Source organism: Elaeis guineensis, chromosome 7 (assembly GCF_000442705.2).
Source record: "Elaeis guineensis isolate ETL-2024a chromosome 7, EG11, whole genome shotgun sequence".
NCBI lineage: Eukaryota > Viridiplantae > Streptophyta > Magnoliopsida > Arecales > Arecaceae > Elaeis > Elaeis guineensis.
In genome coordinates, this window is record NC_025999.2 from 79,109,285 (window position 1) to 79,181,373 (window position 72,089).

At 37.3% G+C, this 72,089-nt stretch overlaps 3 protein-coding genes and 1 non-coding gene across 8 annotated transcripts; 1 reads left to right on the forward strand and 3 right to left on the reverse strand.

Moving 5' to 3' along the window:
* Positions 1–3,908: 3,908 nt before the first annotated feature.
* On the forward strand, positions 3,909–14,535 carry LOC105033186 (uncharacterized). Its single transcript, XM_010907875.4, is given in 5 exon segments — positions 3,909–5,163; positions 12,132–13,023; positions 13,026–13,316; positions 13,319–13,384; positions 13,510–14,535. Coding segments are annotated over 5 exon segments (1,806 nt in total). The 5' UTR covers positions 3,909–5,085; the 3' UTR covers positions 13,989–14,535.
* Positions 14,536–21,972: 7,437 nt separating this feature from the next.
* Positions 21,973–36,693, reverse strand: LOC105033185 (cyclin-dependent kinase F-3). 5 transcript variants are annotated; one of them, XM_010907873.2, is made up of 19 exons: positions 36,507–36,693; positions 34,470–34,530; positions 34,120–34,378; positions 33,967–34,045; positions 32,261–32,329; positions 32,071–32,160; positions 28,767–28,905; positions 28,580–28,682; positions 28,376–28,428; positions 27,344–27,410; positions 25,482–25,590; positions 25,332–25,397; positions 25,158–25,226; positions 25,020–25,080; positions 24,836–24,940; positions 24,383–24,414; positions 24,185–24,230; positions 22,841–22,925; positions 22,400–22,738 (listed from the first exon to the last, which is right to left on the reverse strand). In XM_010907873.2, exons 3-19 carry the CDS (start codon positions 34,125–34,127, stop codon positions 22,594–22,596), a joined length of 1,326 nt encoding a protein of 441 aa, XP_010906175.1. In that variant the 5' UTR covers positions 34,128–34,378; positions 34,470–34,530; positions 36,507–36,693; the 3' UTR covers positions 22,400–22,593. The 5 variants fall into 5 exon arrangements, with proteins under 5 accessions (XP_073117302.1, XP_010906175.1, XP_073117301.1 ...); XM_073261200.1 differs by adding an exon at positions 35,030–35,461 and having other exon boundaries at positions 34,120–34,530; XM_073261201.1 differs by lacking the exon at positions 22,400–22,738 and adding an exon at positions 21,973–22,241 and having other exon boundaries at positions 34,120–34,530.
* Positions 36,694–53,309: 16,616 nt separating this feature from the next.
* LOC114912882 (small nucleolar RNA R71) lies at positions 53,310–53,416 on the reverse strand. Its single transcript, XR_003798860.1, has one exon. It is a non-coding gene; the product is annotated as a small nucleolar RNA R71 (small nucleolar RNA).
* Positions 53,417–67,323: 13,907 nt separating this feature from the next.
* LOC105033184 (NAC domain-containing protein JA2) lies at positions 67,324–68,947 on the reverse strand. The gene is made up of 3 exons (XM_010907871.4): positions 68,298–68,947; positions 67,866–68,173; positions 67,324–67,755 (listed from the first exon to the last, which is right to left on the reverse strand). The coding sequence occupies exons 1-3, from the start codon at positions 68,443–68,445 to the stop codon at positions 67,585–67,587; spliced, it is 627 nt and encodes a 208-aa protein (XP_010906173.3). The 5' UTR covers positions 68,446–68,947; the 3' UTR covers positions 67,324–67,584.
* Between the last annotated feature and the right edge of the window lie 3,142 nt (positions 68,948–72,089).

Sequence of the window (72,089 nt, forward strand, 5' to 3'; positions counted from 1 at the left end):
AGGATACTAATCTATTCATCTACATAGGTGATCTCTGGAACTTTTCAATAACTTTCAGAATGTAAGCACGGTCCATGATTAACATCCACGACTAACAAATCCTAATTCACAGGTTAGTGGACAAATTTTCTATTCTAACAGTCTATCAAATTGAAGCCTATCAGCTTAGAGAATTAGGATCTAATGGCCTACTAAGTTCCAGTGTAATAGCTCACAACTCCACCTCTATATAAAGAGGTAACAAGGGGACTCTCTGATAAGCCCAACTCCAAAGAACACCCCTGCACTCTTGCTCTCTCTCTCTCTCCTTCTCATTTTCTTTCTTCTATTGTTCTCAAGCTCCAGCTGACTTAAGTATTGGAAGGTCCTCCATCATAGAACCCTCGGTAAGAATGAACTTCTCTTGTATGTTCCCTTTGATATCCCAGCCCTTCAAATCGGCACCAAGCTCTCGGATCAAAAGAAGCCCAACCTTAGCCATATTTGCTTCAAATTGGAGTCTTGCAACAATAGATGGCCCTTTGTGACCTATACAGTGGATGAATAAAAAATTTAAAATATTTTAAGATCTATATATAAAGATGTGATCTAATGATTGACATCATAAAAAAGATCAATCATTCTTTTCCACAAAAGATACAATCTAAACCCCGATGTAATGTGTCTCCATGTATTCATCTAAAAGTTGTCCTCGACAAAGAAATAAAGTCCTCACACTCACGGATGAAACTTTCTCCAACTTGGTACGATGCGTAGGAGACTTTCCTAGGCCTGGAGAAAAGAATCAAGACTGCTTTGATCAACGGAGTGTTCAATTTGACGGAGACGAAACCACTTCAAGAAATCAAGGGGAGCTTCAGTTTTAAACACATGCAATATTTTGTTAGCAAGAAAAAAACACAGTGCTTGTGACCGCTGCCCAGCCGACTCGAATTGAAAAATTCCAAACAACGAGGTCTCACGGAACGCCAACTGTACTCATTACATATCATTAATAGAATCCAGTTCAATGGATGTTTCCGATGGATGTCATATAAAGCACATCTTGATATGGCATCGCCCCAAGTTTCCACGCAATTATTTTCCTACTAACGGATATGTTACGCCTGGATTCGCCATATTTCGTTTTGGATAACGGACACTAGGACACGGCCAAGTCAACCAGGCAAAATATGCGTGACACATATACTTGCATGTCAACTTGGACCATTCCAAAGCACACGCCATAAACATGAACACGTTTTTTTTTTTTTTTTTGAGTCCGGATGGCTGCCACATTCATCTTATCTTAAAGATTGATGGCTCTCATTTTATCTTAAGGGATATTTATATAATTTAATATGGTACAAGACATGTTAAAAAGAGTTGCATCGTGGAGAATCCCCGAACCCCTATAAGAGTACGAGGACCGTGATCTCAACGAAAAAAATTATTGATTAGAATAATTTTATTATGTATATATTAAATTATTTAATAAAATATTAAAATATTATTTATTATTAAAAAATATTTATTGTTATCCAATGTTGATTAAAAATTTTGAATGAAAAAAAATTTACTATTAATCATGATTAGCTAGTTAAAAAAATTTATTTTTTTAATATATTGACCTTATATTGGATGATCGATAGTATAGTGCTAAAATAATTTTAATTAATAATTCATCACCTCAACATCTCCGTCCTTGTATAAAAATGGATGGGACTACGTTGGGTAAGCAAGTAGCATAAATTAAACTCCGACCACACTAAATTGATTCGGGTCTATGATTTGTGATGATAGCTAAAACATTATAAAACTTTGGAATTTGGGCCACGCTTGTGCCCAAGTTCGAGTTGGGACTAACTCTGATGAGTGTATCATAAATACATCAGACTAGCATTACTTTGGTCGAGAGGACACGTACCTGGTCCGAAACTCTAAACCAGGTCCTAATTCTGCCGAGATGAAAATGATATGACATAAATGATAAATTTTTATGTAGAGCGAGGTTGACCATGGACTCACTTTCTAGTGCTGCATGATGATGGGGTACGACGCCTACTTGGTCCAATGGCGTCTCTAACCCTGCCAAATAGATAACAAAAACGGGGAAGTTGGGTTGGGATAATCAATAAATGGATTTGGCTCAAGTTTGCATGGTGATGGTGGCCCATGCTTGATCCACTTACCGGATAAGTCTAGAGTTACGTCCATATTTGATCTTTTTTAGGTCCAACAATTTGGGCTATATTACTCTAGATAATCAAGTCGATTAATGCTTAATGGGTTCAATTCTCAAGCCCATTATTGCTTGTAAGATAATCACACATGAGTTCGAGACCAATGCTTAAATCATTGGTCACATCCTTGGGTAGAGATTGGATTCATATTGACTTAAATCTAACCATAATGGTTAATCGACCTCTACTCAAACCATCTTTCCAACCAAACGAAATAGTTCGTCCAAGGTATTAAGTCTAAAACTATTTTTGGTAAGATTTAAGTCTAAAGCTTCAAAAATTGCTTCATGCCAAGTTAGACATGGATCTTACAAAACTTAGCCAATCCAAAATAGACTCGAACGGTATATACCATCAGTGACGTCAAAATTAAGATTTAGCCATATAACAAATTAGCAACTCACCTTTGCTGTAAAAACTGATAAAAAATTCATTGAACCTCGATCAGTCCAACTCAAAACAACACGGTTGTTATTCACACTCTTGTCACTGGAAAGTGCCTGCCTCTCCTATTTTATGCTTTTCATTTGTTGCTTGCTAGCTGTCATCTTCTCAAATTGATGTGCGCCTACCAGGAGAAAGCATGGCATGTTTGATCTATCAATGAATTTATGGCTAATCTAAGCAGACGAAAGACACACCCAAAAAAAGGGAGAGAGAAAATGGAGACAAAGAGATAAAGCCCTGTTCACCTGCTTGGTACTTCTGATAATGCCTCCAAAAACTCAGAAAACCCAAAAGAATCCTAAAAAATAATATTTTTTTTACTTGATGGTTCATTCCATTTTTATATTCTTTGCTATTATCTATTATAAAGAAGATATTTTATTTTGTTATAAATTCCTGTGATTAATTTATTTTATATCTTTCTTTTTACTAATCGCGGTAGAGTAATGCCTCCAACTTTATCATAACAGGACGTCCCAACATGACAGAGATAATACTTCTTGTTTGTCAAATCTATACTTAAATTGAATATTTCAAAAAAACTTATTTATTATTAAAATTATATCATTAATTAAAATAAATTAATATTATTATTTGATCATATCATTATTATATATATTTTTTTTAATTAGATACTATTTATGAGTTACTTTATATTTTTCTCTTTAACTAAGCGGCGTACCACGAAAACCTATGAATGGCATAACCACTGCCAATAATTTAAAATAATTACTATTGAAATCTACAACACTTTATAATATTTTAATAAATATATTTATAAATAATAATCATATCACAACATTTTCTTATAATCTTGTTCATCATTAATTTCGTTATATTCCAACAAAATTCTTAAATATCTAAACTAATAAAATAAAATTATCCAATATAAAAATAATATTATTATTTAAAAATATTAATAATAATCATGAAAATTTTTTTCTCATAAAAAAATTATTATTTATACAATTATTTCTGATACCCAGGGTCCTATAAGCTATTCTCATTATCGTTTATAAAAATGAAGGGGTGAGGAAAAAAAAAAAAAAAACCTCTCTCCTTCTCTCTTTTCTTAGAAAGAAAAAGGATTTCCCATTTACAACGCTAGGTCTAACCACACCCTTCCCTGGCTTGCCACCTCCATAAAAAAAAAAAAAAAAAAATATCTCGGAACCAATAATATAAAATCATATATTAAAATAAGTCTTTGCCTTCTATAAGTACCCCTTCCCCTACTCTTTCCCACCCTTCTCTTCCCCTGGGGTTTTTGATCACGGCGAGAGAGAGGAGCGATTGCGGGAAAAGAAAGAAAGAGAAGAAAAGGGGCGGCAGCTTCCCTCCCTTCCTGCGTAAAACCGAAGTAGAACGAATCCTCCCTCAAAGCAGAAGATACTTCTATCGAGATTCATCCAAGATAGTTCGATAAATAGAGGAAGGATTAGATTTTTTTTTTTTTTTTTCTCCGCTTTTTTCCTCGCCCCATCCCTTGTTTCCCCTCAAAATTTTCCTCCCAAGCTTTTATTCTTGGTAGAATTCGAAGCTTTGGTTCTTCTCCTCGAAATCTCGATCCCGTCCTTCCCATTCACCCCTTCCCTTTTCCCCCTTTCCGCCTCCTCCCTGGGAACCCAAAAAAGTCCCCCTTTTACCCAATCCTTTTCCGATTAGGGTTCCTCTGCTTCCTTCCGGTCGCCATCGGCGTCGGGCACCTTGGGGTAGGCCTTTTAGATCGGAAAGATTCGACTTTGGGATCGGGGGACCAGTCTATTGGGGCATCTGGAGTGTTCCGGAGATCGGATTATGGGCTGTGGTCCTCTGGATCTTTGTTCTTGGCGGCGTTTCAGTTTCCCTTGCCGAGGTTCTCTTTCCCATTGAAAAAAAGGTTCTCTTTTTTTTTTCCTCTAATTTCGCTCCCGCAGCTTCGAATTGGCCATGTCTTAGGACATGGAAGAAGACTGCAGTTTAACGATCATCTTGGTGTTATTCCAATTTCGGTATACTTGATTCGAGTTACCAGTTTTCTGCGTGTTTTTTTGGTGTTTCCGTTGTCGGCGATACTACTCTAGCAAACTGGATCTTGGTTTTTGCTGGGTTTGGTACCTTGACGACCACTTAGATTTTCTGAGGCTCAGTCTGTGTGTTCAAATGGTGTAGTGTGACACTTGGAGGGGTCGAAATTTTGCTTTACCAGTATAGTAAGTTTGTTTTTGGATCGATTTCCTCTCCATTTGGAGGTTCCTAGGGTTCTCGTTTGTCTGTTCGGGTGGCGGATTGTGACCAGGGCAATGGCAAGGTTTTGAAGCTGGAAATGTGTTTGGGGACATGGTGCATGGACAGGAGCATGGCCAGTGGTCGGTTCCCACACTGGAACAGCGGTACTGGAAACTAGGACTCGTAGCTGATCCGGGGTCTACGTGCAATGTCTCGCTGCTTCCCATTTCCGCCACCAGGATATGAAAAGAAGCCAAGGAGTGAAAACTTAGATTTCCTAGCCAAGGTGCATCTTCTATGCGCTTGCTTTGCTTTCCAGTAAATGCGTCATTTTTATTAGCTTTATTCCGTTGGCTGTTCGCTTGATTGTCTACCCTGTAAATCTTTGCCTGGGTGAATTCCTAGTGTATATTAGGAAGTTAGTATTTGATGTGGGCAAGATCTTATGCTTGATTTGCCGATCTTAATCTTTATGACTATAGATTCTGTATTGGCATTGTGGTTTAAAGAGGCTCATATTTATAGATTTTCTCTACATATAGAAAGATGTGACAAATATGAGCATGGATAGCTTGATATTCCAACCACAGGTACACGAACAATTCTATTTGCAGGAACTGATATACGTCAAACTTGCTTGTTACTGTTGGTCAGTGTATTCATGCAGTTTCTGTTGTGAGGTTGTGTTCGGTGTGCGGACAACATAACATAACATGCCTTTTATGGGTTGCCTGAGGATTGATACATTGCACACTTGATATTTTGCTTAGCCATATGATTATCGGGATGAGAACAATGAGTGTTTTCCTGATGCATCAAAGAAGTTTCTTTTATTGGGGAAATGACGAAGGGAGAAATTCACTAAACCGGTTTACCAATCCTTGTTTTTTATACAAATCTGCCGACTCTCAGTTGAGCTTTCAGTTCTGTAGAAAACAAGGCTGCTCATCTGGACTTTTGATTGTACTAACCAAACAGTCTAGTGCATGATATCATTTCAATGAAAAATCTGAAGTTTTTTTTTTTTCTTTTTTTAAATTGCATGAGACCACTCTCATATATTCTGATCATTTTTTTGTAGTTGGCTGAAAATGTATAAACCACAATCATTGCATTAATCATGGATGCATACTAGACAAACACTGCTTACCAAATCTGACTCCAGCTTTTGGATTTGAGTCTAGTGTCTGTTCTTTGCTGTGGGCTAAATAATGCATTATTGTTATTTTGCAGTTTGATTTTTTTTTTTTTTTTTTGATTTGATGGATGGTGTCCTTGAAGGCTTGAACTATTTGTAGCTTGCAAATCATCATGTTGTTTATATCCCTTTTCAGCCTCCTTTTCATTTTATTTCTTCTGTTTGGATGTCGGTGTAATGTACCTCTTCTTGATTTTGAAGTCACCAAGACAACTCCTTCAGAAAAGCTTTGGCTTATGATTGTACTCTGCTTGCGTTCTTTAGGTCCCTTTTTTTTTTGGTCACAAACAAAAGTTCTACAACTGTGATTTGAGAGATGAGCATAGGGATTCTTTCTTTCCATGAAAATGTGTTTCATTTGCTTCTTTATTTTATTTGTTCCTGAGGGATGAATGCAGCTTCTTATATTTAAACTTATGGTCTCCCCCCTTAATCTAGACTCTTTCCCAGAATATGATAATTTTGGAGAGCTTTAATTTTGATCTTATTATGGGTCCTTTACATGCAAACTAATTTTGTAGGTTTCATGGGTCCCTCTCTTGCCTAAATTTCCTTGCCCAGGAATTTTGACCATTGTCTAAAGCATTAGGCTGCATTTGGTACTGTTCTAAATACACACACACACACACACACACACACACACACATATACATACATATATATACACACACACACACTTAGATAGATATATATTGGAAACAGTACCAAATGGGCCATAGCATTTGGTAGACAACTCTTAGTAGACTCCACTCAGTTCTTCATGGAGCCCGTGAATTTAGATTCCAGCTTCGTGATTGAAGCTTTTTAGGTGTCGGTGGCTATGATTTCCTGTGAATATGGTCTCTGAAAATGTTTAGGGTAATTACTTGTCCCAGCATTCATCAAATTAAGGGGAAAAAGGGAACTATGAAGTGGATCTTGGACCACTACTACTTTAAAATTAAGCAACATAGTGGACTTGTTAAAGAAGGGAGTTTTTATAAATGAGAGTGGGCAAATCACCTGTAGCATTGGATATTAAACTATATATTGATTATTATGTGTTTAAGTAAAAAGTTTATCCTCAAAGGTCCATGAAACTGGAATATAATGTTCTGTTAGATTCTTTCAACCATTTTTGATACTTGGTCTACTTTTGTTCCTTACTCCTATATTCTGAATTCTTTCAAAGCTACATTATGCTTATCAATAAGAGCTATTGGACTTCCATCAGCTTCTTCCATTTTCAATCTTAATTTTTATGGTGTTATGTCTGGTATTGTTTCTATTCTACAATAACAATATAAGGAAACACAATAACTATAAATGGGACAGCCAAACTTTTATCATTTTTCTAAAACCATCCATGTCTATTCTTTTTAGCTCTTTGCTGCAAACTTAAGCACATACCCTTATTTCAAGTTTGATTTTGTTATGAAATCTTAGTCTCCTGTTTTGGTCTTGTCTGCCTTTTCTATGATTAAGCTGTAGTGAATCATAATGCATTGTTACTCCACATTTGCTTCAGTTGTTATATGGTCTCATATCAAATGGGACACAATTCTGTCATTTCAGCATTCTTTTGGGCAGTTGTTGCCCTTAAAAGTCACTACACCTAAGATTTAATATGAGATGAACTCCTATTTCTGTTCTATGTATTCAGCTTTTACTTTACGATCCTTTCCTTATTATAAAGCAATCTATATACGTTGACAATTAAGATGGATTTTTGTTGCCATTGTAATTAATTCTATCCTTTTATAGCTTATTTTGAGTCCACCTCTTCAAATATTTAATCTGGGATAAATCCGATCCATTTTTGAAGATTCTCCAGTTAAATAAAAAAAAAAAAAAAACTTGAATCAGTAAATAGGCAAATGACCTAACTGTATTTCTTATAATCTGAATCATCATATCTAATTATCTAAATCTTTCAAGAATTATCTATATTCCTACTTGATATTCACATGAGCTTTTGTTTGGTAAATTCACTCTAGATCATTTATAAGTAACATATACAAATGAGAAATTTCAATTTCAATAATTGCACAATCATTTCCCATTCCCAATAGAACAAGTTTATATTTTTTTAATAGCATAAAGCCAAAATTTCATGTAGTCTGCTTTATTGGGAAACTTGCTTAATTCAATATAATCAGTATAACTCCCTTAATGCTCCTTTATGAGTGATTTTGTTGTTGTAATATTTGTTTTATATACAGCACAAAGTCACCATCCATTAATGGTTCTTTGGCTATATTTTTTCTGAAAGTTGATATGCATCATGCTTATACTCTCCCATCCCCACTTTCTCTATTTCTCTTCTCTTTCCAATAAAACATTCCTCGTGATTAGCTATCTTGTTATATAACCAAGCTAGTGATGCAGTTATATGTGTCAGTTTGTCTCTCATAAATTAGTATCAAAACTCATTTCCTTGAGTCATTCAAGAAAATTGTTGTTTGCAGCTAGTCAAGTAAATTATCTATCATCCTGAGATTTCCAGACTTGTGCTTTGTTAAGTCTAAAGCCCTGGATGTACATTATCTCCTTTTTGCTGGGGATGTGTATATTCGTTATTTTTGGGTGAAATAGATGGCTTTTATCTGCTCGGAAATAACATAACCTAATGAAGCAGGGTACTGACCTCCCTCTTCTCCTACATTACGATTTGAAGATTTCTCAGGTAGCTCGAAGGTGGTATCAATTAATCCAAAGACTCTGAACCCTCTAATTTGGATTCTCTAAAACCTGGACCCTGGAAGGAATCCTTGTTTAAGAACCTCCAGAAATATCTTTAATGTGATGAATGTCTATTTGACTCTCTTGGAATACCTTCGTCATCTTTATTTAAACATCTTTCATAACTGTTAAAAACAAGAAACTCACATCTTTTACTAATGCCATGTATCCACTGTCATTATATTCATTTGTATTGGTTTTATCACTGCATTGCCCTCCCACCTGTATTGCATGGTTATGCCGGGATCCTTTATAGATTCGATATATTATCCAGATTATTCAATGTTTGCTTGTTCTTTCCTTTTTTCTTTTTCTTTCCCCTTCAAGATATGTCTTTGTTGATTGGATTTCTGCTCCTATGTTTGCAGCATTAAATATTAGTGCATGTATATCTTTTACTTAGAATGTCAGAGAATGTCACTTTACTATTTTTTATCTTTTTGAGGGGTAATGAGCTATTTTATTATTATCTGTTGTCACATCATATTTTGATGCAAAACTTTATAGTTTCTACAGGCCATCTATGATTAAAAACTGAAAGAATTGAATTCCATCTTACCTGATGCTCCCCCATCTCTTCTTGCTTTGTCATTTCCATATATAACCACTAGTGTTTGATGCTCACTCACATTTGTATGATGTATAACTTTGTACTTTTGTTACCTTGTAGACAACTGGAATCCCGTCATGACAAGCTTCGTTTACTATCTAAACTTATCAGATGTCGATCTTTATCTTTGAAAGATCCATTTGATAATTTCTAGATCATATGCTTGAGCAAAACTTAAATATGCAGTCCTCTGTCAATTTCTTGTTTTAAAACCATTATAACAAGTGCTTAAAATAAAAAAAGATCAACAGATTTCTGATACGCATAGAATTTTTATCTTCTTGGTGTCTTATTTCTAGAAATGGTCAGCGTTGAAATTTATTTTAGCTTATTGTATTAATGTTGCTCTGTGTTTTCTTTCACCTAGTTTTGTAACGCTCTTCGCCTCCTTTACTTTGTGTATGCTCCCACTTGTGTTCATGAATATACTGGCACTATGTCTTTAATCTAGTAATAAATTTCTAATTACTTTCATCCAAGTCAAATTTGGTCATATCTTTTCTCAACCTTCAACTTGTATTTGAAACCCATACTGGCTAGGGCTATCTCTATCTTATGCTGCATGTTCTTATGAAATCAGATGGTTTTTCCCTAATTTATCTTCTAATGCCGTGACTCTGACTCAAGACTGCTTTAATTGTAATGCTACCTGTCATAATTCTACCCTATGGCCACCTTGGGGTCCTTCTATACTGATCTTATCTGTGGGTCTTTTCACTCCACATTTCTTTTTGATCGAATAAAGCTTGTTTTCTAACTGTATGTTGTAGTTTTCATTATGTCTCTATGGTATTCAACGGTCAATCATCTTGCTGTAACTTTGTTAAGGACAGTTCTATCTACGTGTAGGTGGCTAATGCAATATTGCAAGAAAAATATTTTTCCAACAAATTATGATTTTTTTTCTCTAGTTCTTTCTTTATCCCATAAAATTATAGTTGAAGCTTTGGTCATCAAGCTTTGAATGGTCCATCAAGCTTTGAAACATCAAAATTTTGCTACTTTTGCAAACTGGATTATTGATTACCCCATCCCTATGTTCACCAGCAAACAAGATCCTCTGCAAAACAAGCTGCAGTAAGGGGTCCTTTAATTATTTGATTGCAAGTGACCTCTGGCGAAGGACTATTAAAACCTGAACTTGCATACTCCCTTTATGAGTTGTTCAAAAACTTGCTTTATTTTTGCATCTGTCTTCAGTAAATTTGATGTCTATTTCTTTCCCATTCTTCTGGGCAGAGATCACTTAAAAGATAAGCATGCATACACATAGAAGAGAGATTTCCTCCATGATTAACTTTCATAGAATGAAACTAAATTGATTTCTTGAGTTCCTCGCAGCCTATTCAATGTCTATACCAGTATATAACTCATAAATCCCAGGTTACTTAATCTGATTTGCTTTGTTGGTTGATTCTCCCTTGGTTTATAACTCATAAGTTTGATCAAAGAATATGATTCTTTGTTGTTCTTCCAAACCTTGTAGTAACCATTAATCCAAGAAATAGCCATGTCTTAGTCTCCCTCAATGCAAATCTGATTGACTTTGAGGGTGTGAATTGTATAGTGTATGCGCTTGCATGCTTCATGGGGACTTTCTAAGTCAAGAATAATGGGAATATATTTTTTGGTCCACGGAAAAGAAACTTTCTTGTTGCTTGCAGAGAGAATCTTATGGTATCATCATATTGCTGATACTTTTGTCATGTCATTGCTAATAATATTTTGCAGTCAACAAGCTTATGCAATATTTTGATTGCCTTTCAACTTCTGTGCTTTGTTCTCTTTTTTCTACTCTATAATTTTTACACTTTTTCTAAAACTTTTCCTTGGCCAATTAAAAATGTACAAAAAATTGAGTCTGTCCTGCCATGATGACCATGTCCTGGGCCTCATGATAATACATTTGAGTATGTGCTGGTTAACATGTGCTTATTTGTAGCCATGGACCAATATAGACTGGCATAGACCAATAGAGATGATGTACAACTATGTACTCCGGAAACATGTGTGCACTTGCTAACACAAAATATAGCTTTATGGCAGAGACTAACATCAGGTGATACTTCAGTCTTGCTTCATTGTGAAAAGTAGTTATTGCTTGAATGAAACTCTTCTTCTGAACATAGTTTTCCTGCTTTGCTGATGAGATCTCAGTAGCTTGATCAGTGAAACTTCAATCATCCTGGTGGTGCTACTCCATCAAATAAAGGAGAAGGTGAGATTTGAGTTCTTGTTCGGAAAGAGACATGAGAGTCCTCTAGGTTGCCTGTTAACCATTCAGATTCCTCTTTGCACTCATTCATTCTTCTTTTGGAGACATTATTCAGAGAGAGTGTTTTTGTTCTGTTTCTGTGCATTGGCAGATTTTTTGCATACTGTCTGTTTCATATTCTTCTTTGATCAAGTCATGCATAGTATCTTCTCTGGCCCCTTTTTAGGCATACTTTCCTGACACTGGTCCATGCAGTGCTTGAAATATCAGACAGCTTGCAATCCTTATACTGAAATATTAGAGGGGCATTGCCATTGGTATTCTATGTTGTGGCTTTTGTGGTTTTAATCTTTTGAAACATTTCTTCCTTCAACATGTTGGCATGAGATGTTCTATTTTTATTTTCTATTATTATCAGAGTTGTTCTGAATTTTTAGAGGGGTTTTTTTTTTTTTTTTCCCGGCTGCGGTTAAATTTGTAGCTTACCCTAGATTGAACAACAATTTTCAGGAGAAGCACAAAGAGAAGAAGCATAAAAAGGAGAAGGGGGACAAAGAGAAGAGAGAAGGTAAAGAGAAAAAGGACAAAGACAGAAGTAAAGATAAACACAAGGAGAAGAAAGATCGAAAAGAAAAGCATAAAAACAAGAATAAAGATAAACATAAGGATAAAAGCAGGCCATCAGAGGATAGAAGAATTGAAGAACAGACTGAGGGTCACCATGAAGACAGATTTGGGGAATACAGCCAGAAGGCTGAGGAAGTGAAAGATTTTAAATTTGCAGAGGATTTGGGCAGGAGGATCAAGGATGAAGAAAAGAGAGCAGCAAACAGAATGGTCGAGAACTTTTCTAGTTCATTTCAAAGAAACACTGAAAAATCGAGTACTGCCGCTCTGGTGGAGAATAAAAGAGTTACAGGTAATGAAATGCTTCCAAATCACACTGGAACAATGCAAAGGAGAAATGATGGAATGGGACATCCAGCAGATAACTTTCCTAGTCCAGTTCAAAGAAGAACTGAGGGCGTTGGCTCTGGAACTGCGATGCAGAAGCAAAGAAGTGCAAGTAGTGGAGTGGTTCCTAACAGCATTAGTTCAAGGCAAAGAGGAAACACTGCGATGGGCCTATCAGCAGAAAATTCCATGCATTCTATTCAAAGAAGGTCCGAGGGACCATGCATTACAACTGCATCAGAGAAGGAAAGAGGCACAGGTGACAAAATCATCTCAAAAGCCAGTGTTACAGTGCAAAGGGCACATGATGGGATGGGCCGACCGGGAGAAAGTCCATCTAGTTTCTCTGGTTCAGTTCAAAGAAAAATTGATGGTGTGGGCCTTGCAACTGCGACGGACAAGGAAAGAGGAAATGGTAATCAAGTTGTTCCTATCCACATTTTCACAGAGCAAAAAGAAATGATGGGCTTGGAAAATCAGCAGCGAAGGATGCAGATAGGAAGATTGAAGAGAAGGAGAAAACCAAAGAGAGAGAAGTGGATGATGGAAAGGGAGAAAAGCGCAAGGACGGGGATGAGAAGAACAGAGGAAAGGACAAAGACAGAAAAAAAGAGAAGAAGGAGAAAATGGGAGAGAAAGATGAACACAAACATAAAAAGCAACATAAACCAAGAGACAGTGGAAAAAAGGATCAGATTGATAATCTAAAAATAAAGCAATTAGCCCCTGAAAAAGTCAGTGGAACAATGCTGGTTCTGATGAAACAGCCAAGAAGAGGAAGGACTTTGAGATGAATGGTTTTCTGCATGGTGAGTTTACTTTACTAGCTTCTCTTTAGCTATCCTGGGAGACACATTTAGAGGTTTTGTGGTGTTATAAACTTCATTTTGTTTTGTTCTAATTTTGCATCACTGCATTTGTCATGTGCCTACAGACAAAGATGTACGTCCTAATAAGTTTTCAAGACCAGCACCTACCTCTGACCTCCCTGTAGAGAATGGAAGAACAGTATTGCATGTTGCTACCCCTGATTCTTCCATCAAGCCTGGAGTCATAAGTAACAAGGCAGAAAGAGTCCTAGGAATTAAGGACCAGAAGATAAATGGCACCGCAGAAGCAAAGCCATCTTCAGCTGACTTGGGCCATCCAATTTCTGTAGACACTAGGGAGAAGGCCGAAGCTCCTCCAGAACCTCCTCACCCGGATGCCAGGTATCTTAACCAGATATACTCTGTTCCCAAAATGGAAGAATGGCTTGAGTCTGATGATCAAGAATGGCTTTTCAGTAGGGATAACCTTCGGCCAAAGCCTAAGACAAAGATTGAGGCTGTTGAAACACCTCATGTGTGGGCTGAGGCATTACGGATCGATTCAGAGGATGTTATTGCTTTGCCATATGTTATTCCTTACTGATACCAGATGCTCTATTTACACTCAGCATGCTGGTCCCTGAATTCCCACTGAAGGTATGGCAGCATGGCAAAATAGATGCCTGTTTTCTTGCTGCCCTTCTACTCTAATCCTGTTTTACCAGGTACGAGTTTGGACTTCCTGCGACTGGTGGTACATGCTAGTGGCCTTGTCCTGGGCTGTTCGAGTGAAATGGGTCACCGGTCATCGTGTTCTCCCAATCAAATGGACTTGGATATATCAGCATTTCTTTGTTTATACCCAATATAAGTCATTCAGGTAGAAGTGCATTCAATTAATGCAATGTCCACTGTCCAATGTCCATACCAATGAATGGAGAAGCAGGGAGTTGTCTTGCTGCAGAACTGCACAATTTTGATTGATTTGTATCATGTAAATCTTTTCATAATTAGAAATGTACAATAGAGGGGCAAAAGAGAGAACAAAATGAAAGAGGCTATTGTCATTCATTCATACCCTGTTATTTGGTCATCTGCTGACTTTATTTCCCTTATAGAATGAGGTGATTATTTTGTAGCTTAAAGGAGGCGCTCATTTGTGTTAGTGAATCATTCGTTCATGCTGCGGTAGTTGCGGGGCTGGGCGCTGTGGAAAGATTTATGGTTCATATATAAAAAGACGTTTCCATTGATGGATGCACAGAAATTCAAGGAAACAGTCTGAGTGACATATTTTTAAAGCCACTGCCGAAAAAAATTGTTAGTGACATACAATCTGGCCATTAATGGACACAGTTCTACCATTGTATAAAAATGCTGTTATAAATTTGTTTCCTACTTTGTTTAGTTTTGTTCAATATGCACCGTACTTGAGTGTTTGCAGATTAGAGCTCCTCTTCTTATCTGGGACATCAACATTTATCTTCATACTAATTGCCTGGTGGAACATAAAAGCTTTCCCTAGCTCACTGACTGGTGACTTTATCTGGCACAGTTCTTTGGGGCTGCAAGTGGGCCAGCTGGCCTTTGGCCCAACGTGACTGAAATTTGGTCAGATTTTCATTTAGATTATACTGAAATTTGGTGCATATATTCGGTCAAACTGAGATGTGTTGGATGGAAGATTTGTCTACTTTTAAATTCGGTTCAAATGTCACAGGTTGGATTGCTATTTTAAAATAATTCAAATCAAGTCTTGTTACTTCGCATCTGCTCTCATGGAGAGGGGAGAATCAGGGCAAGGATTGGCTGTAGATTTTAAGCTGATCAAAGTATATCGGATCTATTTATTGTATTATACAACCTCAGTTATGTTCATTAGGCATTTTGTTAATAACATAATTTATTATTAAAACCCTTTTTTTAGGAAAAATACTGCTAGTTGGCCTCTCCATGATCCCAGTATAATTTATGGAATGATTAGGACTTAATTTTGATCTTTGTTATGGGTCCCTATGTTAAATTAAACAACAAAGAACCTCTCCGTAATCAGAGTGATCTCCAACCAAGCTAATTTATCAGTTTCTTTTTCCTCTTCCACCCACGTAATCATATATATATATATATATATATATAATAATATTTTATGGAGTATTATAGTAGTGTCAACTCAAGAAACCAAAATCCTCCTAACACACCACGTGTCGAGCTCCAGCTTCCCCATAAATATTTTTTTTTTCTTACGAAATTTTCCGATCCCTTCCGATTTTTTTCCATCTCCTCCCCGCTCTCCTCGCTGCCACCTCCCGCCGTTCTCCACCATCACCTTCCTTCTCATCATCACCGGTGTCGGTCCGTCCTTCCGATCTCCCTGAGGTACCGTCACCTTCTTCCTTCCTAATTTTTCTTTCTTCGAAGCTTTTCGAGCCCTTCGAACACCCATCTCTTTTTCCTTTCAATCGAATTCTACCGGATTTCTCTACCCATGTCCATCAAATTTGGCGGGCAGAATGTATCCTTCGACCTTCTCGCCAGCAACAGCTCCGGCGACAACGGCAGCCTCTCCCTTCGGCCAGCTGATGCGTATCGTAGCACATCAAAATTAAACCTACTTACTACTATATAAATAGGATGAGTCGGGATCGTATCCACAGGAATCTTCATTGATTGTTTTGAAAATGCAAAAAAAAATAAATAATAGATTGCAAGAAACTAAAAAAGAAACATGGAAATTGTAATAAAATTACTTTTCATTAATCAAATAAAAAAGCGTACATAAAGAAAAAGAAATAAAATTACGATACAAGATAATTAAACCAAGTTGATTTTCTAACTACGTCCGATGGTGATGTGCTTCCTTAAATTCTTTCATCTTCCTCCGTACAGATAGCGGCAGGATGGCTGGAAGGTTTGGTATAGGAACTTCAAAGAAGAAAGGTAGATGGAAGAGGGTATGTAAAAAAGAAAGATAGTGACACTAGGATTAGGACCTCTCCCAGATTTGATGGAAGGCGTACTAGGATTAGTACCTCCCCTAGACTTATGGAAAAAAAAAAAAGAAGAGAAGGGGGCAGCAGCTTGGAGAGAAACTTAGACGTTGGCTTGATGGGAAGAGAGAAAGGGAGGAGCTTTGATGGAGGAGAGAAGGAAGAAGGGAGAGGGAAGAAGATGAAGAACCCCACAAGGGGGCTGATGTATTGAGAAAAGAGGACTGGGGTATATTTATAGAGAGAAGGCTAGGATTGATGAAAAGAAAGGTGGGAGCGTGAATAAAGACCCTTAGATCTTCATATTGCTTCTCCTTCGTTGATCAATAAGCCGCATTCACACTTAGATCTTCATGAAGAGTGATTTTTTAATCTAAATCTTTGAGATTTAAGTCGTGTTCATATTTGGTTCCATTTATCTTCTAATCTGGACCCTTGATTGGAAAGGTTGCTTCTTGACCTTTGATCTTTAAGTCGCGTTCACACTGGAATAGGAGCTGGTTACCTGGTTCACTCAAATCTAATCTGATTTGAGTCCAATTTGAATCGTATGAACCCAAACTCCCAATTACCTACAAAATAGATTAGAGAGCATCAAAATCCAATAAAATAACATCAATTACCATAGTATTTAATGTCTCTAGTAACTTAAATTAAGTATTCATCACCAACCTCCAATCTTTTCCTCTCGAATGGCGACAAGAACGACCGCTCGATCCGTCAGAAGCGGAAATCCAAGGCATCGAAGAAAAGAAAGTTGGCCGAGAGAGCGACGGTGGTCGGAGATCCAAGCCTTTTGGGGAACAAGAGGGGACCGCGACGAGGCGGGGCCGTAGAGAGGAGGGGAGGGGGTTGGTGGCGTCGGAGCCGGGAGAGGGGAGAGGAGGGGGTTTAGTGGTCGCACGAAGCCTGGTGCGGAGCGGACGACAGGTGCGATGCGGACGACGGTGGGGCAGGGCTAGGTTGGTGGCACTGGAGCCAGAGGAGGGGAGGGCCAGTCACTGGTGCTCGCACGGAGCCAGGGGAGGGGAGGGGCGGTCACCAGTGCTCGCACGGGAGGGAATAGGAGGGGATGGTGACAGGACGGAGTTGCAGAGGGGAGAGGAGGGGGGTTGGTGGCACCGAAGCCAGGGGACGCGATAGGGGCGAGGGGTGGGGGGAGACGGCGGGAGCAAGGGAAGGAGAAAAAAGGCAAAAAGAAAAAAAATATTTGGAGAGAGGGAGGAAAAAATATATTATTATTTTATTACTAATAATAATTTAAAATATTTATTTTTTAAAATATTAATTTTTAAAAAAATATTTGGGGAGGGAGAGGGCAGGAGGAAGGGAAGGAAGAAAAAAGAAAAGAAAGAAAAAAGAAAATATTTGACGAAGAGGAAAAAAGAAAAAATATTATCATTTTGTTATTAATAAAAATTTAAAATATTATTTTTCTAGGATATTAATTTTTTAAAAAAAATATTTGGAGAGAGGAAGAAAAAAGAAAAAAGTAAAAAAATATTATTATTTTATTATTAATAATAATTTGAAGCAAAAAAATATTAATTTTAAAATAATAATATTATTATTATTTTTAAAAAATATTATTTTAAAAATACTATTAATAATAATAACATATTATTTTTTAAAAAAATATTTCAAAAAATTAATAATAAAATATTATTTTAAAATATATTATTTTAAAATAATAATAAATATATTTTTTAATATTAATTTATTATTAATAATAATTCAAATAATTACAAGAATACAGCAACATTAGAAAAATTATTTCATGTATCCGGTGCGAACGACAATGGGGCGGGGCTGCAGCGCAGGCGGCGTGGATGGCCATGACCTGAGTCTCACGCTATGGGGGCGAGGGCGGCAGGAGGAAGAAAAAAAAATATTTGGAGAGAGAGAGAGAGGAAAAAAATATTATTATTTTGTTATTAATAATAATTCGAAGTAAAAAAAAGTATTAATTTTAAAATAATAATAATAATAAATTTTTTCAAAATATTATTTAAAAAATAATATTTTTATTATTAATTCAAAAAAATTATTTGTATAGTAATATATTATTTTTAAAAAATTAATAATAAAATTTTATTTTAAAAATTTTATTTTTAAAATAATAAAAAATATTATTTTTAGAATATTAATTTATTATTAATAATAATTCGAACAATAATAAAAATACAGTAACATCTAGAAAATAGGATAATAATATTTGAAAAATTATTTTCGTGTATCCGGCCCCACGCAATGCTCGAGTCTTCGACTAGTTTTCTTATATGCTAATTTATGATGCTAGTCTTTTTTTTCTTTCCCTCTTTGAATCATTTATGGCAAAATAAAAAAACTCAATATCGAATTTATTATTGTGAAGTTATTTTGAATTTTAATTGCATTCAACAATGTTTGTTCGTCAAGCACTTTAAAATGTTATGATTTTGTTCGTAATTTTAATCACATTATCATTTGTAATTATGGATGTTACCTTTTTTTTTTTTTTTTTTACCCTCTTATCATGGCTGTTATCATACTTTTCTTTATCATTGATATTAACCATTTAAATTGAGAATTGGCAGACACGTCCTCTTTTTGTGGTTTCTTAGACTCTAGTTGACCTCTCATTAGCAATTTCAGAATTAACTCATCCGATTTTTGATCTTTTGATTGATATCAAATGCATACAGATTTCACTGTTGATGTACTTTTATGAAATATATGTTAGCCTGCCACTCTCTTATCCCTTTTTTTTTTTTTTTCACTTTTCCTAAAATGGTGCCAAACCTTGCCCAATTTTGCTAAACAAAATGCCAATGGATCAAAGATCTGAGAAGAAGAGTCACAGGCTAATCACTGTGATACTGCTATCCATTTCCACTCTTTTTTCAAGGAAATCAGCGAGCGTGCTTTGGGTTCAGACCGGTGGGTAGCCTCCATCTGAGGAGAGTTCAAGCTAATTGTTAGCAGCCTCCATTATATCCAAGAATCACAAACATTTATTTTAGGATAAGGGTGAGGATCCAGTGCAGAGGTATCAACACCTAGTGATTTATCCACTTATAAGGTGCTATAAGTTGATGATCCAGTCTTGATCCACAAATGTTACTCAGGTATAATACAAAAAGTTGCAGGGTCTCCAATAATATAATTTGAAGCAAATGTCATTATGATGGCTTGGAAAACTTCTTTGATATGTTGAATTTGTGGGAAACAGTCAATCACAGCTATTATTTAATTGTTATTTAGTTGTTATGCTGTGGTAGCCATCGTACAACAGAAGGCGTTGTTTGAGAAGGTGGTTTTTTTCTATCTTGGTTAAAGCTCATACGCTATTAGATAAAACTTTTATAGGAGAGGATGACGTCTATTAGGTCATGCACATGGACAATTTGTCTACTGTGGCAAGAAAGGATTGGTACTGCTTCCACAATTTGTTATCAAATATGGGAATTTGTTGATCATGTACTTGCCAAAGCAGCAGTTCTGGGCTGATGAATTCTTTGCGTGGGTGCCCCAAAGCATTTTCCGCGGTATGGTATCCTCGAAAACGAGAACTCCATTCTCTCAACTTGTGCAATAAGACACGTAGAAAGAATGCTTCCACCTAACACATTTGGTACAAAATAAAACCATTTGCTAGAAAGATGTATCAAATAACTTAGGATTAATTATGCAAAAAAAAATCTTAAACTATTTCAGAGTTTTCAATTTCATCCCACATTTCAATTTAGTATAATCTGATCACCGAGCCTTTAAAGTCATTTTATTGAGATCCCAACCACAAATTTTGTGTGATTACCATCATAAAATTGTTATGTGATATCATCTTATATGCTATCACTTTTTGCAACATAATCAAGTCACGTGATATTATGTGATAACTTCATTTTATAATTAAGATCTAAACTAAACAAATTTGAAAGTTAGATTATATTAAAATTTAGAAAAAAAATTAAAAACCTTCAATTAATTTTTTTTTTTTGTTGCATTGTTAATCTATTTACTATGCATGACCTTTATCACTAAGTTTTATGTGGTTATAGATTATTTACTTCAAGTTAAACCATTTAGTATTCACATTTGAACTATCATTGAAAATCCACAAAACCAACTTGTTGCTCAAAAAGCAGACACATGCTCACTTCCATGCATGAAAATTATATTGGATGTCGACTGCCGCCTAATACTCTAAACCAACTGTTAGTTCATGCGATCATCAACAGCTATCCTTTTTTTTTTTTTTTATTAGCTGTCGTAGGCTACCCAAAAAAGAAATAAAATACTATTATAAAATAAACAAGTAGTTGATTGAGGACATCAAATCATAATGATCTTCAGTATATAAATGATAAAAATGACATGTTAAACACTCGAGAAAATGAAGTCAAATGACTTCTTAAAAAGATGGTGAGAGTACATGCCAACATACGGTATATTATACTGTAGTCATGGCAATGAATATCTAGCTTCACCAAGTCAGCTAAAACATGCAATTCAAAAAAAAATTTAAAATATATATTAAAAAAATCTAATAAAATATTATATAATTATAAAAGTTTGCTAACAATTGTCCTTGGCTTTAAATTAGATATATCTTTTTAGTTTCTAGTTGAGTTTCTAGTCATCAAAGCCTGTGTATTTTGATTTTCCTATTACCTTTTATCTTCATAACTTTCTTTTCCAAGTTTATCAATTTTCAGAAGGCGGAAATTTATAAATGCACTCATCTTTTCTTCTTTTAATCTATTCCATTTGTAGAGATAGTATAAGTAGACATGTAGCGAATTGAATCACAATGTGTGGATGTTACTTGATCAATAGGACCAAATAAAAGAATTTTCACCTTGCATTGTCTCATAATTTTCTCAAAGGTTCGTCTAAACCCTCTTTTCATTGGCTGTCTCCAAGTTACATTGAAACTAGTTACAGACGACGGTTAAAATTACTGTGGATACCAATAACAACTTTTCTTACGCCTTCTATGACTTAATATTTATTTGACAATTTTGCATACAAACATTACGTGTTCATATAATTGCATTTAGGAGTTAAATTATTGCAGTAAAAAAAAAAATTATATGTTAGTATAATTGCACATAGGAGTTAGATCATCCAACAAAATGAAATAAGAAAGTTATATATTCATATAATTGCTCATAGGATAACAGATTATCTAAGTAAAATGAAAAAGATGGTTAAGTTACGCAAAGATAGACCCGAAACTCTCTTTATAGCATCCACAATAATATCAACCATGGCGTATAGTTAAATTGTATCTATACAACTCGGTAAAAAAACCAATTGAAAGGGAGTTTATTTGCATAATTAGAAATTTTTGTGAATATAAGTAAGAACGAGTTTGCATGACTATATAATAATATGAAGTGTTTTTTTTTTAAGAAAAAAAAAAGGACCATGCTTGTTATCGCTTAGAAAAGCCCTTTGTTAGCTTAAGAAAAATTCCTGGAAGAAGTAAATGTTTGGAGACATTATAAAATGTTTTTCTATCCGAAAATTTTAAAAAACCATGTAAATGAAGTCAGAAAATTGCTTTAGAATTTTAGGAGAAAAATAAAAGCAGACGCAATACCAAACACACCAGAGTCATCATAAAGTGTCATATAAAATAAGTTTTAAAAAGACATGACGGCATGATAACTTAAAAATGGTTTCTCCATCCAAAGTCGCAAACAGCTTTAAAACTTCTGCTACTTCCAAACAAATGGGGGGAAAGAATATTCTGCTACGGGGCTACTCCCATCCTTCAATAGAGCACCAGACGACACCGTTTCCGTCCTCAAATAGAGCATCATGGTCTGGTACCAAAAGAGCCAACTGCCAATTTACTTTCACCATAAAAGTCGCTGCAGTTCCTGTGAAAGATTTAACGAGTATATTTTTACAGGGTGACTCTGGATTTGGCTTCCACACAACTGAAAGCTTGCATGCAGCTGAAAAGGGTGCAGTTCGAATTAAAGGTGTATTTTGTTTATCATTGATCATATTGTATGTCACAACCTGATAATGTTGATTGACATAATATGTACACAAAGTCTCTTATTTGATCATCTGTCAGTGTTCTCTACAAAAATGAAAACCATAATTTACAATTTTCCACAATAAATCAGCCGCTTATTTGACCATCTCAAATGCCAATCATGCATGCATTTGTATATAGAAAGAGGAAAAGATGGGGGAAAAAAAACTAATGACCTAAAAATGTATTTACTCAAAGAAATGACCCTGCTGAATGGGTGAAGAAATGGTCATCATGGGTCCAAACGAACAGTTGTCTAATAAATTTGGCTGCAGTGAAGAGAAGGTGAATGCAGAGGATTCTGGAATCCCAACATTTGGTATGGAGGATTGGCTACAAACAAAGTAAACCGCGTGCCAATTAAATTGAAACCAGGACCAATAATAATGTTTATGACATAAGGATGATCGAGATCAACAGGTGAAAGTTTGTTACCTGTTTACCAAGTACGATGATGACAAGGAAGGCATAGTTGGTCCATCATTCATGCTTCCATTTGAAGATATCAGAGGCCAAAAGACTGCAATAAAAAGGAGAGAATTTCAGAGATGTCTCATAATTAAAGTTTACATAGAAAGCTAAAAACAACTCTCGTTAAGGCTGTAACTGTATGGAGCTCTCTATAAATCAACATTATAAGTACCATGAGATTTATCCAAATTACTGTCTATTTTTTTAAACAAAGAAAAGCGCTTCTACTCTGTTGTAACCTCTTTAAAGTGGTATTTGAAAGTATATATTTGCAAAAAAACATATCATAAACATAATGCATTGGTATACTATATTTACATCTGCACTTATGCAGCAAATTAATATCATAAATATAATGCAAGTGATATAACATGCAAAATACCTCTTCATAAAGCATACTACAGTAGTATTATGATGTTGTAGGATACTCAAATAATAGCTAACTATGGGCCCTTGAACTGCAATCTCTCTAGTCTGGATTTAATAACACAAATGTAAGTAAGAGAGAAAAAGGAGAAAATTTAAACAACTCTTCTTGGTTGTAATTAGTGTGAAACGAGCACTTCCAAGCATACTTGGTGCAGATTTTTTTTTTTTTCTTTTTTCGGAAACTCACTTGACATTTTTCAAATGAACATAACGTTGATAATATATAGGGGTTTAGGTGGGATGATGGAGTTGCTTTGTTGAACCAAGTGATAAAAGATTCAATGCAGCAAACACAAAGGTCAGTTTGTGAGCAATGGCTTGAGAACATTAGCGAAATACATCAACATGGCTCTGCAACTGGAGGAAAGATAATGCAGCATCAAGTTAACTGCATCAGTACGAGGGTGCACAAGCAACAGTCAACCAGCCTTAGCTCAGCTGATTGATGTCCTTCTCCACTTGTTTAGGTTTTGAATCCTGGTGGTAACATCCCCACCTTATTTCTCCAGCTGACATAAACGTGCACAAGAAGGATATGCGTGAAATAAGACAACTATTGCTTTTGAGCTTAGCATTTGCAGGAGCCACAAATACATTGTAACCCAAGTGGTAAAATGTTATGCATCATGGCTTCCTACAATAAGTTGTATGGCTGTGGCTACATTGCGCAGCATCTGATTCTAACATCATCCCATACATTCCAGGGGAAAAGGGGCTTCCAAAGATAAAGTACTGAAAATGTTACAAAACACAACTAACAGATCCTTAAATATGAACATTAGGAACTACAGTTATGAATTTTTCATTCAAATGCAACTATTAATCATTATTCCAATGAAAGTAAATACTGGGTGAAGAAACAATGCAGAAGTGAGTAACCTGAATGCCTAGGATTTTCCTGATACCCTGAGCAAAAAAGGAATTCCTGCATATCAAAAAATTGCAGCCTTCAGGAATGCATCAAATGATAGCATATTAACATTTTCTTGCAACTGTGCATGTGTGGAAGCAAAATGCTACATGTGTTTTTTGTGTCCATGCTTGAACTTGTATACACATGGGTCAACCCCAACTCACCTCTCTTGAATGTTGTGAGGCATCGTTAACATCTGTGGATTCCAAAAAAAAAGAAAAGAAAAAGTTAGCAAGCTTGTATTTCAAAACCAATCATAAACGAGCTCGCAATCAAGTAACAAAGGGCCCTATCCTGTGTTGAGGCAGACATGTATAAAATGTTTATATCCTCCACAACCATTCTAAGAATCTAGAGTTCAAGGGATAAATAGTTTCAGACAGAACAAGGTTTCCTTGAGCATTAATGGAAAATAAAGAACGAGCATTGCTGAAATCTATCTATTAAAGTTTAGCAGCATCCAACTTACATATTGAAGTGACATGATCGTAAAGTTACCCCTATTCTGAATCTGATAATTTTTTACAGAATTAGCCATGAACTTTGTTAACATACCCAGAGCTATCAGAAGCACTCCATGTTCCTTATAAAGAAAATCCAAAGATGCATTACATTACCTATATTGGTAATACTAGGTTTGACAGCCAGTGTCAGACCAAGAAAGCAATCATCCGATTCAGTGCCAAAATCCCATAGATTCAACTCAAGCTTTGGCTTTGGTCCTGCAAAGATCCAACCATTTTATAAAAATATTGAAACCATCAGCTAATGGATATTCCTCACTGAGGATTAGAACATCACCAGTTTCATTTATCTTCGCATAAAAGGGATCCCGGAGAGGATATGGAACCCATGTTCCCACCTGAATCAGGTGTACAAGTCAGTATGGTTATTTTCACTAAAGAAACCAAAGGCAGACACAGTGCGTTTTGTTTTTACATGGAAAAAGGGATGTTGTAGGGACTGCTCCGCAGTTGGCCTCCTTTGTGGGTCCCAGGAGCAAAGTTGCTAGTCGAATATAACCATCACCAAGGGAAGCACAAAAGCTCATACTCAATTGCAAATTCATAGGGAGGGTAATCAAAATGTGGAAAAACAGTAAATTCATAATACCAGGATCAAATCAACTGCTTCCAAGCTAGCATTAGGAATGACATCCGAGAGATTGGCTGGTGGAATCTTTTGATGAGGTAGAAAACAGAGTTAAGCTAATTGAACATGATTAAAAAAAATAATAGAAATCCAACTAAAGCATCATTCCACCTGAAAGAATCGAAAATTTACTGATCGAGAAAGGTCCATCACTTCTGGCCAGATACTTCTATCTGGAGTCCCAAGAACAGTGCATATTTTGTATATCTGATCTGTTTCACTGGATCAAAATATGAAAACTAGTTGGAAGACTGATTACAACATCCTAAACATTGAATTGTAAGTGTCAATATAAAGGTATACACATTGCAGCTGCAGGGTAGATGAAGTGAATTGCATGTATAAGAAATCTCACATTCTATATAGCATAATGAAGTAAAAATGCACCTTTAGGGCCAGTTTTGGAACTTCCTGTGGGATCTGGTGGATAGCCCAGGAAAGGAGCGTGGGATGCAGGGAGGGAGGTGGGGAGAGGGAGAGGGAGAGGGGGAGAGGAAGAATGTAGAGCTGTGGAACCCAATCCCAAGGGGATTAAAATATTTTAATGTAAGACCTCTTGAGGCCTTTTTCTTCATCTTGCAGGAAAGAGGCTGCTTGAGGCCCCATGCTCTCCCTAACCCCCTCTCCCACTACCTTCTCCCTGCTCTCCAAACCTGGCCTATCCTGCCGAATTTAGCAAAACAGGCCGATTATCAACATGCACAATTAAAGCACCAAAAAAAAATCTATTATGAATCAGGACAAGCTTCACGTAGTCAATGTGTTGGGGGTGGAGCACAAACGAACATAATATAAGGTAATGAGACAGTGTAGAAGCTGATGTATTTTTATAGCAATGAAAAGAGCATAAATGAGTATACAAGAGGAAGCCTAGGAATAAAACCTATAGAGCATGATGCAAGGAAAAATGACCAGACTGCTTTTGGAAGAGATGCCCTTGATGGAGAGGGGTTCTTAAAGAAGGTCAATAAAAGGGTAGAAGAAGACCAAATATGTCTTAAATGAAAGTAGTAAGATGAAAATGCCTATAATCAAAGAAGGAAAACAGATAACTAGTTATAATGCACATCATGGCTACTAAAGATTTTGGATATGGGGAAACTTAACTAAATTACAATTTCTTAAAAGTTTAAGATTGATTAACTACTAATTTTTGGAGAAAATAGATATTGTGGGTGAAGGATTGTGGGTTGCCAAAGCAATAGTGCTTCCAAACTTTTAGGCTGAGTTTGGGTGGCGTGGGGAGGGGGATTACGAAAGCTGGGCTGGAAAATTGCCAAGGAAGCCGCCCCAACAATAACAGGCCTATAATTTGTGCGGCATGATTAAAGTGGAGACACTGTTTAATAGAGAAATCTAATGAAGGGTATCATGGGAACTCAAAAGCTGGGACATATGCCCACTTTTATAGTTTTGGAATGTGAGGAAGACTAACTAGAAGTGGTGTAAAATACAAAAAACAATAAGAAAAGAAAATACGATGTCAAGAAAATACAACATCAAAAAATTAATACCATTGATGGAGCTAGAAAAATAGATCATGCAAGTTTAGATTTAGAATACACATGCAACCAGAATGAATTATTCTTCCAGAGGTGGGGCTAGTCTTGTGCACATTAACACTATTTTTCCCATTACCAAGTAATCCTCTTTACAAGATCAAATAAATGAGTGGAACATATAACATAATAATCTTCACTAAGAGGGCAGGATAGCGCATGCACAACTGCAAGTGTTAAAGAGCCAAATTAATTCCACAGATAGATATCTCATGGAAAAAAAGTCCACGATATTAGAAAACTCAGAGAGGGCATAAATTATATATAGCAAGAGATGGCAGTAGTAACTCCACAGAACTTATTTGCTCATCCAATATGTCCATTTTCATTGCATGTTTTGCAGTTTATGACCAGTTCTCAAGATAGAAGAAATTGTCAATGCATGAACTCTGGAGTAGAGATTCAGATTTTCACCTTTCACCAGGGAAAAGCGGAGACAGTGTGAAAAGCTCAGCCATAATTGCACCAACAGCCCATACATCTGTAAAATCTTCTAGTTGTTAGGGCTCAGCTTTACTAAATGATTACAAAACTGTTCCAGGTTAAATAAACCAGTAACTAACAAGAATAATTCTGTGTAATTAAAGAAGACACAAGCCTTTTCATACCACCGTACTACATGTGTGCATTCAACAAGTTGTAATGCGACATAAGATGGTGCCGATATTAGAAAAAAATTACAGCATTCAATGTTATAAACCGGAGTGCTTTTGTGGAATACAATTCAAACTCAACTAGTATCCAGGACTAATCTGATTTAGTATTTTGAAGAACCATAGATGCAGCTCTGCATCAGACAAACCTGGACAACCGGAAGTTTTCCTAAGAATTTATCTATGGTTCTGTTTAAAAAACTCCACAGCTGTGCTGTTCTCTTCCAAATAATTTTATTCGTGTATATGTCTATAAATAGTTGGTGAAATCCAAGAGGCTGCTTTGAGAAAAAAATGATAATTGTTTGTGTATGCCACAAAAGGAGCAAAAATGCTAAAGAAAAGGTGGACAGAAGTTGATGGATTTGTCCTTGGATGAGGTTGTGTCCACTGAAAAACGTGAATGTTGGATGTTACAGCTACCCTAAATAGATGGGTACTGTTTGTTCATTATGGTTATGCCAACTGGCCTAGACAAAGTTGTTAGAGTTGCAGCAGATAATCTTAAGTCTAGACTTTCAGTTGATCTGCATTTTCAAACAAACATCACCACTCTGATAGAGAAAACCACCAAGGAATATCTTAAGTTTCACAAGGGCAACCATAGATGTTTTTCACTAAAACATTAAATCAAAATAATAATATTTAAGTTTTACTGCATATTTTCAAACTTCAGGTTGCATATATGTAATCAATAATCTCATATCAACAGAAAATCTTATATTCAACATACAATAAAAGGCAGATTGAAGATTAAGGACCAATACATAACAAGGAACAAAAATGTAGTTACCAATTGCAGGGGTATATGATGAAGAATGCAGCAACACCTCTGGTGCTCGATACCTTGTAAGAAAACATGAAACCATGAATTAGATAATACATAGATGATACAGCAATTCATCTTCTATCATCAACTAGCAACAACAATTGATCCTCTATCATCAACTAGTAAATGCAGGATTCAGAATTAATATAGAAACTAGAAGAAGCTCACCATCTTGTAGAAACATAATCAGTATAAGGAGGCTTTGACATTACTTCTCTTGCCAGTCCGAAGTCAGCGATTTTAATAATGTCATTTGTGACCAACAGATTCTCTACACAATCAAAACAGTACTTTCATAATCTTCTCTAGCGGAAATAGTATATAATGGAAATAAAACTAATGTTAGTTTAACTACCAGGTTTCAGATCCCGATGAAAATATCCATTTTTATGCATATATGCAAGTCCTTGCAATATTTGAGACATAAAGCTTCGTATCTCCCCCTCAGTAAAAGAATTTTGACGGTCTCTCATGATTTGATAAAGATTACATTCCTGGACATGTGAATTACAGAGAATATAAGAATTCAGATGTTCAGTGGGGCATATGGATTATAATGTAAATAGTGATCTTTTTTCACACATCATGCATATTGGACAAACACATAATGCTCGAGAATGCAACGTGACTGCCAAAAAATTTATCCTGAAGACAATAGGAGATCAAATGTCTTGTCAGGATTAAAGCCTTGCAGTGATTTGCAAACAATCAGCAAGTAATGCCCAAGCATAAACAGTATTGGGAATTGAACAAGTAATGCTTTAACTATAGGACCAGATGATAACTGATGGAAAGAGTATAGTCATATTAGAACAATAGAGTGGATGCCAATAAAAACATAAAATTCTCAATTTCCTTAGGACCAGAAGAAAAGCCACCAGAAATAACATCAAGAATTACAGTCAGAAGTCCAAAAACAGAAAGAGAACAACAGCAAGAAAAGAACCACCATATTAGACATAATATTCAAAAGTAACAATTCGAGCAACAGAGACAGAAGTGAATTGTCTACCCTCCATTGTTCTACATCAAAATTTTCTACAGTTTATGCTGCGGGGGGGAAAGGATTGACTTTATCTGATCCTGTCGCAAAACTCAGACTTCATGATCCAGACCTAATTCAGTTTTTCCACAGTCAAGGTTTAGCAATTTTAAACCCATTTGAAACAAACTTAAAAGTATTAATATTTATGTAAAGTCTTGCCCATAAAAATTTCAAAATGGTAGATGCAAGCCCCAACATGGATGGAAAATCTCCTCGAACCATTTCTTGCCAATTCCAGCCAAAACCTTCTTTGGTTGTCTGCCACCCTTGGTCACCCAACAGGTAACAGCCATTTTCATGAAGGCTGTTTTTAGCATATTCTTAACATACAAAACCATCCTAGCTGGTCTCCTTTCTCTTCATTTTCTATTGATGCAACCCTGACCTTAGTCTAATGTGCACAGGTATAACTTATCCTTCTTAGGTTTTAACATACTCCGACGCTGTCATTTTTGTTCTTTAAAATCAATATTCCAATTGACACAATCAAGCTGATCTTTGTTGTGCTCCTCCTATAGTCATATCGCCCACGTAAGATAGCTTGTCGCTGTAGCAATACATGTTGGTATCCAGCTAACCATCACATCCCTCAATTGCTTACACAAGCAATCCTATTTACAACTCATATTATGAATCATGAATTGTAGATTGTCCAACTTCCATCTGACCCTCCAGCAAAAAGCATGCTTAGTGCATTTGTTTATGCAGAAACCTGCATCACTTCACTGACCTCAAAGTACTACAAATATAAGCTTCACTGATAGGGGAAACAACGATGACAATCAAAGCAAGGAGGAAGAATTTTGTAAAGAGGAATCATCATATGCACAGATACGAGGGTTGTAAGGTAAGCAATGCTTTTGTTAGATGCTAAGAAGCAAGGTTTCAAAAATCAGTACCCGACCATGTACCTCTTTTTGCTGGAACAGTACAGTACCGGGTACCAGCACACAGCTTACAGGTGCCAGAAACATGCCAAAATGGTAATGGTACCTTTTGTGCCATCCTGTTTAGGCAGTGTTTGAAATGCTCTCAAGAGTGTCTGAAACTTTTTATCCAAAAACAAATCTAAGGATACATCCATAAGCAACAAAGAAAGAAACAGACACATGCATATTCATATAGAAAAATGTTGAATATTAAGTTGACTACTAAACTGTGCTTCATATTGCTATACTTGTTTTTAGAGTAATGATACTATGGAAAAGAGAAAATTTATGACACTTCATTATAAGCAGGGTAGCCGTGGTATTGGCCTAAACAAGGTGGTATTAATTATTAAGATATACACACTTGACCCACTCTGACCCAAAAACTAGTGAGCCATAGTAAGCTGACCCTAGAGTTCAAAATACCATGCTACCGGGGCCTACAATTCGCATCTCAGTATGCCACCTTTTGCAGTATTCATGGTCTATCAATATGTCTTGTTACATGGTGCAAGATGGTCTCACTACACCCTTGATACACCTTGGTGTAGGGATTATTATACCGTGGTAGTGTCGGCTTTTCAACCCTTCGTTGACCACACCTGCTATTGGTCCATCCAAGTTACTCATGATCAACTTCATAACGTGCTTGCTGACTTCCTTATACTGTGAACTACGGATGATACACCTGACCCACTAATTTCTCCCTCTTCCACCCTACAATTATATGAATGAAAAATTAATCATCAACGATGGGTGGCACTGTAGTTCTTAACAAAATTCTATTGGACTTCAAGGTTTTGCAGGATAAATAACATGCAAGTATACCTCAGTATTAACTTTAACATAATATCTCCTATAAATAATGACCTACCAAATCAAGTGGATGTTCACCAGATTGATATTGCAAAACAAATATATCTTCTTGAACCAAGTTACAATTGTAATTGACTTCCAAGCAATCCTACTTTGGCACTTAGAGTTGTTGAGATTTTGAGAGTCAGCATTTTCGTTAGCATCCTTGAAATGGACATTCCACAATCTTATGCTGGATGGCACTCCATACCAGTGGATTTAAGACCCTCCATTTTCATCAAACCAAAGAGTTGATATATTGTCCCTGCTTACAGCAACCTATTATAAATGGGTCATGCTGCACTCCTATTTAGATCAAGTGTCCAACTTTCGAAGTGTCCTAAAGGTTTTAGCACTCTTTAAAAACAAAAATGTCTCATGCTGTAATTAATGTGTAAAATATAGAGAATCTGGAGATCAGAGCTTGTTATAAGTCAAGTAAATTGTTTGCAATTGACTGGTGAGCAGTTTTTTTAAGCCAGGTGGAATTTGGTGGGGATTGTGTTACAACATGCTCCTCTTAGCCAAGAGTTAGTATCACAGAGATGGAAAAAAAATAAAATCCAACAACATTGTCCTGCATGAGATACTGCGATATTTTTAACAGCTTTTTATGAACCACAACCACAACCAAGATTCCGTAATTCCCTCTAAGATAAAGAGAAAGTAGTTACAAAGGAACTGAGACTTCCAATTCTTACAATCTAATATGGTCTAAAAAATATGGTTAACTGATTGTGTTTCTCAAAGTTACACATACACATGATGTCATTGCAACTAAATTATGTAATTATTTCTACTTCTAAATAAATCTGACATTAACGACATACCATGTATTCAAATATAAAGAAAAGCTCATGGTTCTCCCTGACTATCTCCTTCAGCTTGACAATGTTGGGGTGATTCATTTTACGAAGAGACTGCAAAAGTGTAGCTTTTTATGTGATGAGGCAAATTAAGTTCACTATTAGATATAAATGGTTGTTATCATAATGTTAACATATCAACAAAGTGACAAACCTTAACTTCACGCAGATTTATGCATTCTTCCCAAAAGTAAAATTTTCTCTTCATTTTCTTGATAGCAACCTGAAATTAAGACAGAGATAGAATCACCAATCTTTTTAATGCAAAAAAAGAATGTCTCTCTAGAAGTTAATAAATATTGAAAAGACAAGTATGATTAGAACGTTGTAAGTGAAACCCAAATGAATTGATGGCACAAAGATTTGTAAATATATCTCTAACTACTAACTGCAATTTTTTATATTGTGAATGGTAAAAGACACCAATTTCAGTATAAAAGGCTGGTAAGATGCCCAAGGTAATGCATAGGAGCTAGAAAATAGTTAGGCCTAAATACGTGTTTGTCGATCAGTTTAGGATCACTTTATCTTATCAGCTGCTGTTCAAATGCATCAACTGATGGAATGAAGTACACTGGTGAACTAATGCTAGAATCCAACAAAGAAGCCCAAGATGGAGTGGCAAGTCTTTTGCAGGGATGTACGTTGTTGTTGTCATAGCCACGCTAACATTTCCTCACAACCATAGATAAGATTTAAGCCAATGACAACTTTGACATTGAAACATACTTGTTATAGCCTTTAGCTAATAAGAAATAATTTCTCTGATAGTGAAAGGTATCCCACATTAAGTTTAGAAAGAAAACTGCATAATATATACATAGAAATATCATTTATCAACTTTATTTAGATTCACAAAATAATGTGGTATTATGGCCTTTATTTGATTTAAAATGTGTATTTTATCCAGAGCTTCTAATGCTAAAGAAGCTATGAAAAATGTGCTTTTTTATAAGGTTGAATATTCAAAGAATCATATGTGCATCTCAGTGGAAATTTGTGATCATTCCAAATCTTTTTATATCACTACAAGTTACAATATATGCAATACTATTAAGGCCTGTTTGGATGCCAGGATAAGTTGTCCATTCGGATATTTCATCCATAATAGACAGTGTGAAGAGGTTAGCAGTGGAAGAGAATAAATCCCTCCAATCATGGAAACTTTGGATCATACAATTGAAAAAAAAGACTCAGATATTGGAAATCACTTTTTAGAAGGAATCTGTCATCCCTCTTTTTTTGGGATTTATGATCTCAGGGCTCCCCAATTATGTTGTAATCCTTCTTTCCCAATACTACCTCCTCTTTTAACATTCAGCTGTTTGTGAAATCTATCCTGCATTAGTTGATCCAGGCACCCATCTGGATGTCCACATAAATTTTAAAAACAGCCAAAATTTTTGATAAGGGGCAGGAAGGGGAAGAAGAATGTGTTGCAAATAAAGAAAACCCCAAATTGTACAATCGATGAAAATAGGGATGCCAGTTTCCTTGTAAATGATCATCTCTGATATCTCAATTCTTTTTTTTTTTTAATTTTTTCTAATCTTTTGTAGACAATATGATCAGAGGTTTCCTCAACTGGAAGAACTCCTTTCCTCCCACAAGTTAACCCCTTCTCACTGGGGACCATATGGGCAAACTCCATGAAAAAAGTTGCATGGGCATTCAAACAGGCCCTTAATGAATATATAATATTGACAAAATTAGTAAACTTTATTCATTCTTAATTATCTATATATCAATCTAACCAGTTGATGCAAAAACAGTAAGGAACGATTGGTAATCTAATCCATATGCCAAGTACTACAGTCCATTGAAAGCCTATTTACAAAACAAAAGGAGTTCAGGATGTACTATCTCATTTGTTTCTAGATTGAGTGCCTTATAAACACATCCACAAGTTCCATCCCCAACTTCCTTTACAACTCTATACCTGCAAATCAATCAGGCAGAAATATCAGCCTTGCATGATGAAACTATGAGATATGAGAGAAAACACTAACTTACCTTTCCATAGCTGAAATTTCACCAGAACACAATCACTACTGTCTGACTGAACTCCACAAGAATTCACAAACACGATCCTGTATATCAGCTTTGCAGTACCCTTTACCAACTTGTGGGCAATGGATGTTGATAGCAGATAGCAGAGAACTTATGAAATACAAGAAATCCCTACTCTCATGACATAAGCGATATAACATCACCCAAAACATGGTTGACATGCTTGATGCAGCCTCGATAAGCTGCAATCAACTACGATCATCTGCATGCAACAAGATGTATGAACAGCAACTCTGACACTAGAACAGCCAGATAAATATTCAACTTATTTTGAAGAAGGCCCAGGAAACTACAGCAATTTAGCTCCATTTATCAAAAGGCTTTTCCCAGTTGTTACAAACTGGGTTAGATGAGCTGCCAATAAGAAAAAATATATGTGTACATCAAATTTAGAAACAAAAGTCTAACAATTTACAATCAAGCAGCTCAGTGTTAAAGAAAAACAAGAATATAACAGCTAACCGAACCTAGCATGTATGTGTCTGAAAAGGATAAATGTGGAACAAAGGCAGGCAAAAGATCATCTTGCCACATAAGAATACTTCTACAATACTCCTTTTTATTAAATCTAAATAATGATGCATATGCATGAGGGATTTTTTTAAGGTGAGCTTTAGTGTAATGGTAAGGTTGCTCTATTGTGACCCATGTGACGTGGGTTCGAAACATGCAAAACAGCCTCTCTACACATGGGGCTAAGACTTCATACAACTGGCCCACTCCACACCCTACAATGGCAGGAGAGACGCCCTCTATATGCATGAGGAACTTCTTGTGAGTTGCTTATTATATCTGAAGAATAGACAAATGTGTGCTCATGAAGCAAGCTAAGCCAAGACTTATACCCACATACCTAATAGTCAGGCATGCCATGGTTTGCTGTTTTCTTTTTTCTCCTTGTTTGCTCAACAACCTTGGGTTCAGTTCACCTATATTGATTGTTTCTCGGTCTCAGAGCTCAGCTATTAAACATCCAACTTATACAAGGCAAAGTAAGTCTCGTTCTCAAAGCCCATTGCCCAATGTCATCATAACAATTCAAGAGATATTAAATTTGGGTATTTACTACACAAATCTAAATGTTTACAGCAGCCAACTTAACCAATTTGCTGCATAAATTCCAAGAGCCTTTATAAGAAAAACATGCTGCAAGTAGAAGTTCCTTCGAGATGCATGACTTTCCTACTCTAAGTGGCCAACTGGAGGCTTCTGTATGGCATTCAATTCTCCACCATGTTCAAAATTGGCCTACCTCGTGTCCTAAACCAATCTTGTCCATATAGACCTAGTTTCCCATATTAAAAAAAATAAATCAGAATATAGATATGGAATCAGAAAGCTGAATATCTCTTTCACAAGGCACACCACATATTGATACAGATCAGTAAATAGGGGCAAATATTATACTTCATCCAGACTAAATTTGTTGTCAACATAATAAACAAGAGCCAATTATCAAGCAGCTCGATGACAATATTCAGGCAAAAGCCAAAGAAGAACACAACAAGCCTAGCTCCCAAATTTTTTCTGACTCCCACAGATTGTCAGAGTAATGATACAAGATGTAAAAGACCATCTCGTGAAAAAATTGAACGAGTAACTGAAAAGGGCAAGGAAAATGAACAACCGCTATTCTAGTTCAATCATGTGAATTACACGACTTCTTGGGTGGCCCTGCATCTATAATCAAAAACCATTTCAAATTAACGATCAGAAAATCCTCCAATGTGGTAAGACAAAATATGATCCCCTCTGATCAAACAAAAACCACACATTATCAATTATCTAAAAGGAAATTTTTGTTCCACATAAAAAGGGGAAAAATAAAACGGTGAAGAACCAACAAAAGCTACTCGATTAACCAAAATCGCCAACAGCATTCACTTGTATCATATCAATCCCATCAGTATTTTTTAAGAGAACCAACCAAATAATCCAACTTATATATTATCATATAACCAATTCACAACATAAAAAAGATCATGAAAAGATTCCTTCTGTATACAATCCCATATTACTGGGTCAGAGAAGAAAATAAAACCTTCAAGATTAAAACCCATATCTATTAGCAAATTTTACAATCAAACATAATAGATTGGCACAAATAGATTAGACTGGCATTAAAATCAAAATTTAAAAAAAAAAAAATCAAAACCAATCTTTGAACTTATCAGAAAGGAATCAAGAAAAGGGCATAACAGCATCCAGATCGATTCCAAAAGAACTTTTTGATCATCAAGAAATCGATCAAGAAAACACCAAAGAATCGAACACATTCCATACAAGCCGAGAAAGAGACGGCGAGATGAAGAAAGGGAGAGAGAGCTCACCATCGAATCGAAGGCACATCAAAGAATCGTATAGGGCCGCGATCGTCGCAATCGGAGGTGATCTTCGACGAAAGATGAAGGTGAATTGCTTCGATCTACAGAGAAAGGAGACGATTTTAAAGAGAGAGAGAGAGAGAGGAGAGGCAGAGGCAGGTGGAGGAGGAGAAGCGTAGGGAGAAAACGGAGGGTCCCCACCTGAAAACAAATAGATGTAGGATAATATAATATTTGATAAGTAAATTTACCTATATACCCTTTAACAATATTAACATTAGGGAAAAAAAGACCACGGTTAATTGTGACTAACCATTGTACCAGAGATCATGGCAGTTATCTATTTCCGGTTAAGGTTTTAAGGTGAATTCTTTTTATGACATAACTGTTTAATCAGGTAGCAGACAATAATAGAAATAAATTTTCTTTTTACTCAAATGATGGGAGATATAAATTTTTTTTAAAAAAAATATTTTTTTCGGATAAAAAAGTAAAATAAGATAATGCATCTTGCATATTAGACCATCATGATAATTATAATAGAATGGCAGATAGGTAACATCTTTAAAATATAAAATTAAAAATTTTAATTATGATCTTGATAAATGATCCAATTGTCACCTGTCATAGATTTCATTTTCTTACAAATATAATTTTTTTCTATTCATTTACAGCAAAATTGGGTGCTCGGCTAAGATAAATGATAGCTAAAATATTTAATTATATAATTTCTTTTTTAGGAATGAAATAAGATGAAATTATAGCCATCCATGATTCCTCTTTCCTAGCTCGAATGAATCCAAAATTTGGGTAATATATTATCTAGGTAAGCTACACTTATTTTAAAGCAACATAAGATAAATTCATGAATAGATTTTGATGCTTATGTGTCAACTTACAAAAATTAATGGATAAAATATTAAGTAAATAGGGATCTTTTGTTGAAAAAGATAGGATTCAAATCATAGAATGGCTATCCATGGTTTCTCCCTAATGCATCAAATGTGTCAAGAATTGATGTGATATGATGGATATTTTGGTGCTTACATATCAACTTATAGAAAATAATGGATAAAATATTAAATGAGTTGAGGAGATCTCTTGCTTAGAAATTAAATAGAATTGAAACCAAAGCATAGCTGTATCCATGATTTCTTTTCCAATACATCGAATAGGTCACCTTCATTGTAATGATCGCCATTTTAGACGGCAGCAGTTTTTTTAATTAGAAAAGAGTTTGATAAAAATAAATAAAGGCATGAGAACTCTATAGAGTAAATAATAGAGGCCATGGCAGCAGGTTGACGTGGGAGATAAGAACAATGGGGAGGATGTGGGGTTAATTTGGTCATTAAAATTGGACTGTGGAAGGCGTCGTTTTCCGAGAGCGTGTGCAGCAGTTGGGTCGGAAGCCGGGCGGGCTTGGCGTCGCAACGGCTCGGGCAGCTCCGCGTGACGGGTAGAGGGGACCGTCTAATTATATATTTTTTTCAAACAAAAATTATTTACTTGAACATTGCTTTGAAGCGCAGTCCTCAAGAGGGGATTTTATTTCTTTAATATTGCTTTGAAATTATTTCTCTAAGCTTCTGATATGGATACACACTGTAGTGACCAAAATAGCCTCGGTACGTTGTAGGTGGGGAAATTATTTAAAAAAATTAATAATTTACGTTTTTCTCGATAATTAAATTTTTTTGTAAGATTCTCAAGAATTAAATTTTTTTGCAAGATCCCCTAAATTGAAAAGAAGACATATTGCATATTATTTTATGACAAATTGGCAATATATTTTTTGATAGAAAAACTAGCGCAAGGGATGCACCTCATTTGATATTTGGCTTTTATGGTAAGTGTCATGATACAATCCATCACATTAAATGCTCCTCAAGAGAAAATTAGTTCTTAGTAGTGAGCAAAATACATCACATTTGGTGGGTCATATGAAGGACATAAGAGTTAATATAGAAAAATAGATTTTACAAACCAAGAGATAGCTACGGTTTGATAGGCCTTTAACATTTGCAAGAAGAACTGTTATTGTACCTAAAAACATACTTAAATTATCATTTGCAAGATTTATGTAATTCATGTAGGCTTCAAATATTTTGACAGCACAGCATACTTGTTCTGGCTATAGGATTTCAATGGAGACCCAAAAAACTATTTTAAACCCACCTTGGTTTAATTAAAGGATATACACAGCATTTTTCTATTCTGATTATAATGTTAGAACATGTGATAGTTATGCAAAAGCATGCATTAGGAGTATTGGTCGGCATTTTTCTTATTAATCACAGCTTCGCCTAGCTTCATCTCTACCATCTAAATGCATGATCGAACTCCTTTTGTTGTAGCGGCTACACTTTTCAATGGTTGGAATTATTTTGTTGTGAAGAACCAATTCGACTAGAAGATATGTCAAAATAACAGGGACTGAGAATTTAGAACGTATTTAAATGAGAGATCCTACTCCTTATGCATTTGGCCTCAAGAAATTAGGACATGTCTCTGGTGATCAATAAGGACGTAGAAATCTAGCAAACAGCATCTCTCTGTCACTACGCCATGTTCATCCTGTGCCGAAAAAAACTAGTAGATAGAAAACACTCATTCTGTCATGAGCTATGACTTAGTATGGGGCAGACAAAATTTCTCCTTGTTCTGTCATAAGCCATTCGTTATTTTGCTTTATTTGATGAAGAAAAGATCATTGGATTGCATCCTGCGCAGATTTTAAAGTGCTCTAATCTTTATTTATCCATCTGCACAATCCTCGACATAGCTATTGCAAGATCCAACAGCGGATCCATGTGCAGGAAGTTGAACCATTCTTTCATGCGAAAAATACAACATCTGTCCGGTCATTATAACCCAAATCCATCCTAAACCATGGCCAAATTTGCTCGAATTTGAACAGGTAAGCACCAATCCAAGTTTGACTGAGCTAAGTTTCCAACCAAATTTAGGCACCTAAATTAATATGATACTACCATTAGGCTAACCTAGCTTGAACATAAGGCTAATGTTTGATATTCACCATGACCTAGTCTATATCCGATAAAGATCAGCACAAATCAGTTTTTCATTTTCGAAAAATGATACACATCAATAATCTATTGCATGTTTTTGCATTTATACTTCACATAATTGGTATTGCATGTAACAATTACATGTGTTATGGAGTTGGTTCATCTTAAATGAAGTAATATACACTAAATATCCTTAACACCCATGTTCCATTTGTCCCAACCTGACTCAAGCAAATGTCTCAAAACTAGACATATTTTTGGTTGACCAAGCTGGGCTTAGCTTTGATCACGGTCATTTATCTGTGATTTGCACTGAATTAGGAAACGAACGGTTATTTCTCCAGCTGAAACAAACTCATCCAAGTTTCACCTTATGGTTTGTGTAAAAATTAATATTATGGATGAAGCATGAGTAAATAGCTCTAGTCCCGTTATTGGCCTTTTGCTAATGTCATCTTTGTTGCTCACTAAGAGTGATCTTGCAACAATGATTGATATGGAAGAAAGTGGATGACCGGATTATAAATGTCTCCATTTGTCCATTGTAATATAATAGTATGAACACTGTCCTTAGTTTTTGTCAAGAATTTGATTGTCTTCTACTTTCTAAAATTGGTAGATAAAAATAATATAACAAAGAAAGGGTAAAATTAAAGAAAGGGGCAGGGTTAATTACTTAAGCTTGTGAGATTTGTTAATAAAAGAATGTAACATATATTTGTGACGTATAGGACATCATTTCTATAAACTTTTCATGGTCTCACAAGAGTGCTTATGCAGCTGTGCAATGAAGAGATAGATGATGTTTATACAACTTACGGCGAGTTAGAGTTTAGTAAAATGTCTTACATGTATGCATGCATGCCTTGTATAACCTTAGGAACACAATATTTTGTTATATTTCACTCAACTAATATTTACATGGGCAACTCAATTTGAATCATCTACCAAGGGAGCTACATGACTTGACACTTCTCGAAATACTTAATATTATCATACTTATTTCAAAGAAACATAACACCCACTGTATCTTGAATATATATCTTTCAACAACAATAATATATTAAAGAAAAACAAGGCATCTTCTTTCTTTTTCCTACACTATGAAGAAAACTAAATGATACCTTTGTATGTCTGCTTTTTATCTTTTTCTCAATAGCACTAAGGATTGTTTTTGTGCTCATACTCTTAGGATTTCTTGCCATAATTCTCATGCAGTGCTAATGCGTGCTTCAATTATGACAAAGCTATTTCTTCATAAATACAAGAAAATTTGTCAGCATAGTTGGTAGCAATAGAAAATTTAGGCAAATTCAAATGTTATGCTGGACCAGACCTAAATGCATTGGGTAATATGTTATATTAGGAACCAAATCTTGAACCTACCAAGAATGCTGACACCACTTTCTTTGATGAGAGGTCTCACGTTTGATAAGGATGGTGGCACTCTCCACCATATCTCAAAAGGAGGAGGAGGAGGTGAAAGAAAAGAAAAGAAAAAAAAGAAAAAATAATAGAAAATAGAATGGGTACAACTCCTAGTGCACCAAATTGCTCAACCCAACTTTAAAAGCTTAAAAATCTAGTTCTTATTAAAAGTTGGATGAGGTTTATGCCCACTAAACAAATTCTAAAAAATAGATTATCCTACGAATAATTGTACCAATTAAACTTGCTTATGATGGATACAACTATTCTATAAGAAAGCTATCATTAGCTGCTAGTCCACCACAATGTATAATTGTGTAACTTTTATTTTTATACAATAAAATATTCATCTAAAAATTATTTCAAATATTGATGCTAAATAAGAAAGTAGAATGATTATGGTATAATTATTCTTATATCTGATATTTCCCTTTCTCTTATCAAATACTATAAAAAAATTCTTGTGTTACTGCTTACTTTAAACACACCTTCTTTCATATATATATATATATATATAATGATAAACAACTGTAATAGGGATGACATTGTTTTTTTTTTATAATAATTACTACTCGATATTTTACCAACCATGTAAATAAAATACTTTTTATTAAATTGAAATATCTATTTACATTTAAGAATGATCTTATTTTTCTGTTATTAACTTATTATACATTATTTTTTCACTAAACTATGTAATAACAACCAAGGCTTATGGCTAATATTGCGCTCTAAATAAATCAGCAAGGTTGAAATGGACAAATGAAGATCGTTATTTTTGTTATAATGGAAAAAAAACTTAGACATTGAAAGGTTAGTCATTTGCAGTTATTTCTCTCATTAAAATATCTCTGATTATTATATATCCATCTAATATCCAAAAGGATATGCCTTTCTTTTTTTTTTTAATAAAAAAAAAAGAGAGGATATGCACTTTATCGGTTATGGTGGACATGCACTCTGTGCTCCTTTTTATCTTTTTCTTTTGCTGAGGACCCACTCGATCACTGGTGGTCAACCTTTTCCCCCATTCTTTTAATTTCTTCTCCAATGCTGAACTGGACCTTCTCAAACATCAAACAGCACTGGAGCTCCTGTGCCATGCACACATTCTCAGATAGGCTCTCAAATTTGGCAATACACCGATGCAAGGTTGACACATCAGCTTAAAATGGTGTTTGCTGTTTGAGAAGACACAGATGTGTCCCCCACAGATCTGGATGAGGTAGCGTTCCAGCCCCTTCAAGGATCTGAACTTATCCATTGGTAGAGAGAGAGAGAGGTTTCTTGGAGGCCAAATGATGCTTTGGAAGTGGCCCCTAATCATAAACATTGATTCTGCCGCTGCTTGACATAGTGGAAATAACTTACGTGCTAAGAAAGCTACAATATCTGCAAAGCAAACAAATTATTGCAGAATTAACCTACATATTGTTTCTTCTAATGATGAGAATAAGAATGCCAACTATTATGAGGCCAGCTCATGTGGGATGCTCACGAGGAGAAGTTTTTCATTTTTATATATCTAGATCACTGATTTTTCTTTGCCAATGTAATATAGGTTCTTGCTTCCATTATTTTGGCTAAATTCAGATAGGGTACTTGTATATATGATCACAAATAAGCTTTTCTTTCCTTTTTTCTTTTTCTTTTTTGGTCGCAATCACCATGATGTAGCTCACAAGCTATATCATGTTATTATAGGATTATGTAGACATGTGGCAGCAATATAATTTCATAGTTGCCGGGTGATAAATTAATATTCTACAATAGAAAACTTGGATGATGATTGATGAGGGATCCTTGTGAACCGACGGCATGAGTATTCATAATAGGTACAATTAACTTAAGAGTGTTTGTAACAGGCACAATTAACTTAAAGAATATGGTCATTGATTATTACATGTACATGATGTAAATGAGTTCAAAGATCATTCATAAGTGTTTCCAAAAGTTCATATTTTAACAGGATTGATTGAGGAATCCAGGTGTTGGTTTTCTACAATTGGGACTTCGTGGGTAAACCAGGTTCAGGTTGTATCTTTCATGCGAAAGAATGACTCCCCTTCTTTCGCGACGTCAACCATTGGAACGCACAACAGCTGCTTCGAGATTTGTGTAGGCAATGAAAGAAAGATTAAAGTGCTTTGAAATTGTGCAAGATGCAATCCAATGATGTGTCGCGAAAAAGATCAACCATTCATTTGCATGAAAGATACAATCTGAACCCATGGAAACCTGCTGCATTGATCTAAAACCGTGGCACTTCATGAAGATTGTGCTATAAAGGCCAAACTTTATGAAATTGAGGTGTTATTTCTTGTTAATACAAATTTTGCATCATATTTTACATTCTGTAGTTAAATATGTTATCATTCTCTTTAAGTAAAGGCCAACTACAAAAATGTTTTTTCTGGGTCTGGGCGCCTTCTGTTTTGGTTTGGGCTCCTGTGAGTTGGTGCATCAGAGAGAATGCAGATCTGGAATATTCCATTAAAAATGCTAGCCTATCAAGTGTCACATATCAGTGGGCAACTAGTGCGTGTCTCTAACATGAAACAACAACCAGCAGCTATAATTCATCATAATGGACCACATAGAAGCTATTTATTACAGACATCAATTACATGATTTGTGCTGGGATTTGCGGTATGGAATTCATTCAGGCAAAAGATTTTCCTAGGCATTGGCCCCATTAAACACATTGTGTCCTCACCTCAATGTTGGCCATGCACTTTTGCTTTCTTGTCCTGAGCATAATAAGTTATTGCATTCAAGCAATTTCTGTTTTCAGAGACATAACTGCTTTACGGGAACAAGCTTAAAAGAAAGTTTAGAAGAAACAACAAGCCCAAAGTAATCAAAAAGTCTTTTGAATAATCTGTGATGCTGAAATAGCTAGACATTTGAAAATTCTATTCTTACTTTCCTGCCAACCAGCTACCAAATAGAGAAGGAACATGTCTCATGCATTTATAAATTCCTTTTTAACTGCACTCCTAAAATCATTCTGAAGAGAAACCAATGATAATGGCCAAGAAGAAATGTCAAAATTGTCAGCAAAATCCGTAATATCAACTTGACAAAAGAACATTCGATGAATGCATGAAAAGCAGTTTCAGGAGCTGAGAAAAATAGAACACAAGGTAGGACCCAATCATTTGTTTCTTTAACAAATTTTACCTCAGAGGAACTACTGAGCTCTGAGGATATTTAAAAGTCCTGGTACTCCAAAAGTTCAGCAAGTTGTAAATGGACTTAACAAAAGACATACTGTTATAGCCCAAATCCGTTTCAGCCCAGCAGATCAAAGCCCAAAACGAAAAAAAAAAAAAAACAAAACAGAGGAATTCAGAAACCGGGAAGAAGACTCCCGATAGGAGTCTCCTTCTCCGGCTAAATCCGAGCAAGAATCGGACTCCTAGGACCCCTCGGAGTCCTAGGGATCCCTATAAGAATACCCCCTCCCTCTTGAGATCGACGATCGGTTCTTCTTCCCCTCTTTCTCTCCGATTATTCCGAAGAAGAGCCGCGGGCACAGTCGGTTTCCTCACCGTGTTTTCTCTCCGACGAGGTCCCAGGAGGTCGAGGTAAGTCCTTCTCTTTTTCCTCCCTTCCTTCCTCTTTCCCCCGTGCGTTTGTGTGCGGTGGCCGGCGACGAATGTCGCCGATCTACCGACGGAAAAGAGACTCTGTTTTTGAGTCTCTTTTCCTTAAAATCTCCGACGCCGGCGATCGGAATTGACCGCCGGCCCTGTTTCCTCCGTGACCGGGGGAGATGGCCCGTCGGCCGCCGGCCTCCGCCGTGGCAGCCGCGGCCCGAACGGCCGATTAAAGCCTGATGACAAGAGTCCTCTGTTCCGGCGCGGGAAGAAGAAGAAGAAAAAGAAGAAAAAAAAAGAGAAAAGAAGAAAAAGAAGAAAAAGAAGAAAAGAAAAAAAAAAGGGGCTGAGAGAGAGAAACTCTCTTTGCTCTCTCTCTCTCTCTCTTTCTCTCTCTAGATCATAGGATTTATGAAATTAATTTATTATTAAAAATAAAAAAAAATAAAAAATAAAAATAAAAATTAGGGTGTCCATGGGTTAATTCGAAAATCGGGATGCTGTCGACGAATTGATCCTAGTGGAGATATTAGATTTTAATAATTTAGTTATTTTTAATTCGATAAAATTTTGATTTAAAATATAATATTTGACGTATCAGGTTCTGAGAAGGATTTTCGAGATCCCTAGAATTTCTAGTTTGGACTTTCTTTTGAGGTAAGAAGTGTTTACTTTTACTGAATTTATCTGGTATATTACGAATTAAATAAATTTATGCATGCTTGCGATTGAAATTATTTATTGAAATAATTGCTGAAAATTATTTATGATGAAAGTTAATTGTAGAAAAATTATTTATGATTGAAGTTATTTGTTGAGCAATTATTATGATGATATATGATCTCAAAGAATGTTATAATTGATTTGACTCGAATATCAATTAATTTTATTATTCTTGAAAATAATACATAAATTGGAAGACAATATGAAATTGACAACCTGACTGTATTGAAGACCCCGCCAATGGGGGCATATACGTTGGCAATTGACTGTCCTGAGGATTTATGTCGCCAGTAAGACCAGCGACATGTCGCCAGATAGACCAGCGACAAAACCGCCAGTTAGACCAGCGGTTCCAAAGGATTTTGGCTGCCAGATGATTCGCAGCCCACCGCAAGCAGATACGCGGTATTATGACCCTGCCACAGGGATAATGTGGTCATAGTCATGGTTGGTAAGAAGAATTTAAGAAATTGATGAATTTAAGAAGAAAAGCATAATTGAAAATTATGATGAATTGACTTTTATATATGATTGACAGTATGATTATGATTTCATGAAATTACATATTGATTTGTGATGCATAGTATTATTTGCCTGATTATTCAGTTAAAGGTATACACTGCTTACTGGGCTATTTAGCTCATGATAAGTTTTATGTTTTTTTTACAGATCCGAAAAATTAGCATGATGCGGGTTTTCGGTTGGGAGAGCGATTAGAGATGGAGTTAACTCATTGATTTAGGATTTTTCTCAAAATTGATTCAAAACCTTTAGTTTTGTTTTTAGTATTGACTTTGTCAGACAGTTACTTTCTTTTGAACACTTAGTTTTGATTTGAACCAAGGTTTGATTATTGAATAAAAAAAATTTTATTTAACTGTTTGTGAAGATATCATGATGATATACCTTGCATGCTTATGGGAAAAGTATTCTATAAGTATGCGGCGGTTGCCATGACCCTCGATTCACAATCTCGGGTCGGGGGCGTGACAATTAATATGGTATCAGAGCATAAGTAGATAGATAGAGACATGTAGAATAAAGTGAGCGAGTGACGGGTAGACATTAGGAAATTGAAATGTTAGTCATAATGATTATGATTTGACTTGTCACAAGTTATAACCTTATTAAGGATAAGTTATTATCTCAAATCTAACATAGATCAATATGCCTCCACGACGAGCGAGGAATACTCAAGGAATGGTAGGAGGGACATCAAATTCACTTGACGATAATACTCCCCAATTAAACAGCGGTACAACTCAGCAGGAGGAAATCCATGATCCTACCGGAAATACCCGACGGCATGATATAGGTTGTGAACCCATGAAAACCAAATTATATGTTGAGACACCAGTAGGTGGTATTTTGAGTACCGAAAGTGTGTGCAAGTCCTGTAGTATTAAGATAGGAGAAAAGAATTACCAGCAGATTTGGTGGTCCTGGATATGCATGATTTCGATGTCATTCTAGGAATGGATTGGCTAGCTACCTATCATGCCTCTGTGGATTGTCATGGAAAGAGAGTGAACTTTCACATACCAGGAGAATTAACTTTTAATTTTGATGGAAGTACAGGAACCACCCCTCCACGTATTATTTCACTTGAACAAGCTAGACAGATGATAAGAAAGGGATGTAGAGGTTACCTAGTATCAATAAAGAATAAAGAACATGATGAATTGAAGTACAGGATATTCCTATCGTAAATGAATTTTCGGATGTATTCATTGATGATCTAGTCGGACTACCACCAGATAGAGAAATTGAATTTACTATTGAGTTGGCACCCAATACCAATCCGATTTCTAAAGCTCCTTACAGAATGGCCCCTATGGAATTAAAGGAGTTAAAAGATCAATTACAGGATTTATTGGATAAAGGTTTTATAAGGCCTAGTGTATCTCCTTGGGGAGCTCCAGTCTTATTTGTGAAAAAGAAAGATGGTAGTATGAGACTTTGTATCGACTATAGAGAGTTGAATAGAAATACTATCAGAAATAAGTATCCTCTACCTCGAATTGATGATTTGTTTGATCAGCTGCAAGGTGCACAAGTCTTTTCTAAAATTGATCTTCGTTCAGGGTATCATCAGTTAAAAATTAAAACAGAGGACATACTAAAGACGGCATTTAGAACTCGTTATGGACATTATGAATTTTTAGTGATGCCTTTTGGGTTAACCAATGCTCCAGCAGCCTTTATGGATTTAATGAACAGAATATTCAGATCTTATCTTGATAAATTTGTTGTCGTATTTATTGACGATATCTTGATATATTCAAGAAGTAAATTGGAGCATGAAGAACATTTACGGTGTGTACTACAAATATTGAGGAAAGAAAAACTTTATGCCAAATTTAAGAAATGTGAATTTTGGTTGGACAAAATAGCCTTTTTAGGACACATCGTATCTAAAGATGAAATTTCTGTGGATCCAGCAAAAGTGAAAGCTGTGATGCAGTGGAACAGACCTACAAATATTTCTGAGATTCGAAGTTTTCTGGGAATGGCAGGATATTACAGACGATTTGTAGAAGGATTTTCTCGCATAGCTGCACCTTTGACTCGTCTTACTCAAAAATGGGTTAAATTCGAGTGGTCTGAAGATTGTGAACAGAGTTTCCAATAATTAAAACAACGATTAGTGTCAGCCCCTATCCTTACTATACCAACAGGAGATGAAGGTTTTACAATATATAGTGATGCATCTAAAAAGGGACTCGGATGTGTATTGATGCAACATGGTAAGGTAGTAGCCTATGCCTCAAGACAATTGAAACCATATGAACAAAATTATCCGACACATGATTTGAAATTAGCTGCAGTGATTTTTGCCCTAAAAATTTGGAGACATCACTTATACGGTGCGCAGTGTGAAGTGTTTACAGATCATAAGAGATTGAAGTACATTTTTACACAGAAAGAATTAAACATGAGATAGAGAAGGTGGTTAGAACTATTAAAGGATTATGATTTAACAATCCATTATCATCCGGGAAAAGCTAATGTTGTTGCTGATGCCCTTAGTAGAAAATCTGTGGGAAATTTGACAGTTTTAATTACACATCAAAGTCAATTGTTAAAGGATATAAGAAAATTGGAATTAGACATCCGAAAATATGACTCAACAGTACGGTTAGCCAACATGAGGGTTCAGCCAACACTCATTGAAAGAATTTCAGTTGCCCAGAATGATGATCCACAACTAATAAAAATAAGAAATTCAGTGGAAGCTGGTGTTCAATCTGAATTCAAGATACATGAAGACGGTTCGTTAAGGTTCGACAACAGGATTTGCGTACCCAATGATTCAGCACTCAAGCATGAAATACTTCAGGAAGCACACCAGACCGGTTATACAGTTCATCCGAGAGGTACCAAGATGTATAGAGACTTAAAAGAAATGTACTGGTGGAATAATATGAAGAGAGAGATCGCTCAATTCGTGGCTCAATGTTTGGTGTGTCAACAAGTTAAAGCTGAACATCAGAGACCTGCGGGACTACTTCAACCTCTTGATATTCCAGTTTGGAAGTGGGAACATATCACTATGAATTTTGTAACTGGACTACCAAAAACTCCCAGTAAAAATGATGCAACCTGGGTGATTGTGGACCGATTAACAAAGTCTGCACACTTTCTTCCAATTAGAGTTGGATTTACCTTGGAAAGACTAGCAAAGTTATATATGAAAGAAATTGTAAGGCTACATGGAATTCCAGTGACCATCGTATCGGATCGAGACACCAGATTTGTATCACAGTTCTGGAAGAGCTTACACAAGGCATTAGGAACAAAATTGAACTTCAGTACAGCCTTTCATCCACAGACTGATGGTCAGTCAGAGAGAACTATTCAGATCTTAGAAGATATGTTGAGAACCTGTATTTTAGATATGAAAAGTTCATGGGATGAGCATCTACCTTTGATTGAGTTTGCTTACAATAACAGTTATCAGGCTAGCATTGGTATGGCACCTTACGAAGCTTTATATGGTAGAAGATGTCGATCACCGATTCACTGGGATGATGTCGGTGAGCGAAGAATATTGGGTCCTGAACTTGTTCAACAAGCAGTCGAGAAGATTCAATTAATTAAAGAACGACTTCGGGCAGTACAAAGCAGACAGAAAAGTTATGCAGACAACAGGAGACGAAAATTAAAATTTCAAGTCGGTGACCATATATTTCTCAAAGTATCTCCTTCAAAAGGAATCTCAAGATTTGGCATTCGTGAAAAATTGAATCCCAGATATGTGGGTCCGTTTGAGATTTTGGAAAGAATTGGTGAGGTGGCTTATCGACTTGCCTTACCCCCTTCACTTGCAGGAGTACATAATTTTTTTATGTTTCTATGTTAAAGAAATATTTACCAGATCCAAGTCACATCGTGGAACTTGAACCAGTACAAGCCAGGAAGGATCTAACATATGAAGAATACCCGATACGGATCGTAGACCGTAAAGAACAGGTGCTGAGACGTCGCAACATTCCTTATGTCAAGGTACAATGGAGTCGACATTCAGAAAGAGAAGCTACTTGGGAGCTAGAGGAAGAAATGAAGCAAAAATATCCCCAGCTCTTCGAGACTACAGGTATGAAAAATTTTGAGGACGAAATTTTTTTTTAGGGGTGAAGAATGTTATAGCCCAAATCCGTTTCAGCCCAGCAGATCAAAGCCCAAAACGAAAAAAAAAAAAAAAAACAAAACAAAGGAATTCAGAAACCGAGAAGAAGACTCCCGATAGGAGTCTCCTTCTCCGACTAAATCCGAGCAAGAATCGGACTCCTAGGACCCCTCGGAGTCCTAGGGATCCCTATAAGAATACCCCCTCCCTCTTGAGATCGACGATCGATTCTTCTTCCCCTTTTTCTCTCCGATTTTTCGAAGAAGAGCCGCGGGCACAGTCGGTTTCCTCACCGTGTTTTCTCTCCGACGAGGTCCCAGGAGGTCGAGGTAAGTCCTTCTCTTTTTCCTCCCTTCCTTCCTCTTTCCCTCGTGCGTTTGTGCGCGGTGGCCGGCGACGAATGTCGCCGATCTACCGACGGGAAAGAGACTCTGTTTTTGAGTCTCTTTTCCTTGAAATCTCCGGCGCCGGCGATCGGAATTGACCGCCGGCCCTGTTTCCTCCGTGACCGGGGGAGATGGCCCGTCGGCGCCGGCCTCCGCCGTGGCAGCCGCGGCCCGAACGGCCGATTAAGGCCTGATGACAAGAGTCCTCTGTTCCGGCGCGGGAAGAAGAAGAAGAAAAAGAAGAAAAAAAAAGAGAAAAGAAGAAAAAGAAGAAAAGGAAAAAAAAAAGGGCTGAGAGAGAGAAACTCTCTTTGCTCTCTCTCTCTCTCTCTTTCTCTCTCTAGATCATAGGATTTATGAAATTAATTTATTATTAAAAATAAAAAAAATAAAAAATAAAAATAAAAATTAGGGTGTCCATGGGTTAATTCGAAAATCGAGATGCTGTCGACGAATTGATCCTAGTGGAGATATTAGATTTTAATAATTTAGTTATTTTTAATTCGATAAAATTTTGATTTAAAATATAATATTTGACGTATCAGGTTCTGAGAAGGATTTTCGAGATCCCTAGAATTTCTAGTTTGGACTTTCTTTTGAGGTAAGAAGTGTTTACTTTTACTAAATTTATCTGGTATATTACGAATTAAATAAATTTATGCATGCTTGCGATTGAAATTATTTATTGAAATAATTGCTGAAAATTATTTATGATGAAAGTTAATTGTAGAAAAATTATTTATGATTGAAGTTATTTGTTGAGCAATTATTATGATGATATATGATCTCAAAGAATGTTATAATTGATTTGACTCGAATATCAATTAATTTTATTATTCTTGAAAATAATATATAAATTGGAAGACAATATGAAATTGACAACCTGATGTATTGAAGACCCCGCCAATGGGGGCATATACGTTGGCAATTGACTGTCCTGAGGATTTATGTCCCAGTAAGCCAGTAAGACCAGCGACAAAACCGCCAGTTAGACCAGCGGTTCCAAAGGATTTTGGCTGCCAGATGATTCGCAGCCCACCGCAAGCAGATACGCGGTATTATGACCCTGCCACAGGGATAATGTGGTCATAGTCATGGTTGGTAAGAAGAATTTAAGAAATTGATGAATTTAAGAAGAAAAGCATAATTGAAAATTATGATGAATTGACTTTTATATATGATTGACAGTATGATTATGATTTCATGAAATTACATATTGATTTGTGATGCATAGTATTATTTGCCTGATTATTCAGTTAAAGGTATACACTGCTTACTGGGCTATTTAGCTCATGATAAGTTTTATGTTTTTTTTACAGATCCGAAAAATTAGCATGATGCGGGTTTTCGGTTGGGAGAGCGATTAGAGATGGAGTTAACTCATTGATTTAGGATTTTTCTCAAAATTGATTCAAAACCTTTAGTTTTGTTTTTAGTATTGACTTTGTAGACAGTTACTTTCTTTTGAACACTTAGTTTTGATTTGAACCAAGGTTTGATTATTGAATAAAAAAAATTTTATTTAACTGTTTGTGAAGATATCATGATGATATGCCTTGCATGCTTATGGAAAAAGTATTCTATAAGTATGCGACGGTTGCCATGACCCTCGATTCACAATCTCGGGTCGGGGGCGTGACACATACCTTCCTTGCTACATCTCCATAAAATGGGATTGTCAGAGGTAGAGGGCTTAATAACTTGCAACAGCGGAAATAACTAGATATAATTTGAAAATTGGCAGCAATATTCCTTCTCAAACTTGTATATCCCAATTAAAAGAACCTTCAGTCAGCAGAATCAAGGAATATAGCAGTATCAAATAAAAGTCATCCTATAGTACTCTGAAAAAGTTTGAGCATATGGTGATAGATGTGAATTATCACTAGATAGTAACCAAAAAAATTGCAGTTTATGCCATTTTGCTCCCTCAAACAATGGCCCTTGAACACATTTTAATTTTGAAATAAGCCAATGTTCCTACAAGAATAGTAGCTTGATTCTTTGATGCCCTCATACTCGAAATTTTGAAGAGATAGTTATATTACCTAATTCAGCTAATCAAACTATGAAAGGGAAAAAGCTGAAAAGGTGAAAAAAAATCATGCTGCTAGCTCTTGTTGCAAAGAGAGATCTCCTTTTGTTGCTAATATTCTTGAGAAAAAAAGGAGTTTTGATTCTCTCTCCCCCTCAGTGTATAAATGAGAGGTTCAAGACCTATAAACTTTCCTATGCCATTCAAGGAATCACTGATCATTAAATGTACTGAAATATGAAAATAGTTCTTGACTCAAGTTTGATCACAAATTCACAATAGCTAAAAAGCACACAACTAATATATAGAGACCGTCTTCTAAAAATTGTCTCAATTGTTGTATCCCATTAACCGAGTTTATGTTGATACATTGCTATCGTCCAACACTTCATTGCTTGTGCAGCCAAAAGTTCTTATTTCTTAATTCACCTTACAATCACAACCTACATGTATGCATTTATCCCCAATTTAATTCTTCTTCCAACTTGACTTCAGTTTGTTACATTGTTTCAACAAGATTATTTTGGCAAGGATGATTCTCAAACAAGCATAAGGAAATTGCAAGGGCAAATTTCTTTACTCAAAGTTTATAAAATTTATTTTTCTGAAAAATTAAACAAAAAACTAGAGCAATTCTGACATGCTTTAAAGTTTTCTAGTTTAGGGATGATCAGTGCTCAAAGACTAGAATGCAAATCATGAAATTAAGTCTAGCATTATCCAAATATTACCATCTTTCTACGGACTTAATCATAAAGATCCTTACAAACATCTAAATGAATTTCTTGAGATATGCTCCATTATTAGAATCCACAATCTCTCTGATGACACTCTTAGGTTGAAATTGTTCCCGTTCTCACTTAAGGACAGAGCCAAATATTGGCTGAATACATTAGAATCGGTAACCATTTCAACCTGGGACCAACTCCAAAGTTAATTCCTCAAGAAATTCTTTTCGATTGGAAAAATCTATGAAATTAGAAAAGCCATCACCCATTTTTCCCAAATGGATGGAGCGATGTTTAATGAAACATGGAAAAGATTTAAAGACCTCATCCGCAAATGTCCACACCACGCTGTACCAAATGGCAACTAATTTAGTGCTTCTATGATGGCCTATCAGAGGAGCACCGATGGATGATTGACGCCTCATGTGGTGGGACATTCATATTCCAAAATGAGAATGAGATATGACAGTTGTTTGACATGAGATAGGCAAAATCATGAAATCTGATTGAAGACTTTAAACTTAGCACTTATTAGGAGACAACCCAATTTCTTAGGAGTAGTCTTAATAAAAGTCTGACTAAAGACTTTAAACTTAGCACTCCTGAAAGGCAACCCAGATCCTTGCATTTCACTTTTATTTGTCTTTTCAATTTATTTCGGACCTACTTCAGGATTATCGAAGCCAATTTGAGAGGAGAACTACATCTACTATCCTCAAGGCCCAGATTGTGCCAATAACAAATTAAGCCCAAATGAACTCCTTTCTTTTTTCTTCTTTTTATCCTCCATTGAGGACAATATCGTTTAAGTTGAGAGAGAAGAATAAATAAATTAATTAACTCCTCGAGTATGTAACAATTAGTCTTATGTACCTGATTTCGTCTTGATTGAAGTTACTCAAGCATTTTAATTATGATTGACTAATGGTCTAGAGAGTTTTTGAAATACCAAAGACCCAATTATTAAGGAAACCTAATAAATGGTGAAGTCTAAAACAGAACAAATTTTTGAGTGATTCTAAAATCTTCTTCCAACCTATATCAATAAAGAATCTACTTTGTATGGGTATGGATGCAAAATGTCAATATATGCAAAAAGCTTAAATAAAGACAGTTTTTAATATTATCTCACCGAGTAACCGAACCTTTCCGCTTAAGCAAGCAGTGAGTCTCACATCAAAAAGTGAGGATGTGAAAAAATTCTGTCATACAGTCAGTCTTGACTCATAGCCTGTTTGACTTAAGTCAGTAAGTCCAAGAGATGTTCTACACCTAATGTCCTAAAATCAACTGGTTTGGAAACCATTAGCCCAAGACTCGCTATAAGGAATAGACAGAAAGCTTAATGAGTTAAAACACTACACTGGCTTCAAAAAAAAAAAAAAAACTCCAGCCAATGTTAAAGCTAGAGGATTTAAAGAATAAAGTAGGAAATTAATCAAGAAAAAGCTTTAAAATTTTATGTTCTCCACTTAACCTCTACTTGGGATGGAATTAATAATCCGATGACATATCTCGTTAACTCTCTGACCAGATATCAGCTAATTTTAAAATTGTCTGAAGTAACTTTTGCATCTAGACGAGTCAGTACATACTTCTAATCTTCTTTTTTACTTGAGGATGAATAAAATTCAAATTAGGAGGTACGATAAACACTTAAATTAAATCCTTAGAAGTACTCAATTTTATTTAATTACTTCTTATTTATTAAGAATTTGATGATCTCTAATTTATTTTGTAAGTAATTGACAGATTGGACTCAATTAATTTGATTGTGTGATGCGGACATGGGTGTAACACGGATGCGAAACGGCACTAAGAAGGGAGATCCAAAATAAAGAAGAAAATAAGGGACATATATGGCATTAGACCAAAAGAACAAATTTTTTTGAGAAGAACACATGACTGAGAGGAGAATTAAAAGCTGAGGGGCCCACATGCATTTAAAGCAATAAAAGAGAAAAGGAAGTGAGCTAGTGGGGCTTTAGCTAGCGGGGACGTGAGGGAGAACTTGGTGCATGATGATGCACGGGACTACGTGGGAGTAGGCACTGTGTGTGTATGATGCGGGCACAATGTGAAAATGGCATGCAAGAAAGGAAAGGGTGGACTTGGTGCGCTAAATGAGAGCGGCTTGAAGACCAAACACGGCAAGGTTTCTATGCAGAACCTAGCACGTGTGCAAGAAGCAATGCAAGCGGCAATCCGAAGGATGCGGCCTAGGATGCGTGCGACGGAACAAAAGAGATCTTTCTAGAGTTTTAAAATAAAACAAATATCTACCCTCTCTGTTAGTCCCACATCTAGAAAATAAATAAATCTTCTCCTTCTAACACCCATAAAAAGATCTCCATTCCTCCACCTTAGGAATCATCCAGGAATCGAGCAATCCTTCAAAAGCTTTGCAAAGAGGGAGAGAAAGAAGGGAGCAGCTTGGGAAATAAATGAAGTTCTTGTAACAACAGTATTTTCTTGCCTTATCTTTTGTATTACTTTCTTTATGCAATAAAGAAGCATTTTATTTCTTATATCTGCTTTATATTTTTAGTTTACGAACTCTATTTAGAACAGCATATACCCTCCTGGGATGAGCCGTAATCTAAGGACATGGGTCGTGCTTTTGAGAGATAGACTGTCTTTAGATGCGACTCCCTTGATAAAGTGTGAATCAATCCGAACTAACCTATACCCAATAGGGACGGGCCGTGATCTACGGGTACATGCCATGCTCTAATTAAGATAGGTTATATCTAGTTGAAATCATACTTATTACTTGCATAATTAAAGAATACTAGCTGTCCAAAAAGAACGGAATCAAAATCGCAAGGGTTTTCCTAGATTGCTTGAATCTATTCTAAGGAGATATTTACTTTATTTTTTAATTGTTAGTATAATAGTTTCTAAATTCTTAAATCACAAACTTCTTTCTCTATTACTAATCCACTCAAACATAACTTAGCCCAAGGTCTTCGAGGATACATCCTATTTACCCTATCTACATAATAGTGAATTAGTGTTTTATTTTTGACCACCCATGACAGCGATCAAGTAGAAGGGCAAAAAAACTTATCCAATGATATCTCTAAGGACAGTGATGCTTGATGAGCAGAGAATAACCTATCGGTCTCTGAAAGAGTTCATGAATTACTGCTGAGGATGACAATTGCATTGTGTCAATTGAACATGTCATCGCTTCAACTACCATGTGGCTATTCATAATATCTTTGTAGCAGATAGTAGTTTTTGCATCACCGAAACAGTGTTAAGGAGTAAATCATTTACGAGCGTAATACAGCTTAGTGCAGATATAGATTCACTTGAAGTGTTTATGTACAAGAAGCATGTCACTTAAATTTCACGAATGGAACTATACCATCAAGATGATAATTGGACTCCAAGTAAAGAAATGACAAAGAAAAGAAAAAAAAATGACACATGTTAGGATGATATCATGAAAATAAGTCTCAAAAAATTAATAAATGTCTGAAAGAAAGAAACTAGCTTCAATGGTTCCTTTCTAAGTTGGTAATATATGCATCTATTTACTTGCAGCAATGTAATCATGTGAAATGCGATGATTATTTTAAGTCAATAAGATATCCAAATTATGCTATCAATAGCATACGGGCTCAGCAACTCATGTCTATTAAGAGCAACATGCTACTTGTCAAAATAAGATTCCACAAGTTGCTAGTCTATTTGAACAGAACAAAGTAACATCTGAGATTGGTTAATCAGATAAATGAAACAGTACAGTAGAATTATGCAACAATTGTTGTGATATTATTGGGGGCCGGGAATTCAAATAGACCATAGCTAGGTGAAACTTGTTGGACAAGCTCTATTGATTTTCCTCACTACTAAAACATCGGAAATGAGAAGCATCAAAAACATGTTAGGTCTGGAAAGTTTACATATCAAAGGCTTGCCTCTTGTGGTATGAGGACATATAAGAAATAAATCAAGAACTGTTATGTACTACAGCACTATCTAAGGACTCCAAGTTGCCCTCTGAATAATCTGCCAACAATAAATTTGTTGAAATGGCCTCCAAATTAAGAGAGCTGTTTGTAGTTCTCATACAAGAAGAATCACTAGAATATGATGTTATCAATGCATGCCATCTACTAGCTAACAATGCAGTGCTTTAAGCCCTATGTGACATTTTAGTAGATTCATGCAAACAAAGGATTACACCAACAACTTGAACTGCTGAAGATATCTGTCAGTTTCAAGAAAAAGTTTGACAGTAGCTCCTAATGTTACTAAAATAACAAAACAAATCAATCAGACTTGCATAATTGACAAAAAGAAACAGCTAATTCCCCAACATCGATAAAGTTGACTCTACCACTATATCCCGTGGTCCGAGGAAGAATACAAACTGACTTGGCATGACAAGTAAGAAGAGTAATAGAAGAAATATACAGAATCTATGGCTGAACTTGGAGAAATGATAACAAAGGCACAGATGTGCTTCCATATATACTAAAGCATCTGCATCTCTTTCGAAAAGTTTATTGTAGTCCTCAAAAAGAATAGTTAGTAAAAGGCAAACCAAATTGAACAAAATACAGGCAGATAAAAGAAAAAATTGTGATCATCAAGCACATGAGCTAATTGAAGCTAACAAAAGCACAATGGATTTTCCATATTGACAAAGCGAAAGATTTCACAGGTTGTCTTTACAAGAAAAGATGGCAATATCTACCAGAAAAGCAGACAGAAGATCTCCTACCATAAGTCCACTTAGTTATAGGTATTAAAATAAAGAAAAATGATGGAAAAAGAAAAGGAAAAGTGAGACAGTTATGGACATCCTCTATACATTGACACCTCTTCTTTATGTGTGCTACTTACTTGTACACAAAATGATTAACCGAAATTTCAACAATTCCTAGTTCACAAAAAAAGATTCTTAATTAGATCAAAATATCATATAAACAAGACACACTCATCCAAATTATCAAATGAAGTTAAAAAATTGGCTTCTTGCAGTAACTTGGTAGAAAGTATTTGAGAATACTACCTGATTTGTGGAGTAGGACATGACGATGCTCACAAGCCCTTCAGCAAGAACAATAATTCCAGCATTGGTCTCAGGAAAGACCCAGCTATCCCTGGGGCTTGATGGAAGTCTGTTAATAAGTCTTTGGTTGCACCAGTTCAACCAAAATAGGACTTGGAAACTGTTGGGTGGATGTCTGGCCAAAACACCACCTCCCAAGATCTTTCCAGTACCACGCGATGCAGCAGGAAGAAAGAAGAAACAAAACAAAAGGAAAAACAATCAAAATACGTGGATCAGCCACAAAAGGGCTCGCCTCCACGGGGCATGCAAACTTCACTATGAAAAGAAAATTTTACAAGAGGAGACCTCACCCTCAACCCTTGTACACCCAATTCTCTCTCACATGAAGTTTCCCTCACAAAAGCTCTCTCTCTCTTGGAGACCCCCTGAACCCCTGAAGAGCCTGGCGACCGCTGTCCAGGAGCCTCCTGCTCCTTCTCTCACAGCGCCTCACGCCTCTCTCTCTCCTCTCGGTTCGTACGGCGGCGAGAAAACAACCACGCACCCTCTTCTGTTCGTTCTCAGGCTTTTTAAAGCCTTAAACATAGGTTAGAGAGTGATTAGGAATCCTAAATCAAGCCAAATCATGTTCCAGACCGTCCGATCAAGACCGGGAATCACCTGGGCCCTCCGATCGCGCTCCGGTCCACGAAATAGTGCCGTGGACCGCGAGAAACGCGTGGGAAACGCCCACGCGGTCCACAGACCGGGCCGTGGACCACCCGGTCCACGGTGGACCGGGGCAAGGGCCAGCAGGCCGCTGGGTCGCGCGTCCCGCACGGGCCTGGGCCTAGGTCGCGTGTCCCGCGCGGGCCTGGGCCTGGGACGTGCGTCCCGCGCAGGCCTGGGTCGCGCGTCCCGCGCGGGCCTGGGTCCCGCGTCCCACGCGGGCCTGGGACGCGCGTCCCGCGCGCCGCCGCCTGCAGCCGCGCCGCTGCCGCCCGCCGCCGGTCGCCGGCGGTCCTCCGCCACCTCGATTCTCGTGCCGACTTCAAAAGCTCGTATCTCCTCCATCCGAGCTCCGATTCAGGTGATCTTGGTCTCGTTGGACTCCGTTTTTCGCCACGAACCTCGCTGTGGGCTCAATGTGGCTGAATCTCGAGGCGTCAAATCCTAACAATCTCCATCTCGACTCGATATTCGACCTCCTCCAAACTCCGAGAGCTTCTGGATCTCCTCGCCCCCATGCCCTGGGGCAATCGCCTGCTGATCATGGATGGGCAAACATGAGAGTCGAGCCAGGCTGCTCGATCCCATCTCCGTCGTATGCTGTGCTCCTCCTGACCTGAGACCTGCTCGGGGCATCATCCTGCGGCAATAGGAATCTTACCTTGCGACGTCGCCTCTCGTCCTCCCGAGTCTCCTGTCTCGTGCCCGATCCGCCTCCTGGAGCTCCACCTCGCTCTGGGCTCCACCTGGCTCCCGATGCTCCACCTCGCACTGGGCTCCCTGCCAGGTAATCATGTCCTCTGTTCCCCTTCTTCCCCTCCAGCACAATCCTATCGCCGCGTAGCACCCTCAGGATTCCTCCACCAGCTACCGTCCTGTAGCCTCTCGAATCCAGTCTGCTAAGTGAGATAAGATTCCGCCTGAAATTGGGTATGTATCGGACCTCCCCCAATCTCCTCACTGCACCATCATGTGTCCTCCAGCTGACCGTCCCAATGCCTCTGATCGCACAGCTCGATCCATCCGGCAGATATACAGTGCTCTCACTGTTCTCCAGGAAGTCAAACTGCTCCTCTCTGCAACACACATGATAGGGGCATGCAGAATCTAATATCCACTGCTGGGAAGAAGTAGATACCTCGTCAGATATCTCCAGGACATCTCCATCTGAATCACTGCCGGCCGTCGCTACAGCAGCCACCGTCCGATTTTTCAGTTGAGGGCAATCTCTGGCTAGATGCCCCAACTCCTCACACCGGTAACACCTGGTTTTGCTCAAGTCCCTCCTGGACTTAGACCGCCCTCGATGCGATCTCCTGTCGCTCCGTCTACCGCCTCCTGCTCCTCCAGAAATCATCAAAGCTGAGCTATCGCCACCTGAGCTCGAAGCTGGGTTCTCCCTCCTGAGAACCTCGTTCTGGAGTATCGCCGCGGTGACCTCGTCCATCTTGATAGTGCTCTTCCCCACTAGAAGAGCAGTCACCAAGGACTCGTACGAAGGAGGAAGCGACGCCAGCAAAACCAGCGCCCTGGTCTTCTCCTCAACGTTCTCGCCAACGCTGAGAAGGTCGGTGAGGATCTTCTGGAAGTGGCTCAGATGCTCCTGCACGCTCTGTCCCTCAGTCATCCGCAGTTGGTAAAACTGCCTCCAGAGGAAAAGAGTGTTGGTGAGAGACTTCGCCATGTACAACTCCTCGAGCTTCGACCACAGTACCGTCGGGGAAGTCTCGCTCAGCACATGGATCACCACCTCATCCGCCAGGTACATGCGGATGGTACTCACCGCCTGCATCTGTAGTCGTTTCCAATCCCGCACCTCCATGGTGGTCGGCTTCTCATCGCACAAGAGAGCATCGATCAACCCCTGTTGGATGAGTATGTCCTTCACCCTTGCCTGCCACAAGGAGAAATTGCTCTTACCATCGAACTTGTTGATCTCCATCTTGATTGTTCCTGTTTTCTCCATCTTCAGTCTTGCTCACCACCACTGCAATCTGCGTCCTTGTACCGCCTTGCTCTGATACCACTTGTTGGGTGGATGTCTGGCCAAAACACCACCTCCCAAGATCTTTCCAGTACCACGCGATGCAGCAGGAAGAAAGAAGAAACAAAACAAAAGGAAAAACAATCAAAATACGTGGATCAGCCACAGAAGGGCTCGCCTCCACGGGGCATGCAAACTTCACTATGAAAAGAAAATTTTACAAGAGGAGACCTCACCCTCAACCCTTGTACACCCAATTCTCTCTCACATGAAGTTTCCCTCACAAAAGCTCTCTCTCTCTTGGAGACCCCCTGAACCCCTGAAGAGCCTGGCGACCGCTGTCCAGGAGCCTCCTGCTCCTTCTCTCACAGCGCCTCACGCATCTCTCTCTCCTCTCGGTTCGTACGGCGGCGAGAAAACAACCACGCACCCTCTTCTGTTCGTTCTCAGGCTTTTTAAAGCCTTAAACATAGGTTAGAGAGTGATTAGGAATCCTAAATCAAGCCAAATCATGTTCCAGACCGTCCGATCAAGACCGGGAATCACCTGGGCCCTCCGATCGCGCTCCGGTCCACGAAATAGTGCCGTGGACCGCGAGAAACGCGTGGGAAACGCCCATGCGGTCCACAGATCGGGCCGTGGACCACCCGGTCCACGGTGGACCGGGGCAAGGGCCAGCAGGCCGCTGGGTCGCGCGTCCCGCACGGGCCTGGGCCTGGGTCGCGTGTCCCGCGCGGGCCTGGGCCTGGGACGCGCGTCCCGCGCAGGCCTGGGTCGCGCGTCCCGCGCGGGCCTGGGTCCCGCGTCCCACGCGGGCCTGGGACGCGCGTCCCGCGCGCCGCCGCCTGCAGCCGCGCCGCTGCCGCCCGCCGCCGGTCGCCGGCGGTCCTCCGCCACCTCGATTCTCGTGCCGACTTCAAAAGCTCGTATCTCCTCCATCCGAGCTCCGATTCAGGTGATCTTGGTCTCGTTGGACTCCGTTTTTCGCCGCGAACCTCGCTGTGGGCTCAATGTGGCTGAATCTCGAGGCGTCAAATCCTAACAGAAACTGAATGAAATAGTAACCATGAAATGGTGTAGTATAAAAATCACAAGATAATAGAAACACCTTACCTTCAGCAAAAGATCTAATTCTAAGACTCTTAAGACCTAATAAAACAGCACATTAACTGAAGATAAAGCCAACAAAAACTTGACAGATCTAAATTCAAAACATACTTTAAAGTTTAAACCTAAACTACAATATCAGGATGTGTTCTGAAAGTTCCTGTTCGATATAAAACTTGATCTGTTTTACCCACATATGACTAATTAAATAATCCAAAACATTGCGGTTCCCCATTTGCTGTCGCATAAAATTGTGCTTGAATCAGAATGTAGGGTGAAGCTGTTTTAGCTTTTCTTATTGTCTTTCAGATGTACATTGGTCTTCATTCTCACTGTGCATCTGTAAACATATTACAAAGTATAAACTATTATTTTCCTTCCTAGTGGGTTATTTGTATTTCCATTTACACCAGAATAAAGTATAAGAAAGAAATGATACAAGTTTGAAAGACCCATAAATGACGTGGATAGTTTGACAACCATCTAGATTTACTTGCAACTTTTGTCTATTTTATTGTTATTCCTGTATGCATGGAAACCATTTCTTGGCCCTCCTTTTCCATTCTTTAGTATGTTCTTGTTGATAAGTAACTATGCCCTTGGAACCATCAAAATGGGTGGACTAAATTTAGTTATGTGCTGATATTACTTGGAATTATTGTTTGTCTTAGTAAGTTTTTCAAATGTTATCTTCTGATCTTTTGACACTAATTGTGGGATGCATGTTCCATCAAAGTTGTCAGGCTCCTTCATGAATCTATAGTTCCATCTACAGATAATATTCTGAAACCATATATTTTGCTTCATGGCAGTCTAAGTTCCTGGTCCTGGTAACGAATGCAGTGCAAATCAATTGGAAAGTGAAAACCAGTTTGGAGATCAAACATCGTCTTGTGACGCCGGTGTGTCCTGTAGTGTCAATATAGATGTTACCACCAAATATACATAAAGTTCTAATTGTTCTGTATCAACCAAAGTATTTATGGTTGCTTCTCAAGAGAGACAAGATTTTTCTAGTGCTCAAAGCAAGGGTAATAGTACTATTCTTGTCGATGATGTAGATGTAGGGAACCATGAAAATAATGATAACCATGGAGACATGCCTGTTTCTCCAATTCTACCTAGTAATCCTGCAAGTGATTCCTCTGATAGGCTCACAATTAGAGAAGATGGGTCATGCCACAGCAAACAACCTGATGAAGGTTTACACTGATGAAGTTTCTGCAAATATACAGGAAGCCAAGTCAATTGCCTTTGATGCACAGGATGAGAAAACTAACAAACAAGCACTACTGTCTCAAAATGAATTATTATCCAATGCTGGATCATGCCTTACTAAAAATAGTGATCGTGACTGTGGATGCTTCTATTCACTATGATCAATCTCAGTATCAAAATGGGAATCCTGACAACTGGAAAATGAATGAGAATGAATTGGAGAATGAAAATTCTTTACAAATGCCATCGAACACTTCTGAGGGAGAAATGCTCTTGAAAGTGAAGCTTGGATGAGGATCATGGAACTATGGAACCGAATGCAACTGTAATTTATGTTGGGGCTGAGGCTGCAAATGAGTTAAATTATCATATAGATGATGTAGCCCCTGAAATAGTTCCATTCACGGAACTAGACAATGTTGCCATTACCCTTCAACCATTCAAGTTCATAAGAGCAATCCTCATGAGGAAATATTTAGTATAAAATGCGTTCAATGAGCTGAATGCTGACCAGAGTCAAAATGCATCCATGCTTTCGGAGAAAGGCTTAGGTTTACAACTTCATGAAAAAAATTCCAGCCACTTGCAGAATATAACTAAAGATAATTCAAATCAAGTAGAGAAATAAAATATTCTTCTGGTAAGATCTACAGAAAATACAGTTCCTGATGATACTGATGGTCCTAATATAAGAATGAAACACAAAATGGGCACATGAACACAGAAACTAACCACTTGGAAGAACTGCAGCAACTGAATGACCGAAAAGTTGATTCCAAGCATGTGGAAAACATATCTGGATCATAGCTGGAACCTCAGAATGGTTTTCAGGACAATTCAATACATCCTTCAGTTGGTAATGACAGTAACTGTCACTGTTCCAGAAACAGGTATTCAGATTCCTCACATTCAAACAGAAAATCATCTTGCCAAACCATCTAGCTAAGAACCAGACACAAAGGAAAGTAGTGATGTTGGTTTATCTATTCACAATGCACAAGATTTCAGGCTTAAGGGGAAAGTTGCTTCATCGACATCAGTGGAGTCAGAGTCCAAATTAAGCTATTAGCAGAAATTGTGCTCAGCACCTCACATCTATTAAGAGAAAACATGCTTCCTGACAGGATAAGTTTCCAACAGTCGGTAGTATGTCAGAACGGAGCAACATAGCGCCCAAGTTTGGTTAATTAGAACAAATGCAATATTGTAGTATAATTATGCAACAATTGTGCTGATTTTAACAGGAGGCAAAAATCAAATAGACCATAGCTAAGCGAAATTTTTGGGAAAAGCTTTGATTTTTCTAACTACTAAAAAAATCCAAAATAAGAAGCATCAAAATATCTTAGATCTGGAAAGTTTACATACTACATACCAAGAGCTTGCCTCTTGTGGTACAAGGACACATAAGAAGAAAACTGAGAATTGTTTTGTACTGTAGCACTATCTTATGATTCCAAGTCATTTTCTGAATAATCTGCCAACAATAATTTTGATAGAATAACCTCCAAATTAACAGAGCTATAAGTAGTTCACATTTGAGAAGAATCTTTAGAACTGCATGTTATCAATGCATGCCATCTACCGGCTACTGATGCAATGCCTCGAGACCTATGTGAAAGTTTAGCAGTTGAATTTAAACAAAGGACTACACCACCAACTTGAACAACTGAAGATACATACCAGTTTCAAGAAAAAGTTTAAGGTAGCTTCTAATTATTAAAATAACAAAAGAAATCGATAAGACACTCGTATGGTTGACAAAAAGAAACAGCTGATTCACCCACATTAGTGAAAATGACTCCCACTATATCCTATGGACTAAGAAAGAGATTCAAACTGACTTGCAACGACAATAAAGACAAGTAATGGATGAAACATGCAGAATCTATGGCTGATCTTATAGAGATTATAACAAAGGCATGCATGTTCTTCCATATATACTAAAGCATCTGCATCTCTTTAGAAAAATTTATTGTAGCACTCAAAGAGAATCACACGTAAAATGCAAACGAAATTGAACAACATAAAGGCAGAAAAGAAAAAATGTGATCACGTAAGCTCATGAGCTACTTGAAGTGAACAAAACCACAATGGATTTCAATATTGACAAAGCGAAAGGTTTCATAGATAGTCATTACAAGAAGACATGGCAATATCTACCAAAAGAGTAGATAAAAGAACTCCTACCATAAGGTACAAAGCAAAATTCTCAATTTAGATGGGAGTATATTAAATCTGCAATCACTAATGAAATAAAGTTTTATTACTTTAATTGCATTAGTAAAAATCTTCTAACTAATACGAAGAATATGAGAGACCATGCTGCATAAGTAATGGCTGACTAAAGGTGGATAATTTTGAACTTTGGAACAGTTTACCTAAATGTCAAAATACAAATTCTTGGCTATCAAATGCAATTTTGCTCGAACAACTTGGTGAACATTCTATTAAACCAATTTCTTCACTTAAAGACTTTCAATAATTCTAAAGATGCTATTAAGCTGTAATTGTGCATATGAAGCTGCCAAAAAACCAAAGTAAACTACAAATTATAAGCAATATATCAGATTTTTTCTTGTGTAGGACAATAAATAACAAAGTAGCAAGAACTTAGGACATACATAGATGCATGATATGTGTTTCACTTTAAATAGTTCTCCAACAAATTCTTGTTTCTTGGAGTAAAAAAAAATTGTGGCATATCTATCTAGGCATGAAGTATGTATGGACAACTAATATGAGTTTCATATAGCAAGCAATTGGCACATTTAGTTCATTATCATAGTTAGGTGCTTTGCTTTTGTAGGGTACTGAATTATCAAGGAATGTATGTGAAGCAAATCTAAGATGATTAAAATTTATAAATGAAATAAACAAGCTATGCATAAAAGCTGCCATCAACCAATGATCAGAGTATGCCATCAATTGATGGCATAGAGGGGTCATGATGGAATGACCAAAGTAATGCATCTATCTCCTCAATCTCCTCACCATGAGCTTGCATAATTTCTGGAGAGAATGCAATGCTGGAATCCTCTACATTGATATACTTCAAGATTTGGTCAAGGTTAGGTTGCTCAAACACACGCTCTGGACCTTCTATCATCTCAACAACCACTGGCGCTGCTGGATCAGAATGAGATAAGGTGTTGTCAGCTGGCTGATGAATCTGGAAGGAATCAGCAATGTCCTGGCTAGGAATAGATGCCTCCTCACTAGCATGCAGCGTAGGGGAACATCCATCAATGGATGCATCAGACACATCAATAAGCTATGGTAAAGCATCATCGGATAGCTGAAGAATCTGACAGTGACCGGCAATATCCTGGCTAGGGTGCATGCAAAGTGGACTCATCGTATCCACGAGCACCGGCACTACTGGATCAGAACATGGTAAGGTGTCATCGGCCGGCTGATGAATCTGAAAGAAATCAGCAATGTCCTGATTAGGAATAGATGGCTCCTCACTAGTATGTTGTGTAGGAGAATAGCCATCAATGGATGCATCGAACATATCGACGAGCTGAGGTAGAGCATCATCAGGTAGCTAAAGAATTTGGTAATGAGCAGCAATGTCATGACTGGGTTGCATGCAAGGTGAACTCGTCGTCTCCATAAGCACCAGCACTGCTCGATCAGAATGCAGTAAGATGTCGCCAGCCGATTGATGAGTCTGAAAGGAATCGGTAATGTCCTGACTAGGAATAGATGGCTCCTCACTAGCATGTTGTATAGGGAAACCATCATCAATAGATGCACTGGACACAGAGATGAGCTGTGGTAGAGCATCGTCGGGTAGCTGAAGAGTTTGATAGTACTTATAAGCTGTTATGGTGACGGCCATTGGCGTGTTCGGCTCGTACTTCTGAGTCCTTGCATTGAACTCTTTGCAGAACGCCATCAGTTTGAAGCAGCACCAACTCGGAGCTGGTCCAATCCGAGGGGTTGGTTGGCTGGTTGGCCTCCCCAGCTGGAGCGGTAAGGCGAATGGCCACCAAATCCTTCAATGTCACCATGTTGCCATTGCGATGTGACAATATTACATATTGCCCTCAAATTACTCTCTCTCTCTCTCTCTCTATATATATATACATATAACAACAATTACCAGGAGTTCTAAAATTCTAATACCACAGAAGCCTAGTATTTGACTATGCTCTGTTTGGATACATAGAAAAGGAAAGAAGAGAAAATGAAGGAAGTTAGATTGCGAAGAATGCAACAAAAAATATTTTTTCTTGAAAAATATTAAAATGAAGCTAGAAAATCATCAGAGAAATGCCAACATTATCCGGTAAAGATTTGTCAAGTCAAGAACAAAGAAGCTATTTTTGTAGTTCAGATTTGTAGCCTTCAAGTAATAGGAGAGGGATTTTAACATTGTCTTGGGACCAATCTTCGCCATTTACACAAAGCCATCCATGGAAATACTAGATATCAGATAAAAGGAACTCATCGTTTGTGGCTCTTAATTTTTCAAAGTGAACTTCATCGTTTGTGGCTCTTTCATCCTTCTTCTTTTTGCTGCAGGCTCTGGTGCAACCTTTTCTACCGGTTGATCTTCAAGAGCTTTTGGTGTCGTGTGAACTTTACGAGCTTTTGGTGTCAGGTAGATCTTACATATGACCCACTCATCCAGCTGCAATCAAGGAACACAACAGAGGAGATGTAGTTAAGAGGAATCCATATCCAAAATCAAAAAATCAGTAGCTACAGAACTATGGGAGTTATTTAGGGTGATATGTGTACCTTATTCGAGCCATTTATTCCAGATGCACCGGCTTTTCTTCGAAGGTCAGGGATGGAGTATTCCTCCATGAGCCATGTGGTCTTTGTCTCTCCACCGGAAGGGCACCTTTCCCTGTAGCAGAAGCACTGCTTCGATCCCAAGACCTTGTGGTCGGAGTCGAGCACCGTCTTGATGCGTTGCCTGGCCTTCCACCGTCCCGCACCCGCACGGCGAGACGCCTGGCTGCTGTCGCTGGCACCCGGATGCTTTCGCGTGGTGGAGGTGAAAAAGTACCACTCCCTGTCCCTATTAGCCATGCTATATTGAGCTGCCACCGCCCAAGAAAAATATGAGCAACCCTAAATTAAAAACACCTTGAAAGAACACAGGGCAACGAAAAACCAAGTAATTAGAAGGAGAAAGAGATAAATTTCGACCAAGAACTCGCTTACCGGTGAGGTTCTTGGGGTCATCACCATAGACGTCGGCCTCCACGATCATGTGATAGGAAAGCGGTTGACCGAGGATCTTCTTCCTGAGGAAGGAGTCCAGGAGCTCGTCCTCGGACGGTTGGAACCGCCAGCCGGTCAGCACGGCCATCGTCGTGTCCGGCAATGTTACCGTTGTCGTCTCCCACAATGTTTCTTTGTTTCTTGGTTTCTTGGCTTCGACGACGACGATCAGAGGCCGGCAGCACGCAGGAGGAAAACACTTAGGGGAAGAAACAGAGATACGAGGTGAGGCGTAGAGGATGACGGGTCAGAGGATCAAGATTCTGCCAACCGGTCTCGGATTCTTCTTTCCTTTGGCTTCGACGACGACGCCGAAGAGCTACAGCGTCAGGCGTGTGGGGGAGACGATTCAAACGGTTTCTTGGCAGCACCGTTGTCGTCTCCGGCCATGTTTCTTGGGGTCGACGGCGATGAGCACAGCGCGGAGGAGAACACCGAAACAAAGAAACAGAGACACGGCAGCAGGTGTGTGGGGGAGACGAGTCAAACGGTTTCTTGGCAGCACCGTTGTCGTCTCCGGCGATGTTTCTTGGTTTCGATGACGATGAGCACAGCGCGGAGGGAAGCACCGAGAAAGAACGAAACAGGGATTCGAGGCCTCAGGTATGGAGTGGGACGAGTCTGACGGTCAAACTATATATACAGGGGAGCACGGATATTCTTTGGTCCTTTGTTTGCATCCGCAGTCCATTGATGTGCGGAGTTGCTGATCGGACGGCTCTTAGTTCGATCCGTTGTTTGTACCCTGTTAGTTTGATGCGAGGGAAGAAACAGAGATACGGGCGGGATGATTCAAACGGGCCAATTATGTATATGGGACTCTGTAATCGGGTTCGGATCTTCTGTTTGTGCCCGTTTAGTTTGATCCGGTTGCTTGTTCGCTTTGGGCGCTTGAGGAGCATCCAACCACAAAGTCAAAGTCAACCGAAAAGCACCTTATACTAATGCTCAAGTCAAAAAAAATCCTTCACAAGCTAGGCACCATAGAAGCACATCGCATCCTCTCCTTGCTGAAAAATCTACATGGAGGAGAATGCTGAAGCTGTTATTTAGGTGTGTGAGCTCTAGTTCTTCAAGTGAATAACTCTTCTTACGGTTTTGTGAAGACCTCACCAGCATCGCAGCAGAGGAGCTTGCAGATAATGTGAAGACCGCATTCAGTGACTTCCAGGAGATCTGCAAAGATGGGAGGGAGATGATAATGACAGTATTTTATCAGACTTTCATAAACAGCTACGACAATGCTTAGATTCCGTCGAGCTAAATGCTAGATTTCCTTTAGGACACATGTATGTATGTATGTATGTATATGTGGATGAATGCTATATAAGCACTTATAGTTTCATATAGTTCTTCATGTTGCAAACCATTTGATTGAAAATTGGTGTACCAAACAGGTTAAGATACATAACAAATTAGATTTGGAAACTTGAAAGTTTGAAACCCAGCCCAATCATCTGCTAGCATCCATTTTAAAGCAATCCCCGCAACAGACTTAGGAACTCTGCCCCTTGCACAGCACTAGACTTTTAATCCCCAAGTCCCAATAGAATTGGAGCTATTTGTCTGCATGACAGTAGATAAAAAGACATTTCTTTGGTAGTGGTCATGGGATCTCGTAGTGCATGCTCTGAAGTGACTGACTATCTGCTGCATTCCTTATGCAAACAAAAATTTGTCAATTTTTAATTTGACATGGATTCAAGAAGAAAGTTATACTATTTCGTTGTTTATGTTGCCTACAGTTGCTCTCATAATTTGGTATCTAGTATTGAAGTAGCTACCTTATTGGCTAACCCCATGAAGTTTTGCTTAAACCATGTGCATCATGTATTTTTAATTATCTTCTTCATTTCTGTACTGGTCTGTTCTTTCCGAGCATTTTTTGACACTTGATCAGCAGAAGAATTCATGGCAAAATAGACTACTACAACCTTTTGAAGCCCGAGGGAGCTCAATTTTCCAAATGTACTGATTAAAACATGAATAGCACTCGCTTTTGGCAGAGCGAAACAGAATCTTCCATCTTGCTGTAGATTCAAATTACCTCCATGAATTATTACTTATATTTAATTTTAAAATTGATGTTCAGACACTTCAGAGTCAGATTAGCACTCTTATTACTTACATATCATATAAAACTACAGATGGCCTTTTCGTTGCAGCAACAGTCCTTGGAGCACTAGAACTCAAAATCAAGAAACCAGTCTTCAACTCTAGTTCCCCCTTCCATGTTTTATGTTTGCTTTATTTAAGTGGTGAAATTGAAGTAGAAATCCTTTTTTCATTTTCTGAACTAAAAGTTAGATGATGGTTCTCTCTTTTACTAAAAAGAAAATTTTTTATAAAATAATTTTAAAAATGAGGAAGAAGAAGTTGGAGATATATGTACATTCAGTATCCAAGTTATTCATGTCTAGTCTGTTTTCTTGTAATTTGACAAAATCTGCATACTTATAACAGAAGGTCAATTTTGGAAATTAGATATGAAGCACAAGGTTTATGACCTTCACAACAATTTCATATAAGAAAATCCAAAATTAATGAACCCTAATGTAAACTTTTCATGAAAGTGAACTTAATAATTTTATCGCTTTTATATTTATATATAGATCTTCAAGTCAGTCCCACTGTGACAATCATATGATTTAAAAAAGTGAGTACTTGTAATGATGTATATGTTTGATGACATGTCCCTCTTCCACAAAGCTATTCTACCTTTTCTACTTCAATGACCTAGTCCTTGGTTTGACCTGAACTCAACAAAACAAATCCAAAAAAAATTATAAATAAGAGAAATTTTCCTTTATATGGAATGTCAAAATAATGCCTAGTCTATGCTCCTTTGTAATGTTCCAGTAGATCTCCTTTAATCAAGACATTGTCTCATCTTTCCAAAATAATCACCAACATTCCATTCCATTGAAACCATCACAATTTCATTATATATCCTCAAATAGCTATTCCTCTATCTTTACCCTTTAAATTTTCTCACCCTATACAATTTTTTATTGATAATATGGATTTCTATGTTGATTTGAATGAAACAAATTTACAAGATAAAGAGTGCATATCCAAGGAACATACTTGATTAGTGCTCCTCAGGAACACTACAACAACACTCATCAAATTTAAGCAAGGCACATGCCTAAACTAATGCTCAAGTGTACATCATATACATGGTTCCGCTCTTAAAACTTGCTATACTAATTCAATGAACAAATTCATCTTCTTCTCCTTCATTTTGGTCCTTTCTAATAGAAAAAATGGAAGTTTTCTTGATAAAACTGCCATCCCATGTTTTGAGCTCATTGTAAAACTTAACATCTCTTCCGCTTTTCAAAGGAGTAGCTATTTTTATGGTTTCTTTCCTCTAGGTCCTTAAAGTGCCTGGTTTAGCCATCAATTGTGTGCTTTGTCTTGTTATAGAACTTGTCGAGAAATTGCTTGAAGTCCTTTCATAGCTTCTCATAGATGGGCTTAAGTCATTGTAAATAGCGTCTTGAAACTTGTTGGTGGCATAGTTTCAGGATCCTCTAAGCATAGTTTGATCAAGCATGACACTGGACCTCATACTAGTAAAATCCTATTATACTGTCGATATATGGTATAGTATGGCACGGTAGTGGTAGTGTTAGTATGAGATGGTACAGTATAATACGATATGTCTTGTATTGGATGGTATGGGATGGTACAGCAAACCATAAAGATCACAGATCTAATTGGGAAGGC

Bases quoted from the DNA above. Each gene is read 5' to 3' on its own strand.
- LOC105033185 (XM_010907874.4), bottom strand. The intron at 32,330-33,966 runs GTACATCCTGAA...TCTTAATTTCAG, and splicing joins ATCTAGAAACAAATGAGATA to GTTGCTATCAAGAAAATGAA. The intron at 22,739-22,840 runs GTAACAAACTTT...CTTTGTTTGTAG, and splicing joins TCATCGTACTTGGTAAACAG to CCAATCCTCCATACCAAATG.
- LOC105033184 (XM_010907871.4), bottom strand. From the start codon at position 68,445: ATGGCCGTGCTGACCGGCTGGCGGTTCCAACCGTCCGAGGACGAGCTC. The intron at 68,174-68,297 runs GTAAGCGAGTTC...GGGCGGTGGCAG, and splicing joins TGACCCCAAGAACCTCACCG to CTCAATATAGCATGGCTAAT. The intron at 67,756-67,865 runs GTACACATATCA...CCTTGATTGCAG, and splicing joins GAATAAATGGCTCGAATAAG to CTGGATGAGTGGGTCATATG.